Raw genomic sequence first — 72,089 nt, 5'->3', positions numbered from 1 at the left:
TTCCTCAGGGGCTTGTCTCTGACTTTAATGAATTATCTCTTGAAACTTGCCTGTTATGACTGCCAAGAGGGCAGAGTCATTTTTACAATACTTAGAAAGATCTGGGTTGTCTCCCCAGTCAAAGTAAGGTTGTCCAAAAAAGAAAAAAAAAATCATACTCTTTTCTTTGCCATCTGAAGAAAAGATATACCTGTTGAATAGTACTAAAGCGAACACTTCCCTCAGAAAGCTAGGCATGTCTGTCCTGGAGCTGGTAGGGCTGTCATGCCCTTGAGCAATAAATACATAAATAAGCCACTTTCATTTTTCAGAGTCTCACAGTCAATGAAATTTCTGTGTTTCAGAATGTAATCTAGAGAGGTGCGTACTGCAGACAGTTTGTGAAGTTTCTAAAGAAATATATAAAAAAAATTCCTATTCTCTTTTTCCCCCTTTTGAAATAGCCCTGACTGAATAAAAAGATAGGATATTCCTTGTTTTTGAATTCCTCTTGTCTTTTCTGAGTCTGGTGACTGACATAGGTGTCCCCCATGGATGGAAGCTAAACCTTCACCCACAGTTCTAGAGGATCTAGACAGCAGGACAAGTAACATTTTCCTGCAGAGGCTTTAGCTCTCTACTGGTGACTCTTTGTTGATTTCTTAAGCCTACTCAACCCAGAAGATACCCAGAGTAACTTGGGAGCCTAAAAAAAAGATTATATAGTCATTGGATTCTAGCAAGACACTTGTATAGAGTAAGAATTTTAATACTATTTGTGGCTTCCCTTGCTATGGCCTAGAAAAAATACTGAAATTGCAGGAAATAAGATAGATTGAGTTGAAACATAAAATTCTCCGTTAGTTTAAATGTCAGTGCTGCTGGAGGAAGAAGGTGTGCCTCAAAGCAAGTAAAGCTTGTATGGCTGGCTTTCATAAGACAGCACTTAGCTAAAATATGTCTCTCAAAGACACCTTCTTTCTGATTATTGAAAGTGGAAATTTTCTGTTTACTGATAGGGCACAGAGTTAGAGAGATATAACAGAGAGAGGAATTAAAATCCAAGGGTTTTGTGCAAAGTACTGACAAGGCTTCCCCAAGAGAAAAACCTCATTTTACTAGGTTGCATTTTAAGATCTCAGATATTCCATGAAAATGCTGAATTCCAGGTTTATATAGTCAAAACTGAGAAAAGGAAGGTTAACGCTCCATCGCCTGTCCCCACAGTATGTGTCTCTGCAGAAAAAAGAAGATGTGTCTCACAAAGAAACTGTTTAGATATATATGGCTGTGCTGAGCTTTTTAAAGAGAAATCACCCGCCAAACAGGGAAAATTTATTTGAATGTATGCCATTCCCTACAGTGTCATGAATGTCTATCATCGGCGGACAAAAAGACCCTTATCAAATAAAAATTTTTAGACCACAATTTTGAATTCTTCCTCTTTTGAAAGAAAAAAAAACACAAAATAGCAACTCTTTGAATTATATTTCTACTGACTGACTTTTACCAGTAAGCTTGTATCTCCAGGTCTCAACATGGCATACAAAGAAGAAATAGGAGGGACATTAGCCACACAATGACAAAAAACAAATAAATAAAATGCCACAGAAAAGCCTGGAAATTTTGGTGGCAACACTCTGATGGGCTGTCAGAAACTGGAGTTAGTTTTGAGGCCTTCACGTAACACTGTGGTATAGCCTTAACCAGAAATCTTCAATTAACTTAGATATCCTTTCAGTCCTATGTGACAGCTGGATCCTCTCTGAAAGAAAACAGTTGGAACAGAGGCAACACTTTCAACAGCGGAGGGTGAAAGGAGACTGCCAATGTGTCTCCCAGAATCCCTTTCTCCTAAGCTTTGTAAGAATGGCAGGCAATCCATCGGATTTTACCTGGCACTGGTCCAGAGCTTTGTTTGCTCTTCAGACATTAAAAAAAAAGAAAAAAACAAATAACAAAAACAAACAAACAAAAACTGAGAACAAGCTGCAGATATGAAAGCAAATAGAGGACAAGCTGAAGATATGAATGTAAATAGTTTGGAATGGCACCCCTACTCACTTTTTTTTTCTAATGGATTCTCTGTCACTTAAACTGGAGTCCAGTTGCATGATCTTGGCTAACTGCAAGCTCCATTTCCCGGGTTTATGCCATTCTCCTGCCTTAGCCTACCAAGCAACTGTCACTAAAGGTGCCCACCACCACACCCTGCTAATTTTTTGTATTTTTGGTAGACTTCATGAGGGCTTCACCATGTTAGCCAGGATGATCTCCATCTTGATCTCCTCCTGATCTTCCCACATTGGCCACCCAAAGTGCTGCGATAACAGTCATGAGCCACCATGCCCAGCCCCTACTGACCTTTTTAATTAAGGCCTTTCCAAGTCCATGAACCAAAAACAAACCTTGCTGTCCCCCAGTGAACCACAATGTATCAGTCTCTCATTTTTAGGTGACACACAGATCTTTTTAATTTCAAGAAAATTAAAAATTAGGAATGCAAAAGGTGAGATGATAGTAAATGTTTAATATGTTAACTTCTGGTGGAGTAGAGTCAGTTGCCCACTTTGAGAAAGAGTCTCATATTTTTATGGACTCAGAAGGAAGAAAAGGTACTAACTAGTTTTGAAGAAAGCACTTCTCATCTTTTCTGGGTCCTTGTGCCTGGAACTATTAATGGCGGATGTAATGACTCAGCTTGGCTCAGGAACTTGGCCCTGAGCCACACAAGAGCTAAAGGGAAAGCATGGCCCAGGACCTTGGCCTGGGACCAGAGTCTTAAATGATAATTTACAGAAATTTGGCTCGGAGTCTGAAGTATGTTTAGTAATATAAGGTACCCTTTGTAACACATTGGAGTCCAATATGTACAAGTTCTAAAAAAGAGAGAGACTATTTCCTGGAAGCACTCTGGTTACACAAAAGACACAACATTTTAATGCGGGGTCTTGTTTTTTTTTTTTTTTTTTTTTATCTGAGTAGCTGTGGGCATGTCTTAAGCACACACACACAAAAAGTTGGGCTTTTTTAAAAAAATTATTTGCTTGTGCCACAGGATTGTGCAGGATTCTTAAATTTGTGTCTGCAGCCTGATATTTCAGGCTGTTTCTCTGCTTGCAGAAATTTTACCAATAATCCACCACAACTATGTAGCTTTTCTTTGTCAATACTATTGAAAACCTAGATAGTTTCTGAGAGTCAAAGGCACATTGTTTGAAGTTCCCTATGTGCAAGGCTTTTTGCCCTGTGAAACCACCCACATCTTTGTAAATACTGTAAAATTGTTCCTGCTTTCTTAGCAGTCATATCAGAAAAGCCCACAAGAAACAACTCCCAAACGTCAGAGAAACATTCTCCCTGGAAACACTCAAAACCACATTTGTTACCACAGGTTTTCTCATCTTCTTGATGCAGAGAACCTTTTAGTCACATCATCATCAGCTTTTCCAGTTTTTACATCCAACCCTCCACGTTCCTTACTACCCCTATAGGAAATGCCCAATGAATGAGGTGCCAGTAAAGTGCAAGTTTCTTTTTCATTACAGTACCTTAAACAAATAAAGTAAGACCTGGGGAAGTTTTCTGATACATCAATAAATATATAGAGCCTTTCTAATATCTAGCCCTTTTTTTGGTCTTAAATGGGAAGATGTTACCTTATTGCTGAGCCAAAATCTTACTGCTTCTGACAAATAGCCCTACAGTCAACAGAAAGATGCTGGGCCAAGACGCATTTCTTCTATAGCATGTCATAGTAAATAAAAAGCAGTCAAAGAGAGAAAGAGTGAAGAAAAGACAAGATGCTAATTTCCAGTAGAAAGAGAGACAGAGCCCTTTGAAAACCCTAATTTAAGTCATAGTGATCCCATAGATAAGAAAAAAAAAAAAAAAAAAGAAAAAAGGAAAAAGAAAGCAGGACATTGGCCCTTTAGATACCCCAGCTCTAAACCTTTCCCATGCCAGGGCTAGGATGACGTCCTTGGGCCTTTGCATTTTCTGGCATTTCTTCTTTTGTGGATGCCACTGCATTCTTCAGTGCCTGCAGAAGAGAAAGCTTGTGGTATGCCTGATTCACCTAAAGATTTGCAGGGAGCTGTCACCTGTACCAGCACCTGACCTGCTTACCTCATCACAGATAACAGGCAAAGCTGTGTGCAGTGGCTGGACTGAACCAACACTCACTCATGCATCTGCCTCCAGTCTGTGCCTGGTGCATCCATAGCAAAATGAAACCTAAGCCCATAGTTTGAGCTGAGTGCAGCCTGTAAGATGGGTTTGTAAAATTAGAAAAGCAGGCTCAAGGGAACCTTGCACAAAGGTGCCATCATCCACAGAGGTTCTTGGCTGGTGAAGTGACACCCTAGAGATCTTGTGACAAAGATGACATTCATCACCAGTGGCCAGTGGATTATTCAATTATGTCTATGTAATGGAGCCTCGATAAAAACCAACAAGACAGGATTCATAGAGCTTTTGCATAACTGAGCACATACAGTGTTCTAGAAAATTGTGTGCTCATAAAAAGAGACACTGATAATTGTAAAGGTCATACAAAGTGTAGCGGTGTTTGCTTTGAAAGAAGTTTCTGCCTTTAATAATGTGTCCAGAATTTTAACTTATTAACTAGAACATACACTAAAGTAACCTAAATCTGCACATTCCACACATTAGAACCTGGATATTTCCACCAAAATCATTCCATAATTCACTAATGTGGTGTAACAAGTTTTACTTTAGAGCGATAAAGTTTTCTTTTGTTAACTGGGTAAGAACTAGACATTTATAAAGGAAAAGAAAATCAAGCGATATCTCACCACCAATTCTAGTCATGTGTTCAGTTTAGGAGAATGATCGTCAGTGGATTTTGAGCCATAAGTATTTATGCTAAAAGATAAGTCTCTTATAATTGTGTGTCTCTGAAGCGTTTGTGCCACTATAAAGTCAAGGGCACCATCTCTGATCATTCTGTGTCTTTCTGGGAGGGAAGGCTGCTTTATATCCCAACAGAGGTATTCTAGGATATAAAAATAAGAAAAAATCAACATTATTACAGGATTCTCTGTCACAAACATCTAATAAAACACAACTCTGGTCTTATATATAGTAGTAGCCATAGATACATATTAGAGCTTGCAAGAAGAGTCTGTTTTTATATTTGGGCTTAGGTGTGCATAAAATAATCACATTTGGGCAAAGAGGCTGTTTTGTTACTCCTTGTAAAGCTACAGTGCTTAAAAATGATGTGATAATTTAAATACATAGCTTGGACATTTCCAGTTCTGTTTCCAAGCCTTAGCTATGGGTGAAATTGTTTTGGGCTATGAAGATGGATTAGGGCATCTTGCAACTCATGATGCATTTGTTGCCCCTTAGTTCTTGTGTCCTGAGCAGACAGACTGACAATTAAAACTCATCAATTTTATTTTCAACATACTTTAACATGGATTCTATCCCTTGGGCTGAGCTCCAGATCTTCCTCAGCACCTCACACTCTCTCTCATTGGCCTGTTCCAACTCCAACTTAATATTACAGCGAACGAGGGCCTTACATTCTTCCAGTACAATTGGATTGTATGAGGCAAGCTCCTTAATTTGAATCATAACCTCTTGGGTGAAAGTTCCAGTCAAAAATACCTGAGAGACCAGGCCTTTGGCGCATGCCTCCCTTGCTGTCAGCTTTCGCCCAGCAATTAACATTTCATTGGCAGATGCTTTACCCATCATTTTGGGGAATGTAATAGAAGAACAGCCATCTGGACTCTGTCCAAAGGTCGTATAAGGGGTTTGGAACCAAGCCTTTTCATTAGCCCACACGAGATCACAAAGAGGCAGGATGGATGCACCTAGTCCAATCGCAGGGCCATTGACTGATACAACAATAGGCTTTTTAAATTGAATAAAAGTATTCACAAAGTTCTTGATGGTGTCCACCATTTCAAGGCTTGCTGTGTTTCTGTTATTCCTTAAGTGCTTCACAAAGTACCCAAAATCAAGACCGCAGCAAAAGACACTTCCAGCTGCACTGAACAGCACGAGCTTGCTGTCATCTGCAGCAGCGCTATTCAGAGCATTAACTATTTCTTTAATTACTTCTGTATTCAGTGCATTTTTTTCTGTCGATCTAGTTGATAGCACTATCTGGGTGAATCCATCCTCTTTCTTCACTACAATGTCTCTGTATGTGCTGGCACTTTCTGTTAGCCTTATGGTGAAGTGCATCTTCTTGATAAAAGGCTGGTCTCTGCTGTCATCAGTAATATTTCTTTGCCCACCTTTCACTCTTGGAACTGAGGTATGCATGTCTGTTGTCCCATTGGCTGCTAATGGGTCTATTAATACCACTATACCCTTTCGGGTAGCTGAACCTGTGGCCATAGAAGCAGTAACTGAGCCAGACATCTGCGACATTAGTGGGTGTATCTGAGTCTTGTTCTGTATTCCAGTCTGTTCTGCACCAGGACGTGACAAAGGGTCCCGGAGGAGTTTCCCTTCTGTCACCTTGAAGACCACCGTGTCCTGCTGATCTGCTGCAATAGGGTCCAGTTTCTCAAGTTTCTGAAAGCCACTCACAGTTTTGTGGTCAAAGGGGCTGTCAGGTGCAAGGGTCTCAATAGTTGAATTTATTATCTCCATATTCTTTGTGTCGGAGAGAATTGAAGCTGCCTTTCTCCTAACGTTCTTGCTGGCAGCAAATAACTTGCGGTTTTTGGACCTGTGGTGTTTATCAGTCACTGGCGTTTTAGGAGAGTTCTTAGAATAGTTTGCTTTTGTAGATCTGGAAGTTCTTCTTCTGGCATTGTTTGAAAAAATTCTACTGGTTGTAGTCCATGTCAGTTTTTTCTGTTTTTCAGTCTGTCGTCTATTAAAATCATGTACACATTTTTCACAGTTCATGAGGTGCTGCTCTGGTTCCCAAGTGTCATCCTGTTTGTCATAACCTTTCCACCGAACCAAATACTGTGTATTCCCATTTTTATCCTGTCTTTTGTCAACAATAGCTTCAACCTCAAACTCCTGGGAAGCCATGAGGAAAGACACGGGATTGGAACAGTTGCTGTGCCACCTTTGTTTCAGTTGCGTCTCCACATAGACACTTCTTTCTGCCTCCAGCTCTTCACCAGGTTCTGTGTATGGATGAACCTCTTCTATTTTGTCACCACTGGTGTAGTGAAAATTGTGCGAAATAGCAGCTATGCCATGTGCCTGAACCTCTCCATACTTACTGCCTGGTGGGACAGCTTGGGCTTTGTCTCATGGTGCATGACAACTTGCTCAGTAGCCTCAGGTGAGAGTAGCTAAATCCACAGCCCCAACCCTCTGGTGTAGTACAGAAAGCTTTCTTCCTGCCTGTTACTCTTTTGTGTTTCTTTGTTTAATTGTGGTTGCTATGACGATTATATGGAACATTCTAATGTTATAACATTTTTAAAGTTACACTAGCTTACCTTCAGTAACATACAAAGCCTTTACTCCTGTATAATGTACCTCCATTATTTCACTTACTGAGTTCTCAAAATTATACCTTTATTGATTTTATGTCAAAAACACAAATTAGTGGTAGTTTTTTTATTAAATATATTTGTGTTTTAAGTTATGTGGAGAACAAATTGTGGAGGTGCACATTGTTAATTGTTCGTTTTGTTTTGTTTTGTTTTGTTTTGTTTTGAGATGGAGTCTCGCCCTGTCAATGAGGCTGGAGTGCAGTAGTGAGATCTTGGCTCACTACAAGCTCCACCTCCCGGATTCATGCCATTCTCCTGTCTCAGCCTCCCGAGTAGCTGAGACTACAGGCACCTGCCACCTGGCCCTACGAATTTGTTGTATTTTTAGTAGAGACGGGGTTTCACCATGTTAGCCAGGATTGTCTCGATCTCCTGACCTCGTGATCCAAGCACCTCAGCCTCCCAAAATGCTGGGATTACAGGTGTGAGCCACTGAGCCCAGCCAAATTTTTTATCTTACATATTTGTTCATGTATTTATCTTTACCTTAATCTTTGTTTGTTCATACTGCTTTTGAGTATCTGTCCATTCTACCCTGAAGTACTCCATAAGACATTTCTTAAAGGGTAGTCTACTTGTAAAAGGTGCCAGTTTTTATATGGGAATGTCATAATTTGTCCCTCACCTTTGATGGACAGTTTGGTGGATCATAATGTTTAGGCTTGACAGTTTTTTCTGACATCACTTGGAATATATGAGGCTACTGCTTTCTATCTCAGTTTTCAGATAAGAAATCTACTGCTTTTCGGTGGTTATTCAGATAAGTGATCCACTGGTTATTTTTAGGGTCCCTTTTACATGACTAGCTACTTCCCCTGCTTCCCTTGAAAATCCTCAAGGTTCTCTTTGTATTTATTTTAGACAGTTTAATTATCAGGTAAGTTTGAGTTTGTTTCTTTGAGTTTTTGTTACTTGGAGTCTGTTGAGCTCCTTGGGTGCTTACTTATTGTCTTAAATTGTTGCATTCTTTATGACTATGTTGTTAAATAGTATCCATGAGTTTTTGTCTCTTCCTTGGAACTTCCAAAATGCATATGTATGGCTGCTTGATGGTGTCCCTCAGGTTTCTAGGCTGTATAAATCTGCCTTGCCCCTTTTCAGACTCCATTGGTGACCACTATATGGTTGACTGACCCGAAGGGTGTGTATCACAGTGTGGGGACAGTGTGTCAGTTGGTCTCGCAAGGCTGATGCATCCCAGAGCTCAATTCCCAGACTTCAATCATTGCAGTCTCATTAGTGCACTACGACCTAGAAAACTCTAATTGTGAGATATCACACAGAGTTCTTTGTCTCATGGCCAAGAAAATTAAGGAGGATGGATGCAAAAAGGTTGAATCAAAACTTTTATAAGTGAAAGTAAAAAACTCTTCACAGTGGGGGTGGAATGTGAGTGGTTTACCTACTATGAGGCTGTGCTTTACAGTTTCTAAGGACAGAGAAGTAAAGAAATGTGGTTAGTGTTCTTGGAGTAGGTGTCATTTGGCTTGGCCCTGAAACTTGGCCTTGGATTCATCTGGAGCTGAAGTGATGATTTGTAGAAGCTACAAGGCTCAGCCTTGGAACTTGGCCCTGGACCAAGAAGGAGCTGAAGTGACAGCTTGGCCTGAGACCTTGGCCTGGGATCAATCAAGGGATGAAGTAATGTCTCATGGCCACAATAATTAAGGAGGCTGGATGATGCAAAGTTCAAGTAGGAACTAAAGTAACACAACAGCCATCTGGACTCTGTCCAGATGTCATATAAGGGGTTTGAAACCAAGGCTTTTCATTAGCTCAGAAGAAATCACAAAGAGGCAGTGTGGATGCACCTATTCCGAAGGATGGGCCACTGACTGATACAAAAACAGGCTTTTAAAATTGATTGAAAGTATTCACAAAGTTCTTGATGGTGTTCACCATCTCAAGGCTTGTTCTGTTTCTGTCCTTCCTTAAATACTTCAGAAAGTACCCCAAATCGAGACCACAGCAAAAGACACTTCCAGCTGCACTGAACAGCACAAGCTTGCTGCCACCCACAGCAGCCCTATTCAGAGCATTAACCATTGCTTTAATTACTTCTATATTCAGTACATTTTTTATGTTGATCTAGTTTATAGGCACATCTGGGTGAATCTGTCCTCTTTCTTCACTGCAATATCTCTGTATGTGCTGGCACTTTCTGCTAGGCCTATGATGAGGTACATCTTCTGGATAAAAAGCTGGTCTCTGCCACCGTCAGTAACATTTCTTTGCCCAACTTTCACTCTTGCAACTAATGTATGCACATCTGTTTTTCCATTGGCTGCCGATTGGCCCATTAATACCACTATACCTTTTTTGGTAGCTGAGTCTGCAGCCATGGAAGCCGTAACTGAGCCAGACCTCTGAGAAAATAGTGGGTGAATCTGGGTCTTGCTCTCTATTCCACAATGTCCTGCCCTGGGATCTGATAAAGCCCTGATGATCTTCCCTTCCTCCTCCTTGAAGACCACTGTATCCTGCTGATCTGCTGCAATAGGGTCCAGATTCTAGAGTTCCTGAATGCCACTCACTGTGTTCTTGTTGTTAAAAGGGTTGTAAGGGGCAAGTGTCTTTCTTGATAGTTGAACACAGTAGCTCCATATTCTTTGGGTCGGACAGAGGTGACCCTGGATTACTGCTAACATTCTGGCTGGCAGAACATAACTGGCTGCTTTTGAATTTGTGGTGTTGGCCAGACACTAGCGTTTTAGGAGTATTCTTAGAAAAGTTGGGCTTGGTAGATGTAGAAGTTCATCTTCTGGTATTGTTTGAAAAAGTTCTAGTTGTTCTGGTCCATGCCACTTTTTTACTTTTTCTGTTTTTCAGTCTGTCATCTGTTAAAGTAATATATATATTTTTGACCGGTGCTGCTCTGGTTCCCAAGTGTCATACCGTTTCTTCTTAACCTTTGCAACACCAAAAATTTTTGTTGTTGTTGTTGTTGTTTTGTTTTGTTTTTTTTTTTAGACAAAGTCTTGAGCTATCACCCAGGCAGGAGTACAGTGGCACAATTGCACAATCTCGGCTCACTGCAACCTCCACCTCCTGGGTTCATGCGATTCTCCTGCCTCAGCCTCCCGGGTAGCTGAGATTAGAGGGGCCTGCCACCACGCCTGGCTAACTTTATGATTTTTAGTAGAAAGAGGTTTTCACTGTATTAGCCAGAATGGTCTCCATCTCCTGAACTCGTAATCTGCCCGCCTCAGCCTTGCAAAGTGCTGGGATTACAGGCATGAGCCACTGTGCCTGGCCTCTGTCTTTCCATTTTTGTCTCGTCTTTTGTCAACAATAGTTTCAACCTCAAACTCCTGGAAAGCCAGGAAGAAAGACACAGGATTGAAGTAGTTGCTGTGCCAAATTTGTTTCATTTGCATCTCCACATAGCCACTTCTTTCTGCCTCCAGTTCTTTACCAGGTTCTGCGTATGGATGAGCCTATTCTATTTCATCACCACTGACGTAGTGAAAATTGTTTGAAATAGCAGCTATGCTATGGGCTTTAGGCTCTCCACAATTATGCCCTGGTGGGACAGCTTGGGCTTTGTCTCATGGTGCATGATAGCTGGCTTAGTAGCCTCAAGTGAGAGTAGCTAAATCCACATCTCTTACTCTCTGGTGTAGTACAGAAAGCTTTCTACCTGTCTGTTACTCTTTTTCTTTTTTAATTGTCATTGATACTGTGATTACATTGAATATTCTAAAGGTATTCCACTTTTAAAGTTATACTAGCTGACTTTCAATAACACACAAATCCCTTAACCCTGTATAACTGCACCCCCATGATTTCCTTATTGAGTTCTCAAAATCATACCTTTATGCACTGTATGTCAAAAACGCAACTTAGTGATAGTATTTTTATTAAATATATTTGTGTTTTAAATTGCATGGGAAACACATTGTGGAGGTGTACACTGTTATTCTTTATGTTTTATAATAGCTTATATATTTATCTTTACCTTAATATATATCCATTCATACTGCTCCTTATTATCTGTTCATTTTACCATGAAGTATCCCATAAGGCATTTTTTAAAAAGATAGTCTACTGGTAAAATGTCCCAGCTTTTATCTGGAAATGTCATAATTTCTCCCTCACTTATAAGGGACAATGTTTTGAACATAAGATTTCTGTTCAAAAGTTTTTTCTCACATCATTTGGAATATGTTAATCTATTGCTTTCTGTCCTCTGAGTTTTCAGATAAGGTATCTGCTGATTATTTTTGAGGGTTACTAGCCAGTAACATAACTAGCCACTTCTTTTGTTGCTTTCAGGATTTTCTCTGTCTTTCTTTTGATGAGTTTAATTATCATATAATTTAAGTTTGTTTATTTGAGTTTCTCTTACTTGGAGTTTGTTGCCTTTGACATTCTTTAACATTATTGTTTCTAAATAGTCTTCCTGATTCTTTTTCTCATCCTTTGAACTTCCAGTATGCGTAATATGTCTGCTTGATAGTGTTCCACGACATTTTAGGCTTTATTCCCATTGCTTTATACTTTTTCTTTCATTTCCTAACTTAATTATGTCAACACCCTTTCTTTGGTTTGCTGATAGTTTGTTCTTCCCCCAGCTCAAGTCTGCTTTTAAATATCTGTAGTGAATATTTTTTTCTTTTTATCCCTAGACTTTTTTAGGTTTCAAAATAGTTTTACTTTTTTATTAATTTTTGTTCATAATTTTTTGTGGTTCTTTTTTTTCTTCTATTAGCTTACTCTGAAACTTAATTTTAAATATTATGTTTCTGTAAGACCACCATTTGGGCTGTCTAAAAAAAGTTTCAGACCATAATTTTTTTTTACGTCTTAAAATGAGCCATACTTCTCTGTTTCACTGTGTGGTTTATCTCTAGACTTTTTTAGGTTTTAAAATAATTTTACTCTTTTGATTAATAATTTTTGTCTGTAATTGTTTGTGCTTCTTTTGTTCATTCTATTAGCTTATTATGTAGCTTAATTGTAAATATTATATTTTAGTAAGGCTGCCATTTGGGCTGTCAAAAAAAAGCTTATTTTTTCGTAATTATTTTGTAGTTGTTATTAAAATGAGCCATACTTCTCTATTTCACTCTGTAGTTTGTGATTTTGCTGGTGCTGAAAAAGAGCATTTAAATTTTAAAGTGCTGTAACTTTGAACATAAGATTTTCTACTTCTATGGTTTGGTAGAGTTTTGTTTACTCATTATATAGGCTCTTACTCTCCTGTAAATCAGCTGTATTGAGCTTTGTCTTGGGTCTCTTTTGAGGCCCATTGTTTTGGGGCACATATCGTTAAAACCACAATTCATTATATATATATATGTGTGTGTGTGTGTGTGTGTGTGTGTGTGTGTGTATATGATTAATTTTGAATGTTTTAGTCTACAAACATCTTAAGAGAAAAAGAAGAACAATCAAGAAAAAATATTTTCGCTTTTTAAATCTACTGAAAGTTGGTTGCACAGAGGGACAAAGAGCCTGCATAATATTTGGGGAATATAACAATGACGATTCACCTCTGTCGGGACCTCCATAAGCAGAAGCAGCAATCGGCAAATGAGTCCCCCTGAGATTTGGAGGACAGGGTCCTTTTTGTTTGCCATGGCTCTTGTAAGCTGCTCCAGAAATATTTGCAAAGCAGCATCCCACATTGGTGGTTATTAAGGAATAAGTAGCTGCTGTTGATCTGTGCTACAAAATTGATAAAATCTTTTTTTGGAAGCTGTAAACCTTCAGGTAGACTCGGAATTCTATAGTAATTGCATCATACTAATCCTGCCACTGCACCCATTGTATAGTTGAAGGGACGGATATACAGTGATCCCTTGTACATTGCAGAACTTTCCCAGAATCTAGTATTATTTTACTTCGACCTATTTGTCTTTGCACCTAAAGTATGCCTTGCATAGAAGTCACAAAAGTGACTCCTTCGTTTAAGGGTACACTTGCAACAATGTGTGCCTTTTTAAGCAAGAGCTCACATTTACAGTTCTTACAAGTAAAATATTACATACTCTGACATGGACTTACATGTTTTCCATATGCTCTTTCTCTTGCTTGATCCTCAATTTCTTTTTTGCTCATTTAAAAAATCTGGATAATTTTTAAAAACTGCTGTTGTATTTTTCATATTACAATTAGGTGTACTTGGGATTTCAACTATTATTGAAAACTTAAAATATCCTACTATGAAGAATACTAACTTGTATGAATAATTTAATGTTTAAGGTCAGCAGTATAAAAATATGCTGCTCTTGTAGTTTTCCATCCTTCTCAATTTATATTACTTTCTCTGATTTTATCTGTGCACACAGATTGTTCATTAGCAGTTAAGTTTGCCAGGGTTGAAAGAGCAATAGCATTTTGTTATAGAGAAGTTTAAGTCACAATTTCCTTTAGCTTTTCCTTATCTATATATGTTTTCTTAGTTTCATTTTACCAGTTATATATTTCAGGTTTGATAGCATTTTTCTTAAAACTTGGATATCCCACCACCTTCTGACTCCATGGATTCAGCTGAACAATCATGTGTTAATTTTAATCGAGACCTTCTTGTACATAGAAAGTTGCTATTCCCTTTCTGCTTTTACAATTTTCTTTGTATTGGCTCTTGATTGCCTGTAATGTTTTCTGATGTGGCTATCATTGACTATATTGTGGTTGAAGATTTTTGTCCTCTTTCATCTTTCAGATTGTGATTTTTAAGTTCAGGAAATGTTTAGTCATTTTTGCCTTAAAAATTTTTGGCCTCTGTTTTTCTTCATTTATAAGATGCTCATAATGCATGTACCAGTATAACGCATGGTGTTCTATTTACTCTTCAGTTTTTTTTTTTTTTTCACTTTCTTTAAATTGTACTTCTCAGACTGGGTTATTTCAGTTTTTATTCCTTCAGACTGACTGAATATTTACTTGCTTAAATCTACTGTTAAATCCCTTTAATATCTTCAGTAGTTTTCCCATTTTTATGGGTTCTTTTATAATTTGTCTCACTGACGCTCTCAGGTTATTCTTTCATCATTTGTCCGTCATTTCTCTTTAGCCCTACTTAAAACTGTTGTTTTAAGTTCTTTGTCTATAAAATTTGGGACACATTTAATTCCTGCATTTAGTTTACATTGTTCAAAACTTTCTGTTTGTTTTTGTGTTTTTGGTTTTCAGAAAACTATATTTGAAATGCCATAATGTGCTAACACTGAATGTTACCTCTGTATTTGAAATGTCATAACGTGCTAACTCTGAATGCTTTTTGGTATTTCTGAAATGCAACGTGTTAGTTATTAAAAGCTCAGCTGACATTCCATTAGCACTTTGAATAAGAGCAATATGAAAACTATCACCTTTAAATACAGGGTATGTATTAACACTCTCCTTTAACTCTCAGGGGGGTTGTTTCTAATTCTTTCCTAACATTCACTTTCTTCTGACTCTGAAGCTATAGATAAACTTGAGGGTTAAAGTATATTGTTTTACATGTTTTTTAGAATGTTCCTGTCATAAGCATATGCATGATTTTCTAAGTGCTTCAATGTATTAAACTGCTTTTGAATATTCAGATTTTTGCAAATACAAATCTCTCCAACTTTTGCTCCTGTTTATCCTTTGCCTAGTGTAAAAGATAACTGTATTTTTTGTATTCAGCAACTTAAATGTTTGTGACCAATTCCTGGCATTTCCAACCAAGAGTGACTTCTGAGTTAGGCAAAGGAGAAATAAATGTTTATTTTATCAAATTTTCATATGTCCTCTGGAAAGACTGGAAAAAAAAACACAGTAATTTAGCACATAAGGGTTTCTTTCCTTTTTTGAGAAGCAGGAATCAGGTCCTCATTTTGACAATGTGGATTTCAATTCTGAAGGCTTCATATGTGCCTAGGAGGTGATATGACAATCCTTAAAGAAAAAAAAAAAAAACTTTACCATTTTGTAATTGTCTTTCTGGATTAAATGTTTACTTGGTTTATATAAACTATTGATTTTCAGGGTCCAGACTGTTTTTGATGGTTTGAAACTTTTTTTTTTTTTTTTGGAATGGTTTGAAACTGCCATCCCTGCCGTTTTACTTTTATTTTTATCTATGAAGCACTGAGTGTTTTCTAATTTCAGAGTTTATTGTTATTTATGAGGTTTATGTTTTGTCTCTTGTTTAAAATACTTAAAGTGAATGTTACATTTCCAATTTGCAATCCCAGGTGTTAGGTTTTTGTTTTAGTGGTCATGTTATAAAGTTTTTGTTTTTTTATTAAGTGAAATTATCAATTTTGTATAAAATGCATGAGGTAAGATTCTCTGTTATAAAGTACATTTTGGTTTTTGTAAAACAAACATACAATAAGTGGCTTACAAAGTGACTTTCAAATAATTATCTAAAGAAAATAATAAGAAAATAATGTAAGCATGCAGCAAGTTCAATAAGTACAATGATTCCTGGTGGAAGGCTGTATAAATTGTTTTTAAAAAGCCAGCTACCTGTGGCTGCAGCAGGCTGTAGAAGGGGGAAAATTATAGAGGATGAGCTCATAGAGGTAACAGACAGTCCATGTGATTTTCTAGGGTTTTTATAGGTCTTCAGATTTTACTTTAGACTTCACCCTAACCCTGGTTTGTGACTCAAAGTAGAATTGGTAAGGTTGTTACTAGCATCTATTGCTGAGAGGTTAGAAATGCTGCTAAATGTCCTAAAATATTGAGTCTCAGGCACCTTCGAGAAGTTAACAGTGTTGAAACATCTCTCGAGAAAATTATTTTTAAAAGCTCACATTTAGAACTCTTTGATGTTATATTTTGAAGATTTCTTAACTCCAAGTTTGGTTTCCGTATAGCAGAAGGATTTGAAAAAGTGTACATAAGTTCCATTGATTCAACTTAGGGTAAACATTAGTAAAGTAAGGTCAGTTCAGTTAATCAATGATTAGAAACTAAATGATATATTTTCTATTTCTCTGCTTTTCCTTCCAATTACTTTTTGAATATTTTTGTAAAACATGAATGTGAAAAAATAAAACCCTAGTCAGCCTCTGTTTTGGAGGTACCAAGGGAGAAATCTCAATGAATGGTATTTGGGATGGAGCTAATCTTTAATACAGTTGAAAGGCATAAATAATACACATGCATACAGGTGCATTGTCACACTATATTATGGATACACATTGTGCATTCAGAAAGCACAATGTGTATCCATAATACAGTCATGAATGATCCTAGTCATAATATAGTCATGAATGATCCTGGGTTATTACAATAAGTGAATCAAATGAAAACAAAGTTTGTCAGGATTATAGCTGGGGTTATAGGATTTTCAATTTTGCTAAAGTTGTTTAGTAGAACCAATATTCAAGTATCTCCTACTTTTTAAAAAGTTATTTGATAGAAGTTTGCATAGTGGACAGCTTTGATCAGAATTATTTGTTCTCTGCCTTGTTCCAACATAATAAAAGTATGCATTCACAAAAAATGCATATTAGACAATAAGAGAAAATAAAAATCAGTGAATGAGGAAACTGATGTAATAGGAACAATTTCTGAAAAGGTTAAGATAAATCCAAAAGGAGGTGAATTTCTACAGTGGAAAATCTTTTTCATTTCAATCAAAAATTTGTTTCAGAATGTTAGCAAGTAGCAGCAACATGGTAATTATCCAAATTTACACCGTTTCCTTAGTTCCAACTTAGCGCCTGAGATGTAGGCTCTGTTGCTGATGCTAGGGCCTTCTCCATGAGGCAGAACTCCTACCCATATAGGGCTTGCTTTTTCTCCAAGGTTAATAAAATGCCATCGAACACCTAAAAGGAAACGGCAAGTTTATTTTTTTTTTGCTTAATATACTAAGGGAGAGCTCTGCTGTTTAGACACATTCTTGGAACAATGCAGAGTGTGAAACTGAGGAATTGACAGACATTAAGTTGTGTACAGAAGCTGGCATTATTTGTAGAAACAAACTTGTTGAGGTAAAATTTGTAGTGAAAGAGGAATATTTATTGAAGTCTGTGACTGACCTGATTTTTCAAAGTGCTGGCACTGTTTTATTATTATTACTGTTACTATCACTATTATTACCTGTAACAGCTTTTTCACTGAGGGAGTTAGGCTTTATAGATTAGTTAAATTTAAACCTGATTTTGATGGGTGCATTTTACAATGATTGCAGAACAACTATTTACTAAATATTTCTGAAAGTCTAAATTGTCATTTTCTAAGAAGACATAATACACCTTTGTTTTTAAAGAAATGAAGAGTATTTACTAATTAGTAACAGTTTGTTAAATAATTCCTCTGATATATGTTCTAGAGCCTTGGAAGTAAGTAAATAGGAAAATAGGTACTTTAAAGGTTTTTTTTTTTTTTTTTTTTTTTTACATAGATGCATATGGACCACTGAAGCACATACACACATGTGTATTGTGTATATATGTCAGGAATTTTTTTTATGGAATTAGATTATGACATCACCATCAAACAAGCTGACTTATTAAAAGAAGGCTTATAGTTTTAATATTTATTCAAAGAATGTTTTTTGATTGTGTCCTAGGGATAGTGATCAGCTCAAAACCTGAAGGAAGAAGATGGGTGACTTCTCCATTTCCAACTGAGGTACCAGGTTCATCTCACTTGGGAGTGTTGGGAAGTGGGGCAGGACAGTGGGTGCAGTGCATCAATTGTGACCTGAAGCAAGGTGAGGTATCACCTCACCCGGGAAGCAAAAGGGGTCAGGGAATTCCTTTTCCTAGTCAAAGAAAGTGGCATCTGGAAAATCAGGTCACTCTCACCCTAGTACTGTGGTTTTCCAACGGTCTTAGCAAACGGCACACCAGAAGATGATATCCCGTGCCTGCATCAGAGCGTCCTACACTGATGGAGCCTCACTCATTGCTAGCACAGTAATCTGAGATCAAACTGCAAGGTGGCAGCATGGCTGGGGGAAGGGCGTCCACCATTGCCAAGGCTTGAGTAGGTAAATGAAGCAGCTTGGAAGTTCGAACTCAGTGGAGCCCACCCCAGCTCAAGGAGGCCTGCCAGCTTCTGTAGACTCTGCCTGTGGGGGCAGGGCATAGCCAAACAAAAGGCAGCAGAAACCTCTGCAGACTTAAATGTCCCTGTCTGACAGCTTTGAAGACAGTAGTGGTTCTCCCAGCACGCAGATGGATATCTGAGAACAGACAGACTGCCTCCTCAAGTGGGTCCCTGGCCCCCAGGTAGCCTAACTGGGAGGTACCCATCAGTAGGGGCAGACTGACAACTCACATGACCAGGTACTCCCCTGAGACAAAAATTCCCGAGGAATGATCAGGCAGCACCAGTTGCTGTTCACCAATATCCGCTGTTCTGCAGCCTCCGCTGCTGACACCCATGAAAACAGGGTCTGCAGTGGACCTCAGCAAACTCAACAGACCTGCAGCTGAGGGTCTTGACTGTTAGAAGGAAAACTAAAAAACAGAAAGGACATCAACACCAAAACCCCATCTGTACGTCACCATCATCAAAGACCAAAGATAGATAAAACCAGAAAGATGGGGAAATAATAGAACAGAAAAACTGGATGCTCTAAAAATCAGAGCACCTCTCCCCCTCCAAAGGAACACAGCTCCTCACCAGCAATGGAACAAAGCTGGACAGAGAATTTGACTATTTGAGAGAAAAAGGCTTCAGATGATCAAACTACTCTGAGCTAAAGGAGGAAGATTGAACCCATGGCAAAGTTGAAAACCTTGAAAAAAAAATAGATGAATGGCTAACTAGAATAACAATGCAGAGAAGTCCTTAAAGGATGTGATGGAGCTGAAAACCAAGGCACAAGAAAAACGTGATGAATGCACAAGCCTCAGTAGCTGATTTGATCAACTGGAAGAAAGGGTATCAGTGATGGAAGATCGAATGAATGAAATGAAGTGAGAAGAGAAGTTCACAGAAAAAAGAATAAAAAGAAATGAATAAAGGTTCCAAGAAATATGGGACTATGTGAAAAGACCAAATCTACGTCTGATTGGTGTACCTGAAAGTGATGGGGAGAATGGAACCAAGTTGGAAAACACTGTAGGATATTATCCATGAGAAGTTCCCCAATCTAGCAAGGCAGGCCAAAATTCAGATTCAGGAAATGCAGAGAACACCACAAAGACACTCGTCAAGAAGAGCAGCTCCAAGACACATAATTGTCAGATTCACCAAAGTTGAAATGAAGGAAAAAATGTTAAGGGCAGCCAGAGAAAAATGTCAGCTTATCCACAAAGGGAAGCCCATCAGACTAACAGCTGATCTCTTGGCAGAAAGTCTACAAGCCAGAAGAGAGTGGGGGCCAATATTCAACATTCTTATAGAAAAGAATTTTTACCCAGAATTTCATATCCAGCCAAACTAAGCTTCATAAGTGAAGGAGAAATAAAATCCTTTACAGAAAAGCAAATGCTGGGAGATTTTGTCATCACCAGGCCTGCCCTACAAGAGCTCCTGAAGGAAGCACTAAACATGGAAAGGAACAACCAGTAGCAACCACTGCAATAACATGCCAAATTGTGAAGACCATTGAGGCTAGGAAGAAACTGCATCAACTAGTGAGTAAAATAACCAGCTAACATCTTAATGACAAGACCAAATTCACACATAACAATATTAGCCTTAAATGTAAATGGGCTAAATGCTCCAATGAAAAGACAAAGACTGGCAAATTGGATAAAGAGTAAAGACCCATCAGTGTGCTCTATTCAGGAAACCCATCTCACGTACGGAGACACACATAGGCTCAAAATAAAGGGATGGAGGAAGATCTACCAAGCAAATGGAAAACAAAAATAGGCACGGGTTGCAAGCCAAGACTCTGGTAAAACAGACTTTTAACCAACAAAGATCAAAAGAGACAAAGAAGGCCATTACATAATGGTAAAGTGATCAATTCAACAAGAAGAGCTAACTATCCTAAATATATATGCACCCAGTAAACGAGCACCCAGATTTATAAAGCAAGTCCTTAGAGACATACAAAGAGACTTAGACTCCCACACAATAATAATGGGATAATTTAACACCCCACCGTCAAAATTAGACAGATCAATGAGACAGAAAGTTAACAAGGATATCCAAGATTGAACTCAGCTCTGCACCAAGCCGACATAATAGACATATACAGAACTCTCCACCCCACATCAACAGAATATGCATTCTTTACAGCACCACACCACACCTATTCCAAAATTGACCACATAGTTGGAAGTAAAGGACTCCTCAGCAAATGTAAAGGAACAGAAATTATAAAAAAACTCTCTCTCAGACCACAGTCCAATCGAACTAAAACTCAGGATTAGAAAATTCACTCAAAACTGCTCAATTACATGGAAACTGAACCGTCTGTTCCTGAATGACTACTGTGTACATAACGAAGTGAAGCCAGAAATAAAGATGTTCTTTGAAACCAACAAACAGCATCTCAAGGATGTGTCTTTGAGAACAAAGACACAACATACCAGAATCTCTGGGATGCATTCAAAGCCGTGTTTAGAGGGAAATTTATAGCACTAAATGCCCATGATAGAAAGCAGGAAAGATATAAAATTGACACCCTAACATCACAATTAAAAGAACTAGAGAAGCAAGAGCAAACACATTCAAAAGCTAGCAGAAGGCAAGAAATAACTAAGATCAGAGCAGAACTGAAGGCGATAGAGACACAAAAAACCCATCTGAAAATCAATGAATCCAGGAGCTGGTTTTTTGAAAACATCACCAAAATTCATAGACCATTAGCAAGACAAATACAGAAGAAAAGAGAGCAGAATCAAATAGACACAATAAAAAATGATAAAGGGGATATCACCACAGATCCCACAGAAATACAGACTACCATCAGTGAATACCATAACCACCTCTACACAAATAAACTTGAAAATCTAGAAGAAATGGATAAATTCCTCAACACATACAACCTCCCAAGTCTAAACCAGGAAAAACTTGAATCTCTTAATAGACCAATAACAGGCTCTGAGATTGAGGAAATAATTAATAGCTTTCCAACCAAACAAAGTCCAGGACCAGAAGGATTCACAGCCGAATTCTACCAGACCTACAAGGAGGAGCTGGTACCATTCCTTCTGAAACTTTTCCAATCAAGAGAAAAAGAAGGAATCCTCCCTAACTCACTTTATGAGGCCAGCATCATCCTGATACTGAAAACTGGTAGAGACACAACAACAAAAAAAGATAATTTTAGACCAATATCTCTGATGAAGATTGATGAAAAAATCCTCACTAAAATACTGGGAAACTGAATCCAGCAGCACATCGAAAAGCTTATCCACCATGATCAAGTGGGCTTTAACCCTGGGATGCAAGGCTGGTTCAACATATGCAAATTGATAAATGTAATCCAGCATATAAACAGAAGCAATGACAAAAACCACATGATTATCTCAACAGGTGAAGAAAAGTCCTTTGACAAAATTCAACATTCTTTCATGCTAAATAGTCTCAGTAAATTAGGTCTTGATGGGACGTATCTCAAAATAATAAGAGCTATCTATGATAAACCCACAGCCACTGTTATACTGAATGAGCAGAAACTGGAAGCATTCCCTTTGAAAACTGGCACAAGACAGGGATGCCCTCTCTCACCATTCCTATTCAACATAGTGTTGGAAGTTCTGACCAGGGCAATCAAGCAGGAGAAGTAAACAAAGTGTATTCAATTAGAAAAAGAGGAAGTCCAATTGTCCCTGTTTGCAGATGGTAGGATTGTATATCTAGAAAACCCCATCATCTCAGCCTAAAATCTCTTTAAGCTGATAGGCAACTTCAGCAAAGTCTCAGGATACAAAATCAATGTGCAAAAATCACAAGCATTCTTAAACACCACCAACAGACAAACAGAGAGCAAAATCATGAGTGAACTCCCATTCACAATTGCTTCAAAGAGAATAAAATACCTAGGAATCCAACTTACAAGGGACGTGAAAGACATCTTCTAGGAGAACTGCAAACCACTTCTCAATGAATTAAAAGAGGATAGAAGCAAATGGAAGAACATTCCATGCCCATGGGTAGGAAAAATCAATATCGTGAAAATGGCCACACTGCCTAAGGTAATTTGTAGATTCAAGGCCATCCCCATCAAGCTACCAATGACTTTCTTCACAGAATTCGGAAAATCTACTTTGAAGTTCATATGGAAGCAAAAGGAGCCCACGTTGCCAAGACAATCCTAAGTCAAAAGAACAAAACTGTAGGCATTACGCTACCAGACTTCAAATTATACTACAAGGCTACAGTAAGCAAAACAGCATGGAATTGGTACCAAAACAGAGATATAGACCAATGGAACAGAACAGAGCCCTCAGAAATAATGCCGCATATCTACAACCATCTGATCTTTGATAAACCTGACAAAAACAAGAAATGGGGAAATGATTCCTTATTTAATAAATGGTGCTGGGAAAACTGGCTAGCTGTATGTAGAAAGCTGAAACTGGATCCCTTCCTTACACCTTATACAAAAATTAATTCAAGATGGATTAAAGGGTAGAGCCAAGACGGCCAAATAGGAAGAGCTCCGGCCTACAGCTCCCCGTGTGAGTGACGCAGAAGACGGGTGATTCCTGCATTTCCATCTGAGGTACTGGGTTCATCTCACTGGGGAGTGCCAGGCAGTGGGTGTAGGACAGTGGGTGCCATGCACCAGGTGTGAGCTGAAGCAGGGCGAGGCATTGCCTCACTCAGGAAGTGAAAGTGATCCGGGAGTTTCCTTTCCTAGTCAAAGAAAGGGGTGACAGATAGCACCTGGAAAATCCTGTCACTCCCACCCTAATACTGCACTTTTCCAATGGGCTTAAAAAACGGCACACCAGGAGATTATATCCCGCACATGGCTCAGAGGGTCCTACGTCCATGGAGTCTCACTGATTGCTAGCACAGCAGTCTGAGATCAAACTGCAAGGCAGCAGTGAGGCTGGGGGAGGGGTGCCTGCCATTGCCCAGGCTTGATTAAGTGAACAAAGCAGCCGGGATGCTCGAACTGGGCAGAGCCCAGCGTAGCTCAAGGAGGCCTGCCTGCCTCTGTAGGCTCCACCTCCAGGGGCAGGGCACAGACAAACAAAAAGACAGCAGTAACCTCTGCAGACTTAAATGTCCCAGTCTGACAGCTTTGAGGAGAGTAGTGGTTCTCACAGCACACAGCTGGAGATCTGAGAATGGGCAGACTGCCTCCTCAAGTAGGTCCCTGACCCCTGAGCAGCCTAAGTGGAAGGCATCCCCCAGTAGGGGCAGACCAACACGTCACAAGGCCAGGTACTCCTCTGAGACAAAACTTCCAGAGGAACGACCAGGCAGCAGCATTTGTGGATCACCAATATCTGCTGTTCTACAGACACCAATATCTGTTGTTCTATAGCCACCACTGTTCTGCAGCCACCACTGCTGATACCCAGGAAAACAGCGTCTGGAGTGGGCCTCTAGCAAATTCCAACAGAGCAGCAGCTGCGGGTCCTGTCTGTTAGAAGGAAAACTAACAAACAGAAAGGACATCCACACCAAAACCCCTTCTGTACGTCACCATTATCAAAGACCAAAGGTAGACAAAACCACAAAGATGGGAAAAAAACAGAGCAGAAAAACTGGAAACTCTAAAAAGCAGAGTGCCTCTCCTCCTCCAAGGGAACACAGCTTCTCACCAGCAATGCAACAAAGCTGGATGGAGAATGACTTTGACCAGTTGAGAGAAGAAGGCTTCAGATGATCAAACTACTCTGAGCTACAGGAGGAAATTCAAACCAATGGCAAAGAAGTTAAAAACTTTGAAAAAAATTTAGAAGAATGGATATCTAGAATAACCAATGCAGAGAAGTCCTTAAAGGAGCTGATGGAGCTGAAAGCCAAGGCACAAGGACTACGTGATGAATGCACAAGCCTCAGGAGCCAATGCAATCAACTGGAAGAAAGAGTATCAGTGATGGAAGATGAAATGAATGAAATGAAGAAAGAAGGGAAGTTTAGAGAAAAAAGAATAACAAGAAATGAAGAAAACCTCCAAGAAATATGGGAGTATGTGAAAAGACCAAATCTACTTCTGATTGGTGTACCTGAAAGTGACGGGGAGAATGGAACCAAGTTGGAAACTTGGTTTCCAACCAAGTGTTGGAATACTCTGCAGGATATCATCCAGGAGAACTTCCCCAATCTAGCAAGGCAGGCCAACATTCAGATTCAGGAAATACACAGAATGCCACAAAGATAGCCCTCGTGAAGAGCAACTCCAAGACACATAATTGTCAGATTCACCAAAGTTGAAATGAAGGAAAAAATGTTAAGAGCAGCCAGAGAGAAAGGTCGGGTTACCCACAAAGGGAAGCCCATCAGACTAAGAGCTGATCAGTTGGCAGAAAGCCTACAAGCCAGAAGAAAGTGGGGGCCAGTATTCAACATCCTTAAAAAAAGGAATTTTCTACCCAGAATTTCATATCCAGCCAAATTAAGCTTCATAAGTGAAGGAGAAATAAAATCCTTTACAGAAAAGCAAATGCTAGGAGATTTTGTCACCACAGGGCCTGCCCTACAAGAGCTCCTGAAGGAAGCATTAAACATGGAAAGGAACAACCGGTACCAGGCTCTGCAAAAACGTGCCAAAATGTAAAGACCTTCAAGGCTAGGAAGAAACTGCATCGACTAATGAGCAAAATAACCAGCTAACATCATAATGACAGGACCGAATTCACACATAACAGTATTAATTTTAAATGTAAATTGGCTAAATGCTCCAATTAAAAGATACAGACTGGCAAATTGGAAAAAGAGTCAAGACCCATCAGTGCACTGTATTCTGGAAACCCGTCTCACATACAGAGACACACATAGGCTCAAAATAAAGGAATGGAGGAAGATCTACCAAGCACATGGAAAACAAAAAAAGGCAGGGGTTGCAATCCTAGTCTCTGCTAAAACAGACTTTCAACCAACAAAGATCAAAAGAGACAAAGAAGGCCATCACATAACGGTAAAGGGATCAATTCAAAAAGATGAGCTAACTATCCTAAATATATATGCACCCAATACAGGAGCAAGCCAGATTCATAAAGCAAGTCCTTAGTGACCTACAAAGAGACATAGACTCCCACACAATGATAATGGGAGATTTTAACACCCCACTGTCAACATTAGACAGATCAATGAGACAGAAATTTAACAAGGATACGCAGGAATTGCACTCAGCTCTGCACCAAGCGGACCTAGTAGACATCTACAAAACTCTCCACCCCAAATCAACAGAATATACATTTTTTTTCAACACCACAGCACACCTATTCCAAAACTGACCACATAGTTGGAAGTAAAGCACTCCTCAGCAAATGTAAAAGAACAGAAATCACAACAAACTGTCTCTCAGACCACAGTGCAGTCAAACTAGAACTAAGGATTAGAAAATTCACCCAAAACCGCTCGACTACATGGAAACTGAACAACCTGCTCCTGAATGACTACTGTGTACATAACGAAATGAAGGCAGAAATAAAGATGTTCTTTGAAACCAATGAGAACAAAGACACAACATACCAGAATCTCAGGGACACATTCAAAGCAGTGGGTACAGGGAAACTTATAGCACTAAATGCCCACAAGAGAAAGAAGGAAAGATCCAAAATTGACACCCTAACATCACAATTAAAAGAACTAGAGAAGCAAGAGCAAACACACTCAGAAGCTAGCAGAAGGCAAGAAATAACTAAGATCAGAGCAGAACTGAAGGAAATAGAGACAGAAAAACGCTTCAAAAAATTAACGAATCCAGGAGCTGGTTTTTTGAAAAGATCACCAAAATTGGTAGACTGCTAGGAAGATTAATAAAGAAGAAAGGAGAGAAGAACAAAACAGATGCAATAAAAAATGATAAAGGGGATATCACCACTGATCCCACAGAAATACAAACTCCCATCAGAGAGTACTACAAACACCTCTATGCAAATGAACTAGAAAATCTAGAAGAAATAGATAAATTCCTCAACACATACATCTTCCCAAGACTAAACAAGGAAGAAGTTGAATCTCTGAATAGACCAATAACAGGCTCTGATATTGTGGCAATAATCAAGAGCTTACCAACCAAAAAAAGTCCAGGACCATATGGATTCACAGCCGAATTCTACCAGACCTACAAGGAGGAGCTGGTACCATTCCTTCTGAAACCATTCCAATCAATAGAAAAAGAGGGAATCCTCCCTAACTCATTTTATGAGGCCAGCATCATCCTGATACCAAAGCCTGGAAGAGACACAACCAAAAAAGAGAAGTTTAGACCAATATCCTTGATGAACATTGTTGCAAAAATCCTCAATAAAATACTGCAAAGCGAATCTAGCAGCACATCAAAAAGCATACCTGCCATCATCAAGTGGGCTTCATCCCTGGGATGCAAGGCTGGTTTAATATACGCAAATTGATAAATGTAATCCAGCATATAAACAGAACCAAAGACAAAAACCACATGATTATCTCAATAGATGCAGAAAAGGCCTTTGACAAAATTCAACAATCCTTCATACAAAAAACTCTCAATAAATTAGGTATTGATGAGACGTATCTCAAATTAATAAGAGATATCTATGACAAACCCACAGCCAATATCATACTGAATGGACAAAAACTGGAAACATTCCCTTTGAAAAGTGGCACAAGACAGGGATGCCCTCTCTCACCACTCCTATTCAACATAGTATTGGAAGTTCTGGCCAGGGCAATTAGGCAGGAGAAGGAAATAAAGGGTATTCAATTAGGAAAAGAGGAAGTCATATTGTCCCTGTTTGTAGATGACATGATTGTATATCTAGAACACCCCATTGTCTCAGCCCAAAGCCTCCTTAAGCTGATAAGCAACATCAGCAAAGTCTCAGGATACAAAATCAATGCACAAAAATCACTAGCATTCTTATACATCAATAACAGACAAACACAGAGCCAAATCATGAGTGAACTCCCATTTACAATTGCTTCAAAGAGAATAAAATACCTAGGAATCTGACTTACAAGGGATGTGAAGGACCTTTTCAAGGAGAACTGCAAACCACTGCTCAATGAAATAAAAGAGGATACAAAGAAATGGAAGAACATTCCATGCTCATGGGTAGGAAGAATCAATATCATGAAAAAGGCCATAATGCCTGAGGTAATTTATAGATTCAATGTCATCCCCATCAAGCTACCAATGACTTTCTTCACAGAACTGGAAAAAACTTTAAAGTTCATATGGAACCAAAAAGGAGCCTGCATCGCCAAGTCAATCCTAAGCCAAAAGAACAAAGCCAGAGGCATCACGCTACCTGACTTCAAACTCTATTACAGGGCTACAGCAACCAAAACAGCATGTTACTGGTATCAAAACAGAGATATAGATCAATGGAACAGAACCAAGCCCTCAGAAATAATCTTACATATCTACAACTATCTGACAAACCTGAGAAAAACAAGCAATGGGGAAAGGATTCCCTATTTAATAAATGGTGCTGGGAAAACAGGCTAGCCATATGTAGAAAGCTGAAACTGGATCCCTTCCTTACACCTTATACAAAAATTAATTCAAGATGGATTAAAAACTTAAATGTTAGACTTAAAACCATAAAAACCCTAGAAGAAAACCTAGGCAATACCATTCAGGACATAGGCATGGGCAAGGACTTCATGTCTAAAACACCAAAAGCATGCCAACAAAAGCCAAAATTGACAAATGGGATCTGTTTAAACTAAAGAGCTTCTGCACAGCAAAAGAAACTACTATCAGAGTGAAGAGGCAACCTACAGAATGGGAGAACATTTTCACAACCTACTCATCTGACAAAGGGCTAATATCCAGAATCTACAATGAACACCAACAAATTTACAAGAAAAAAAAAATAAACAACCCCATCAAAAAGTGGGCGAAGGACATGAACAGACACTTCTCAAAAGAAGACATTTATGCAGTCAAAAAACACATGAAAAAATGCTCATCATCACTGGCCATCAGACAAATGCAAATCAAAACCACAATGAGATACCATCTCACACCATTTAGAATGGCGATCATGAAAAAGTCAGGAAACAGCAGGTGCTGGAGAGGATGTGGAGAAATAGGAACAATTTTACACTGTTGGTGGGACTGTAAACTAGTTCAGCCATTGTGGAAGTCAGTGTGGTGATTCCTCCAGGATCTAGAACTAGAAATACCATTTGACCCAGCCATCCCATTGCTGGGCATATTCCCAAAGGATTATAAATCATGCTGCTATGAAGACACATGCACACGTATGTTTATTGTGGCACTATTCACAATAACAAAGACTTGGAACCAAGCCAAATGCCCAACAATGATAGACTTGATTAAGAAAATGTGGCACATATGTGCCATGGAATACTATGGAGCTATAAAAAATTATGAGTTCATATCCTTTGTAGGGACATGGATGAAGCTGTAAACCATCATTCTCAGCAAACTATCTCAAGGACAAAAAACCAAACACCGCATGTTCTCACTCATAGCTGGGAGTTGAACAATGAGAACACATGGACACAGGATGGGGAACATCGCACACCAGAGCCTGTTTTGGGGTGGGGGGCGTGGGGAGGGATAGCATTTGGAGATATACCTAATGTTAAATGATGAGTTAATGGGTGCAACACACCAACATGGCCCATGTATACATATATAACTAGCCTGCACGTTGTGCACATGTACCCTAAAACTGAAAGTATAATAAAAAAAGAATACTTTTTGAAAATACTTACAGACTGTTTAGTTTTCCATCCCTTTATATATTTTTATATATGCATGTATATGTGTGAGTGTGTGTGTGTGCCTGTGTATATGTATATATAAATATTTATGGGAGGTTATAAGTACTTACGTACATGATCACAATAGGCTGCCTGCAAGCTGAGGAACAAGGAGAGCAAGTCTGAGTCCCAAACCTAGAAGAACTTGGAGCCCACTGTCTGAGAGAAAAAGTATCCAGTATAGAAGAAAGATGTATGCTTTCGAAGCTAGTCCCATCTCGCTTTTTGACATGTTTCTGTCTGCTTGATATTCGCTAGAAGCTCATGAGATTGTGCCCATCAGATTAATGTAGATCTTCCCATTGACTCAAATGTTAATTTTTGGGGGTGAACCACCCAAGAAACTCATCCACGATTAATACTCTCTATCCTTCGATCCAATGAATGAGACACTCAGTATTAAGCATCACAAGTCCACCCCTTGTTAACTCGAATCAAATCACATCTCCTGCTATAATACATAATCTTCAAATGCAGACAGAAATGAGGTAATAATTACACCTAACATAATACAATTATCCTCTTACAACCAGGAATGCAGCAATCTCCAATCCAAACACTATTTCATAAAGTTTACAATACACAAATGTTGATAAGAACTCAATAAATCTTATGTAGCATGATAAAGGAAAATAAAAAAAATTTTCTTAGTACATGTGTATACATGCACAAACTTTTTTTTTTTTAACAAAAGAAGGACGAAATACTTAAAACAATTAACGTCCTCATTTCTGCAGCTGGTCACTTGTTTATAGCGGATATGGATGACTAACTTCTTCTAACACCCATTCTGCCTTCCTTTTATCTTCCTCAAGCACCTCAGCAGGTTGCGGTTTTTATTGTTTTGTTGTTGTTGTTCCTTTTGTTGTTGTTACCCTGGTGAGTGACCCAAACCTTAATACCTGAAGGGTCTGATCCAACTGTAGCCCTGTCAGAATTGGGCTGTTGTAGTTTTCCACTGACCTTGGTTGCACGTCATGGTAATTCTGGAACACATCTTAATGCATCTTCTGTATTTTATGCCACACTCTTTCTTCCCTCCATTGTGGAGGAGTAGGCTGATTTCATCTTGATAGTTCAGGTCAATCACCTCAGTCAACACTGTAACTGCCTTTTTACAATGCTGACGTAAAGGTAGGAGGAGGCCCAAGTGTCCAGGTGGCAATCTTGACTTCCAGTTTAATGGAATCAGTTTTGTTTCATCTGGTGGCAGCGCTTTTCCTTGGGGAGCTAAGACCTCTAGGCCAGCAGAACATAATATCATAAGAAACAGGAAACAAAAATGTTGCTAGTGAAGCACAGGAGTGATAGTGAGTGGTGAAATTTCTACTTCCATCGCTTGATTCCTGGACCAGCGAATTTTGGCTACAGAAGTAACAATACCATATATTGGATGCTGATTCAGAGAACATATGGTCTTCTGGAGAACTTTGCCACAGCCCTACAAAGTATTGTCACATAGTTGGCATTGCAATTGTAACTTCAAAAGGCCACTTCACAATCCTATTAATTTAGTTGCTTCAAGATAATGAGAAACATGGTAAGACCAGCGTTTTAATGAGCAGGAGCCCACTGCCACATTTCTTTAGCTGTAAAGTTAGTGCACTGGTCAGAGGAAATGTTGTGTGGAACACCATAATGGTGAATATGGCATTTTGTGAGTTCATGAATGGTAGTCTTATCAGAAGCATTGCATGAAGAATGGGGAAACCCATATCCACAGTAAGTGGCTATTCCAGTGAGGACAAACCTCTGCCATTTCCTTGATGAAAGAGTTCCAGTATAATTAATCTGTCACCAGGTAGCTGGCTGATCACCCCAAGAAACTGGGCCATACTGAGGGCTCAGTTTTGGCCTCTGGTACTGGCAAATTGGGCACTCAGCAGTGGCCATAGCCAGGTCAGGCTTTGTGAGTGGAAGTCCATGTTGCTGAGCACATGTGTAACCTCAATTTCTGCCACCATGGCCGCTTTGTTCATGGACTCATCGGGCAATGACAGGGGTGGCTGGGGAAAGAGGCAGAGTGGTGTCCCTGGAACCAGTGTTTTTATCCACTTGATTATTAAACTCTTTATCTACTAAGGCTGCTCGTTGGTTAGAACTCACATGGAATACAAATATTTTGACAGCTTTTGACCACTCACAAAGGTCCGTCCACATACGTCTTCCTCAAATATCTTTCTCACCAATATTCTAATCATGCATCTACCAAGTGCCTGACACCCAGACAAACCATTAGCTATGGACCATGAATCAGTATATAGTCAGAAATCTGGCCATTTGGGTATCGACATAGGCTGAAGGAGTGAAGATGGGGTGGCTGCAGTGGAGATCGTGAGCATTTGAACCACTTTCTCAGGTAACTTAGTTGTGCCTTAGGACCTGCTTAAGCCTGGCCACATGTATACCACATCCATTTCATGATGAAATCCTGCTGTGCACAACCCACTTTAAGACTCGATGGGTCAGAAAGCACCAAGTTCATGATAGGCAGTGTAGTTCACATGGTGACTTGATGACCAACATTGAAATGTTTCACCAAAGCCCAGCAATGGGCCAAGAGCTGTCTCTCCAAAGAATACTAGTTATCTGCAGAAAATGGCAGGGCCTTGCTTCAAAATCCTAGAGATGTATGGTCTGATTCACCTGTGGGAGCACTGCAAAGTATTGTCACATCGTTGGCATTGTAATTGTAACTTCAAAAAGCCACTTAACCATTCTATTTATCCAGCTCCTTCAGGATAATGGGAAACATGGTAAGACAAGTAGATTTAATGAGCAGGACACTGCTGCCACAGTTATTTAGCTCCAAACAACATTCCTATCTGCCACTGAAACTTCAAGCATCATTGAATCTCCTGGTTCATATGGCCCAAAGAGTAGAGGGGTTTGCAACACAGCCTGAAGTAGTTGCAGAGTCTTTTCCTGTTTTGGATGCCCCTGAAAGCTGGCAGCCCTTTGGGTCACTAATAAGTGGGCCAGTGGGACATATTCAAATAAAAAAGGTACTGCTTCAAAAATCCAACTAGGCCTAGTAAGTATTGTGCCTCTTTCTTGGTTATAAGAGGGGCCTCACACAACAACTTGTTCTTCTCCCTGGAAAGGATATTTTGACAGGCTTCCCAAGACTGGACCTCTAGGAACATTACGGAGGTAGAAGGTCTCTGAATTTTAGTCACATTTATTTCACATCTTCTGGTACATAAATGTCTCACCAATAATTCAAATGTGCTTGCTACTTCTTGCTCACTCATCAAATCAGCCTAATTTCATCAATGAGATGGATGAAATCATTGTGATACTTTACAGAAGTGAAGAGCAATCAAGGTCTCTCTGAGTAAGATTATGACAGGAAGCCAGAAAGTTAATATACACCTGAACAAGGTTAATAAATGTGTATTGCTGGCCTTGCCAGCTGAGGGCAAATTGCCTCTGGTGGTCCTTATGGAAAGGAATAAAGAAAAGGGCACTGGCCAAGTGAATGGCTGTATACCATGTGACAGGAGATGTATTAATTTGCTCAAAAAATAAACCATATCTAGAATATCAGCTGCATGTTGATTCACAACTGTATTAAGTTGCAATACTCCAATGTGATTATCCAAGGTCCACCTGTCTTTTGCACAGGCCAAATGGGAGAGTTGAATTAGAATGTGCTGGTAATTACCAATCCAGCATCTTTGAAATTTTTGATGGTGGCACCCATCTTCACAATCTTCTCAGGGTTTTGATATCATTTCTTATTTACTATTTTTCTAGGTAGGGGCAGCTCTTGTGGCTTCCATTTAACCTTTTCTATTGTTGTAGCCCTCACCTTGGAGGTCATGGAAATGTGGGATTCTGCCAGCTGCTAAGTATATCTATGCCAGTTATGCAATTTAGCACTGGGAAAATGACCACAGGATGACTCCAGGGACTCACTGGGCACTCTGTAAATCTGACCTAATAAGCTAAAGCACTATTAATTACCTGACCTCCCTGAGCTCCTACTTTAACTGCAGGACCACAGTAACATTTTGGGTCCCCTGGAACCCACATCAGCACAGAGCTAGTGGCCAGTAGTTTCTCCAAAGTCTGACTATTTCCCTTTCCCTAGTACACAATTACTTTGGTAAAGCCTGGAGGTCTTCTTGGGGAAAGATTGTGTAAAGATTCACTGCATAAATAGTCAGTTGTGTTGTGGGTTTCTTGGTCAAGGGAACCCAGCCTCCTCTTCATTCGATGGATTCTCGGTCTTTAAACTGTCTCTAGCCTGGTAATTGATGGAGGGGCCGTACTTCTCTGTTTTCATCATTCCGAATAGTGATTTGTCCTTTTGACGCAACGATTTCTGTATGTATAACATAAGTATGAATGCAGTAAGCTTTCCATCAATTTCACTTGCACGAACACCGTGACTAATTAACCAATGGCAAGGCTCTACAGGAGTCATAATATTTGACTGCCACTATCCCTTCGCTGTACCCACACCTTTGATGTTTGAGTGGTGCCACTTGACCCCTGTCACATCGGGATCCAACTATTCTCAACATATTTAAATTTTGTCGTTGCATGACTGTGGTTTCCAGAGAAGAGCAATTACAGGGCAATTGTGCCCACCAGATTAAGGGTGGAACTACCTTCTCCAGCCCACTGCCCCTAGTGTTAATCTCTTTTAGGCAACACTTACACAGACACATGCCAAACTAATACTCTGTATCTCTCAATCCAGTTAAATTGATACTCAGTGTTAGCCATCACAGGCTCTTGGCGATAAATTTGCTGGTCCCCACTGAGGCTCCACCTTCAAGCCAGTTACAGCCTGAAGTCTAGGTTCTAGGCTGATGGACAAGAATGGGAACCACTTTTGCTTTTTTCTAAAACGCACGCATGGTTGCCAAATAATCCAATCAGCAAGCACTTTCTTTCCTTTGAAGCAAATAATATTCCTGGACTCAGCCACATTTGAGGACTATTCAAACTACCAGCTGTGGAGAGGAGCTACCTACCCAAGGGCCATCTCTCTCCTGCAAGCTTAGGAGATGTCAGGACTATCAGCAGTGGGCTGGAGCTACCCACCACAGTATCTGCTGAAAGCTGGGGAGATAATGGGATGACCAGCTAGAGTGAGGAGCTACCCAGTCGAGGGTCTTCTTTTTGCTGAAGGCTTAGCCAATCTTGGAACCACCAGGTGTGAAGTAGACCTACCCACTCCAGGGTCTTCACTCTGTGGAGAGCTTAACATCTCACAATATGACCAGCTGGATGGAGAAGCTACCAAGTCCAGGGTTTCTTTCCTGCTGAGAGCTGGACACTAAGCCTTGACAACTTGCCTGTAAAGATAAGCTGCCCACTCTAAAGCCGTCTCTCCACTGAGAGCTGGACACTCATCAGAACATCCAGCCTGTGGAGAAGACCTACCCAATCAGGATCTCTTTTGAGTTCTGTCCCTCAGTAAATCTTGTCTATAAATGTCTCACTCTCCACGTGTCCATCTACCTCATTCTTCCTGGATAAAGAACTATTATTTGAGAATCACTGAATGGTGGTGCTGAAAGAACTGTAACACAAACAGGGAAAAAAATGTCTCTTGCTCATCACGTTGTGAAAGACAAAAGTAAGAGGACAGCTAGGCTATCTCAAAACCAGGGCTGTGACACCCTCTTTAGGGCTTTGCTGTTTCTGGCATCCTGAAACTTCTGGGCACCACTACATTCCCCAGTATCAGCTGTGGAAGCTGCTTGCAGTATGCCTGGTCCAGCTGCTGCATCTCAGTGAGATGGTACTTCTGTTGGTACCTAAAATTTCTTGCTTTGCAACAGCTGGTAGGCCTGGCTGTCTATAGCGGCTGGACCCCACACTTGCTCAAACACCATTGCCACTCTACCTCACGTTTGCCCTTGGCAGGTGTTAAATCCTGGCCCATAATGCAAGCTGAGTGCAGCCTGTCAGGCAGAGTGGGTAAAGCTAGCTTAGCAGGCCTGAGAAAACGCAGGCAAAGGCACCACTGGCCGCAGAGGTTTTCAACTGGCAAGGTGACTCTCCCAAAATCTCATGACAAAAGGAGCATAGCTAGTTGCGTTTAAATGCCTTTCTTCTGTTGGATCTTGAACTACTTAAAATTCAGTCTCCTACAATTTGGAATGTTTAAACCTTATTTGAAAATCATTATATTTCAAAATCTTTTGGAAATTAAAGTTGAAAGACTGGTATTTCCACTGAAACATCCTATCCCTCTTACTTGCACAGACATCTAGTCTCTGAGAATATACTTCTGTAACCCATGGCATTGGGCTTCAGGTTAGCACTCTTCCACTGTGTTATAAAGCTTTCTGATGAAACAGAATTTCTGATTTTGACATTTTGTACTCATAAAATTTCTTTATGTGAGGAGCTTTTGCTGTGCATTGCAGGATGATGAGCAGCATTTTGGGCCTCTTCCATTAAGTGCAATTGTAAATGCCTTTTTTTTTTCCCCATGGAAGAAATGCCCAAATATGTTTGTGTCTTGTGGAAACAAAATTGATGGCTATCTTTATCGTATAAGTTAATACCCATGAAAAAACTGATGGTAGTGAGCTAGTGCAGTCATAGGAATGTTTTTACATTGTTCTTTGGAATGTAAATCAGTACAGACAATGTGGAAAAGTGTGTGGTGATTCACACTTTTAGTCTTTCAGAATCCCAATCCCACTGGATTCAGCAATTTCATTACTGGGTGTATAGCACCTGCAAAATTAGTCATTCTATTACAAGGACGCATGCCTGTGTATGTGTATTACAGCACTATTCACAAATTCAAAGTCATGGAATTAACCCAAATGCCTATGAGTGACAGACTGGATAAAGAAAGTGGGAAAACAACACCTTCAGGACAAATAGCTAATTTATGCAGAGATAAATACCTAGGTGATGGGGTAATGGGTTCAGTGAACAACCATGGCACACGTTTACCTGTGAAATAAATCTGCATGTCCTGCATACATATCATGAAACTTAATATAAATTTAAATTAAATTAAATTAAAATTAAAAGGCTTTCATTTTTGTAGCAGTTATAGTAACTTTGGAATATGTGCCACATCTTATTTAAGAGATTTTATAAAATAACTATAAATCAGAGTTTTGACAAACTGCACCAAAAAGTAAATAAGTAGTATATTTCAATTCTCAGTTGATTGAATTTCTTTTCTTTCATTTTGAGGATAGAATCTTACACAGTGTCTTCAGCTGGAGTGCAGTGGTGCAATCTTGACATGCTGCAACCCCTGCTTCCGAGCTTCAAGGGATTAATCTGCCTCAGCCATTTGATTAGCTGAGATTACACGTGTGCACCAACACAGGTGATGGGGTTTAACCATGTTGGCCAGGCTAGTCCCAAACTCCTGATGTCAAGTAATCTGCCTGCCTCATCATCTGAAAGTCCTGGGATTATAGGTGTGAGTCAGGATGTCTGGCAGTTGAATGAATTTCTAATTGAGAAACTTATCCATGTTGCAAAACTTTATTTTCTATATCATACGTTTATGAGTTTCTTCATATGTCTCATAAGTCAAGAAAAATAATATAATTTTAATGCATTCTCTTTTCATTGGAAATGAATGTGTATCCATTTATATGTAATTAAAAGAGAAAGTTTATTTAGAATATCATTTTTCTTTTGTGTAAAACTCTGGGGTTTTAGAAATTTCTTTAAAAATATTACTTTGGAAACTACATTTCTTGACATAAATGTTTGTTTTTTAAGGATCTTTTTTGGTAAGAAAATTCAAAATTGTTTGAAGATACAATGAGATGTTTAATTATATCAAATAAACTTAAAGGTATTTTCTTTGAGAAAACAGGTTTTTCTTAATTTAGGTTTTCTACAAATAATATTATGATTACTTTCTCTTCCTAAAATTAATTTATGTTTTCCTCTTCCCTGCATCAATAGTTCACCTGCAATGTATAAGAAGTAAGAACTGCCAGCAGAACAGGCATTTCCAAGAGGTAGGTCACCCACTACCATGAATCCTAGTTTGAGCTACTTGTTGCGCCAGCTATTGACTGCGTAAAAAAATCTAAAAATGAGAGTAGGCTCTTTGACTGCAATATATGACACAGACAAGGCAATAACTAGTGAGTGGTTTAAATTATAAATCTGATTTTATTCATTAATATTCATTTACTTTGGTTTGAAATACTATTTTTTTCATTTAGAAAAAGAAGTAACTCACTTTTTTTTGTTTGTTTGTTTTTGGTCAACTAGCCCAACATTTTGTAGTCATCAGGTATGTAAGTAGAAGAACTTTAGTGAGAGAATACAATTTTTTTGAAGAAGATGCCTTTCTTTAATGGTTTCCTGTAGCTGGTTTTGGTAACTTAACACATGAGTTGTTTTTATCATATGTGAAAAAATATGGAAATGTTACATTAACGAGGGGCCAAACTTAATGCTATAAAATGTTATATTTAAAATGTATGCACTGAAGTTGCTTGTTATTTTAATTAAATTCTAAAAGAGGAATGGTTTTGAAAATCATGATATTAGAAGGAAACATTTGAGTGCACTTTATTACTTCTAAATATCCAAATAAGTTCCACAAAAAGGTAGCAATGTTTAAACTTACACAGAACTGAAACTCAAAGTGGAAGGTAATGTAAGCAAATTAACATACAGTAACATAAAACTTAGTGTATTTCAAGATTAAGCTAAGTGTTAAGTATGTAATTAACAAACATATTCAGTATAGGCCTGTAATTAGTAAATACGAAATTTTATATATATATATATATATTTCCATGTAAGTATTTTTTTAACACATTGTAGGAGTTTCCAGCTAACTCACTGCTTAAAAGATCAAATCTTCATTTGCATTGTGAGATCTATGTAGAGGGAAAAACTTGCTTTTAAAAAACACTTTTTTTGTTAATTTATTTAATGATTGTATTGACATGGTAAATATATATTTGCAAATGAGTTTTTTTTAAACAAACACTGCTGTTGTTAAATGCTTTAGCTAACTGTTTTACATAGTTTATATATATTTTCACTATATAGGATGATATATACTAACAATTATTAACTGACCACCAATTTTATATTCCTGTTCCAGAGATTATCTCTGTGCCTGCAGTAATCCATATATATAGCTATTTATTTATTTTTTACACAAATGAATATATACAATAGACTATATTGTTAACTTCGTTTTGTACTTCGTCACACGTCTGTCAGTATATGAAGATCCATTTAATTTTGTTTGTAGCTGCATAACTTGCAATTCAGTGTGCTCTAATTTATGCAGTCCACCACTGAGATGGATTGACGTGTAAGTGGTATTCAGTTTTACACTAAATAAAGAAGAATTTACACTTCCACCATAATTTTAAACACACCATCTCGTTGACTTCATCTCACAACAAAATTCTGAGTTCAGGCAAAGTGATTATCATTATTTGCTGAGGAAAGAAGCAGATATTTACATGAAAGTTATAGCTTTATGAGTCAGAACAATAACTTAAAGGAAGTGCTCAATTAAAACTGGGAAAACTCTCATTTTTTTAATGTAAAGTTCTAATGGCAATGAATTGAATACAATCATTTTAAGTGCAAAAGTTTTTAATGAGCAAACTCATAATGATCAAAGTTAAGTCTGTGTTTAACACATGAAAATTTAATACTACGCCATCTTCTATAACTCTTTCAAAGAAAGCGTTTTTTTTTTCTTCTTATCTCAGCTTGTGAAACATTTACTGAGTGGGACTATCTGCCCCTGTTGGACCCCACCCAACAAAAGTATTTGTGGGACTCAAAGACGCTGGAGCTACTTATCAAACACATTCTGTGATCCAGCAGCTATACCTGATCCCTGTCATCGGCAACAGCATTTCTACCATTGAAAACACAGGTAGTGACATAGATGATGATCGTGGGGATGGGAAATGAGGGTTTTCATCCTCCAGACTTCAGAATGGTTAGTCCATTGACAGCTTGATGGTGTGCCCAGAAAAGCCCATAGATACTCAATGCCAGATGGTGAAAGCAGTTGGGAGGAAGGCTGTACCCCATAAAGCCTCATGGGGGGATCTGCTCAAGACCATAGAAACCCACCTCTTGCATCAGCATGACCTGGATATGAGACATTAGGTTAAAGAAGATCATCCTGGAGCCTTAAATTTTTAGTGCCTCATCAGATTTCAGATGTACTTAGGGCCTGTAATCCCTTTATTCTGGTCAGTTTCTCATATTTGGAATGCCTGTATTTTCCCAATGCCAGTACCCTCATTGTATCTAGGATGTAACTAACTTGCTTTAATTTTTGCAGGTTCATAGGCAGAAAAAAACTTGCCTTGTCTCAGATAAAATCTCAGACTTTGGACTATTGAGTTCATGCTTGAATGAGTTAAGACATTGCAGTACTATTGGAAAAGCATGACTGGTTTTGAAATGTGAGGATTTGAGATTTTGGAGGGGCCAGGGTTGGAATGATATGATTTGACTATGTCCCCATCGAAATTTTATCTTACATTTTTACATGTGGTGGAGGGGGATGAGATAGGGAGTAACCATATTGTGGGGGCAGGTGTTTTTTTGTTCTGATCTTGTGACAGTGAATAAGTCTCATCAGATCTGATGGCTTTAAACATCAGTGTTTCCCTGAACAAGCTCTCTCTTTGCTTGCTGCCATCATATAAGATGTGACTTGCTCCTCTTTGCCTTGGCAGATACATAAATCTCTAAGTCCATAAACTGCTCTTCCTTTTATAAATTGCCCAGTCTAGCGTATGTCTTTATAAGTGCATGAAAATGTACAAATATAGTACAAATGTCATATTGACTAATAAAGCTCTGAAACTTCAGTTTCACAGTCAAGTCAAGAAGTAAATAAAATGCAAGTATACGTAGGTCTCTGAAAATGTATATCAAACACTTTTTAGTTCAGCAACATTTTATTAACATCTTTTAATAAAAACAAGGCAGAAAGAGTTGTGAAGTCAAGTTATTATAATGTACTCTATACTTGTATAATTTGTACTAACTTAAGACTAAAGCCATTTTACTTTTTTTAAGAGACAATTTTCTAGTGCTCCAGCTGGAATGAATACAGTGGTGCCATCGTCACTAACTGCAGCTTCCAACTCCTGGACTTATGTCGTCCTGCTTCCTCAGCCTCCCAATTAGCTACATCTAGAAGAAAAGGCCAGTAGGCTCAGCTAATTATTTAATTTATATATTTATTTTAATTTTTTCTTAGAGTCAGAATCTTGCAGTGTTACTCAGGCTGGCCTCAAATCCTAGGCCTAAAGTGATCCACCCATCTTGGCCTCATTAAGTGACAAGATTACCAGTGTTAAGCCACCACATCTTCTCATTTTAAAAAACTTTTTATAAAGATGGTGTTTCAGGATTTTGCCAAACTCTGTTCCAAATTCCTGGCCTCAATTGTCCTTTTTTCCTTGCCCTTCCAAATTATTGGAATTATCAACATGAGAAACAAAATCTGATGTAAAACCTGATCCACTTTTTAAATTATAAGTAAAGATTTTGTTTAGAATAGATAAAGCTTAATACTGAATGATAAAGTAGAATAAGCTATGATACAAATTTTTTGAAGACAGAGATAATTTTTAATTAAAAAATGCATATTTAGATTAGAGAATTTTATGTTTACCAAGAATTCTCACACAATTACCGCAAAAATGTTTTTCGTGTATTTAAAAATTGAAATAATAATTTTACTGTTAGGAAATATAAAGTGGCATAATAGACAATCAAACCAATTATAATTACATTATGAGTGAAATCCAAAGCCATGTACCAGTCACTGGCAGGAACACAAACATTTTTTGGTGTAACATCCTGTGGTAATGATGAATATAGAGGCAATTTGTATGCTAATCATAGAAAATTCTTTTCCTTCATGCAGAAAATAATTCTACTGTTCAAAAAAAATTATATATATAGTCAAAAACATTTGTATTTTCAAGCTGTTAATAAAATATTTGTTAGTTAAGCCAAATCTTAGTGATTACTTCACTGACTCGTATTTCAAACTGCTTAAGTAAAAAGTAATAATTAATATAATACATAAATGCTCTTCCATATTTCCATATATTAAAAACCAATATTCTAAGGTAAAGATATCTTAAATATTTTACCTTGAAATAACTAAACCAAAAAGGCAACACATTCATATAAATTAGATCTAATGATTTCATAAAGAAAGAACAAGAAGACTGAAGAAATAGATTAAACACATTCGATACCTTGTAAAAACTCCTACAAGCCAAACACAAATTACTTATCATAAGAAGCAAATCTAAATTGTTACACTGAGTACAGTTTAGGTTTTAAGAAATCTATGTTTGCAGAATCTGTAGGTGTAAAAGGTCACTTATTTGTCATAAATTACAAAAGATTACTGACACAGACACTGATGCTTTTGTGGTTCCATATAGCCACTACTATCTGACTGTTACTGTTCTGTTTTCTTTTATGCTATGAAGCAGAATTTGGTGTGAGTAAATTGAAGATACATGATAAGCAATAATAGCAGCTGATATTTATAGCACTTAAAGAAGAGGTAATACACTAAGAGACACACAGACACTAATGTGTTTAATTCTCACAGTTTTTTTTCTTTTCTTTCTTTCTTTCTTTTTTTTTTTTTTTTTTTTTTTTTTGAGATGATAGGGTTTTGCTCTCTTCCCCTAGGCTGCGGTGCAATGGCAGGATCTCCGCTCACTGTAACATATGCCTCCCAGATTCAAGAAATTCACCTGTCTCAGCCTCCCCAGTATCTAATTTTACAGGCATATGCCACGACGCCTGGCTAATTTTCATATTTTTAGCAGAGGTGGAGTTTCACCCTTTTGGCCAGGCCGGTCTCACTGTCTTATAAAAAAAACGTTTAGGACCTGGCCGAGCGCGGTGACCTGTAATCCCACGCCTGTAATCTCAACACGTTGGGAGGCCGAGATGGGCAGATCACGAAGTCAGGAAATCCCAACCATCCTGGCTAACACGGTTCAACCCTGTCTCTATTAAAAATACTAAAAAATTAGCCAGGCGTGGTGGCTGGCGCCTGTAGTCCCAGCTACTCTGGAGGCTGAGGCAGGAGAATGGCGTGAACCTGGAAGTTGGAGTTGCAGTGAGCATAGACCGGGCCACGGCACTCCAGCCTGGGTGACAGAGTGAGACTCTATCTCAAAAATAAATAAAAAATGAGTAAATAAAATAAAATACAACATTAAGACCTATATATAGTTATTTTAAGAGGTTTGCATTAAGAGTGAAAGGGTGAAATAAATTGTTTCATTTCTCAGAGATGTGAAGAGCAGGCAATATGATGTTACAAATGAACCACAATCTAAATGACAGCTAAGTTCACAGCAATGCAGACAGCTTGGAGGTGAGAAGTTATGAAGGCCAAGAAAGACATCCATGTTATTTAGCTTACGTCTCCCAAGATAGTTCTTCATTCCATCTCCCAAACAAGTTCCAAAGAGGTAAAATGGGCTGGTTAGGCCTAAAGAATGAAATCTGTTTGTGAAACTACTCGTGGTTGTTAACATCTGTTGTAACCGCATAAAATGAAGAGGTATCTGTAATAGAAAAAGAATAATATTTTCTTCTGTCAACTCTTCAATATTCAATCATTAAATTGCAATTTATCATAGAGGACAGATGAGAACCCTCTGTGAGATCGTCTACATCCAAAATTATTCATTTAATAACAATCATTTTTCCTCAAGTCAGTCACTGTATTTTGTCAATATTATTTTCCTTTAAACAAGTTATCATCTTAACTACCTGTCTGATACCACTAAAACAGTAAAGAGAAACCAGAAGTTAATTTTGTGGATGAGCACAAACAACTCTAATGTCTTCTGGTTTTGTTGAATGAGATCTTTTTTTTTTTCAAAACTGAAAAAAACATACATTTTATCCCATTTTACAACAATGTGGATTTTCCCCTTCCATTGGATATACTATACCAAAGATTCAAGAAGATTTTGATGACTGTTAATGTCCACATTTAAAGTGTTAAAATATTTTTCATATTTGTACCTAAAGATATTTTAAAGAAATAAATTATAAATATATATTCTTCATGTTTTTGTTTGGTTTTGTTTGGTTTGGTTTTCCAGTGAAGATAATAGAAAATTGTCTTTCACAAAACAGGTCCCTTGTGCCAATTGTTTGCAAACAATCACACATAGATGCATGCACACATAAATTATTGAGTAAAAGTTTTGAAGACAGAAACTCATAGTGTTATAGTAATTTGAATGAAAAAGAACAGAAATGTTGACTAGATTTCAGAAAAAAAATGTCTTGAGTAGATCAAATAAATGAAAATAACTTGTTGATGCAAGAAAAAGGGAGTGTTGGTCACACGTGAGGCTATAGAACCGAAATAGTTCAATAAGAATTACGTATGCAAATTACACTTACAACCCTAAGTTTACAGTTTAGCTACGGAATCTAGAACCTCAAACTGAGAGATACAATGGGGAGTCAGTGCATTACAGGTGCACTGCAGACATTTAAAAGAAATCTAAGTGATATGCTAATACAGAGAAGGGAGCTGCTGTGAGTGAAACAGAAGGAAGCCCAGAAATCAGAAGATCCCTTTTTCTTTCTACCTCTGAGATATCTATGAATTACCTTCCTGAAAGAACAATAAACAGGTCTAATTTGTGGCATGCATGACAATAAAACACTGTCACACAACTTTTTACTGTATACTGTAACATATAGCTCTTTCTAGTTTCTAAAACAAGCTGTCCCAGGTAGCAGGGACTACAGGTGCAGACAATTACACTCACCTAGCTAGCTTTTTGCATCTTAATAGAGATGATATATCACCACGTTACTCAGGCTGGTTTTGATCTCCTGAAATCAAGTAATCTGGCTGCCTTGGCTTCCCAAAATGTTAAGACTACCAGTGCGAAGGAACGTGCCTGGCACAAGCTTGCATTTATATATGTTGTATATATATATTTGCAAATATATATATAGATACGCACACACATATATGCATATATATACACATACACATATGTATTATATAAAGTTACACATTATATATGTACATATAAGTTTATCATATATATATATTTTCTTGCAGGGCTAGAAAGGGGTACTATCTTGACAGTGATGAAAACGTTCATTTGATAAGAAAAAATGTTTATTTGATGTTGAGTAATGTTGATCTTTGATATACATAATCTCATGGATAAACATTACTCTAGAAACTAAAAGACATCATTGATGCACTAATCTAATTTGAAAAGAGTAATGAAGGAACTTTAAGCATACACCGAAAGTCAGTGAATGAAATGGCATTTTACCTTCCCAAGTAGCTGATACTACAGGCTCAAACCACCACACCTGAGTAATTTTTGTATTTTTTGTGGAGACTGGTTTTTGCCATGTTGCCCAAGCTTATGAAATAATTTTTATTATGTGTGATGACAGCACCATGGTCAACTTTTTAAGGAAAATCTTTACAGATGTGTTCTAACACTTATAGAGATAAAATTATATAATTGAGATTTACTTCATTAGACAACTGTTAGATCAAGGAAATGGCTACATTTTAATGTTTAGTTTATATATAGAGTAGAAATCTTATTATAATAAGAATTTAATTATATTTTAAGTGATGAAAGAATACATGGCCTGTCTTTGCTGTGACAATTTTTGTCTCTTTCTATGGGGATAATACTAGTAGAAGTGACCAAGAAAGACAGCTATAATATTACTTTTGTTTAAATATTTAACATCAAATGCATTATGGATTTTAAGATATATTTAAAAATTTCAGTTTATGTAGAGTTGATTTCATCAAAATTAAATGATAACTCACCCATAATTTACCTGAACTGTTTCCAAAAACTTTTGGGTACGTAGAATTGTAGTCAGAAAGCAGCTAAATCAAAAGATTGACCTGAAGCTGTCTTAGGACACCAATATTGTACTCTTTACTATCTTCTGTCTTGTTTAATGCTAGTTTGTCTTCACATTTATGATAATACTTAAATACATCATCGTGAGGATGAGCCTTACTCTAGAAGCCAAAAGGCAGTATCTTTAAAAGTATTGTGAAAGTAGTTGAATGAAATATATACCAAAACTGAGTTAATGAAATGATTCGCAATTTTTGTAGTATTTTCAAAGAACTTACTGTGTTTAATGTTTAGCGTTAGTGTTTATTTCACAGGTGGACCATCATAAAGAGTATACAGAAAAGTTATCAGTAGAAATAATAAAATAATAACATACCTCACAGGTAAGAAAATAGACTACAATCTTCTCAAGTCGACAAGATTGGAAAGAAATCAGTGCTCTGCCATAAATAACTTACAAGAACTAAGTACTTTTTTCTCCTGGAATGCAGTGTCTTCTTGTGAGTATCATGCATTTTTGATATTTACATGGTATAATTTATGTGATGTATTGAGAATTATTACAAATCAATAAATATGGCCCTTAAGAGTAGTTGTGGAAGGATCGAGAGCATACACAGAAGCTCCAAAGGTCATAATTTCCTTGTAGCTACAGAACAAAATACAGCTGTTTTACACATATGCAACATGTTTCTCTATGCTTTGGTATGCATCTGAGGTTTATGACAGAGAAATAAAAATTATCTGCTTCATGTCCTGATGAAGTTCATGGCACAGAAAAGTAGCTAGGCAGACATGCATGCCACAGTAAAGGGCTGAGACAACATAAAGCACAAGCAACTAAGCACAATGGTGGGGACTTAATTTGAATGCTATATTCTGTCTACTTCATTCGCTTCTTGCCAGTACAATTTGCCATCTCGATCAGTTTTCAATTCCAAACCCTAGAGGAAAAACGAGCTAGAGGGTCAAGAACCAAATTCTATCTTTTTGTCCAGTAGTGGCTGTTAACCAAGTAAGAGTGGACATCCCATAATGAGATCCTACTAAAAGGAATGTTACCCAAGTTGTAATGTCTGCATAGTGTGATCTGTCATATCTAGAAAGGCAGAGGCAAGTGTGTGTTTTGTAATCTCTGTAAACTTTAAGTGCCAAGATGTTATTTGAAGGCAAAGTTATTTCTGACCACTGAGGAAAAGAAATGTAGAAATTTTGGAACTGTTTACTACAGTTAAAATATTCTAATTTCTTTCTTTAGTTTCTATCAATATCTATGCGAAAAAAGTAAAGGAATGGTAAACAGTTTGAGTGTAAACATTTCCAAAATTCAGGTTTCCTGTATTAACTTACTTAATAGCTGCATCTTAAATATGTGATCTGCCACTAAAGCCTAACTTTTTGCTGCCTTATGATCAACCGAATACTTTTTATTTTCAACCAGGTGCTTTTATACCTTTAGTAGCCTTATTGTAATTGTGAAATAATGTTGATAACAGGTCCATGTAGCATTATCTGAAAAACGATTTTTTTCTTAAGCAGAAAAATAGCTAATTTGAGGAAAATATACAGAAAATCCTAAAAATAAACACAACTTATATAACACAGATAAAATTAAAGTTAAAAATTAAATAGCATACTTCAAATACAAGATGAGAATATACTTATTAAAATAAATATTTTTTTATTCTTAAAATTCTGAATTGCGTTTACCATGTCATACAAATATGATTGTATCAATTATACTTTGAAAACAAACAAAAAATAATAAAAATTATCAAGTAAACTTTCAAGTTATTAGATAGTGAGCATGAAAAATATGCCATTCATAGTATCTCAGACATTCTAGCCATATTGTCAAAATGCAGTCCTTACAAAATCTCATGAAAGTACAGTAATCTCAGGAAGAAAAACAGTACCTGGTATCAGAATATTAAAAACAAATAAATAATTAAAATTTAACTCACACCTTTGTTACTCATCTTTGAACCATCATTGTCTACATCATCACATGTGTTTCTAATTGTAGAGCTACTGTTTCTAACCACTAAGATTATGTATAGTTGCTAGATCACACAATTTATGTGACTAGTCACACCAGCCTCTTTGAGTCCCACAAGTCATTTTTGTGGGCAGGGTCTGATCGGGGGCAAATATTCCTACTATCTGAGTGTTTCACAACCTCAGAGAAGAAGAACTATGCTTATGCTACAAAAATGATGACTCTGTCCATAGTTCTTCTAATCAGGCTGGGAAATTCACTTTATCAGGCTAACACAGCACTCTTCAAATGGTACCTTAAATTTTTATATCATCAGAAACATGATCCAATATATGCACCATTAACTAGAGATATCTTAATTCTGCATTTTTAATGGCATTGCTTCTGTAACAGTTTTATTTGAAAAAGTCATATAAGGTGGTATAATATTAAATTTCCAAGTGCTAACACAGACTTAACTTTAATCATTGTGTGTTAACTGATTGAAAAACTTTTGTACTTAAAATAAGTGTATTCAATACAATGTCATCAGAAATTTATATAAATAGGACATTAGAGTTTTCTCAGTTCAAACTGAGCACTGCATACAAGTTATTGTTCTCAAACCTAAAAACTATAATCTTCACATAAATATCTGCTTTTTTCCTCATTACATAGTGATGATTAATTTATATTCATTTTATTATGAGATAAAGTCAATTAGGCGGTGTATTTAAAATCCCTGTGAGAACTAGAAATCTTCTCTATCTTATAAAACTGAACACAACTTACACATCAATCCATCTTAGATGTGGACTGCATAAATTAGAGTACATTGAATGCCAAGTTATGTAGCACAGAACAGAAATAAACAGATCTTCATGTATTGACAGGTGTGTCACTAAGTAAAAAACAAATAACTATATTGTATATTTTATATTCTCATTTCTGTAAAAAAAGAGGAGAGGAAGAAGAAGAAGAAGAAGAAGAAGAGGAAATAGCTCTATGTATGAAGACGTGCATATACTTCAAAAAACATCTCTGGACCAGAAATACAATATTCATGGCAAGTTAATAATTTTTATTGCATGCCGTCTTATATATTTGGAAATATACATTAACCACAAGGAAAGAAAAGATTGACTTAACGTTTCATAACAGTAGTGGTTGCTTAAAAAAATTTTAAAAATATTTATTTATTCTGCCAATACAATAGTTAAATAAATTAACAAAAGTCTGTGTTTTTAAAAAGGAAACTCTCCTCTTTACATAGATCCCACAGGACAAATAAAGATCTGTCCTTTTAAACAGTGAGTTTAGCTAGAAACTCCTGCAATGTACCAAAAAATATACTCACAGAGAGAAACATATAAACTAACATAATTTCACATTTTCAATTAAATATCTGTACAGAATACTGTTGTTAATTATATTTGTAACTCTCTGATTTCCCTTGAAATGAACTAAATTTTATGGTTTTTGTTTGTTTGTTTGTTTTGAGACGGAGTCTCCCTCTTTCGCCTAGGCTGGAGTGCAGTGGTGTGATCTCGGCTCACTGCAAGCTCCGACTCTCGGGCTCACACCATTCTCCTGCCTCAGCCTCCCGTGTAGCTGGGGCTACAGGCACCCACCAGCACGCCCGGCTAATTTTTTCTATTTTTAGTAGAGACGGGTTTCACCTTGTTAGCCAGGATGGTCTCGATCTCCTGACCTTGTGATCCGCCCTCCTTGGTCTCCCAAAAGGGCTGGGATTACAGGTGTGAGCCACCGCGCCTGGCCTATTGTTTTTCAATTTACTTACATTACCTCTCGCTATGAGTTTCAGTTCTGCGTAAGATTTGAACATTGCTATCCATTTTGTTTAATTGACGTGGACATTTAAAAGTAATAACATGCACTCAGATGATCTCTTTTCACATTATGATTTTAAAATAATACTTCTCTTGGAATTTAACTAAAACAACATTAAGCAACTTCAATGTTTGGGTTAGAAAAATCTTTTTAATGTATACATTTTTAGTATAAACTTTTTGTACCATTAAATTTGGTTTCTTCTTACTCAACAGTCTTACTATTTTTTTGTATATGATTAAATCAATTCCACTGTGTTAAATTACCAAAACCATATATGAGAGCATTTAAGTAATACATCTTATTTAAAAAAATAATATTCTCTGATAGAAATGGTTTTAATTATATACCTGATGGCTACAAAATGTTAAGCTAGTTGATTAAAAACAAAGCAACACAAAAGCGATGAGTTAATTTTTTCTAAATGTAAATATAGAATTTCAAACAAAACTGTTATTAACGATAAAAAACCTCTTTATGATTTTAAATACCCACTAGTCATTTCTTTGTCTATGTAATATATTTCCATCAAACAGACTGATATCTTTTTGAGATTTTTTTACCCAGCCAATCTTGTGCTGCAGGTAGCTCAAAACCAGGGTTGACGGTAGTGGGTGAACTATGGACCAGAACAGCCTGCTCTGCTAGCAGTTCTTTATTTCTTAAATATTGCAGATGAACTTTGGATGCTGGGAAGATTTAAACATCAATTAATTCCTAGTAACATACAAAAAGTAATCACACAGTATTAGTAGAAACATAGCTTAAGAAAAAGTTGTCTTTCGAAGAAAATACCTTTTAAGTTTATTTGACATAATTAAACATCTTATTGTATCTTGAAACAATTTAGAATACTCTTACAAAAGAAAATGCAAAGGAAAAAAAAATGCAAGTGTAATCAATAAATGCAATGAGTTTTCCAAATGAGATATGTAAAGCAATTTCTAAGATGTGAGAACTCTTCACCATAGAAAAATGACTTTCTACATAAACCTACTCTTTTAATTATGTATTAATGGAAATAAATTCATTTCCAATAGAGAGACAATGCACTTAAATTATCTTTGTGAATTATGAGACATAAAATGAAACTCATCAAAAATATGATATAAAAAATAAGGTTTGTAAGACCAGTGTATTTCTCAATTGGAAACTCAGACGAGGGCCGGCAAGCCTTGGTGGCTCATGCCTGTAATTCCGGCACTTTTAGAGGCCAAAACAGGCAGAGTACTTGAAGCCAGGAGTTTGAGACAACATGGCCAATATGGTGAAAACCCTTCGAGTGTGTTGGTGCATACCTGTAATCTCAGCTATTCAAGAAGCTGAGGAAGAATGAACATTTGAACTTGGGAGGCAGGGTGCTGCAGTGTGCTAAGATTGCACCACTGCACACCATCCAAAGAGACAGTGTGGGATTCCATTCTAAGAATAAAAGAAAATAAATTTGATCAATTAAGAATTGAGATATTCTACTTATTTGCTTTTCAATGCAGTTTGTGACAACCCTGATTTGTAATTAGAAAATGTCTTAAATAAAGTGTGGCACACATTTCAGTTACTATAACCTCACTTCTAAGAAAAGAAAGCCTTTCTAGTTTTATTTAATTTCTTTAACTTTGTTTTGTATTAAGTTCCAGGGTACATGCAGGACATTCTGGTTCATTGCGTAAGTGACAGGATATTAGAACAGCAGAAAGTTAGATAAAAATAAGATCTCATATAAAATTTGTGTATTTGTTTTGTTTTGTTTTGTTTTGTTTTTTAAGACAGAGTTCGCTATTGTGATGCAGGCTGGAGTGCAATGGCATGATCTCAGCTCATTCTCGCCTCCTGGTTTCAATCAATTCTCCTGGCCTCAACCTCCCGAGTAGCTGGGATTACAGGCGACTGTCACCATGCCCAGCTAATTTTGTTTGTTTGTTTACTTATTGTATTTTTAGTAGAGACAGGGTTACACCATGTTGGCCAGACTGGTCTCCAACTCCTGACCTAGGGTGATTCTCCCAATTTGGCCTCCCAAAGTGCTGGGATTACAGGTGTGAACCACCCTGCATGGCCTCTGCAAAATTGTTAAAACTGGTTTTTTTATTCATTCTTCATAACTCTTTAGAATAGTCAATGTCAACAATTTAGCTTCCAGAAGACACTAAGATATTTGGACATTTCAACCATGGAAAAAGGATGCTACTATTGCACTTAGTGGAAAAGGTCAGAAATGCTGCTCATCCTCTTACAATGCACAGCAAAAGTGCCTCCACAAAAAAAAAAAAGTATGTGAGTATATAATGTCAAAATCCAGGGATTAGAAATTGTGTTCCATTGGCAAGTTTCATAATCTGCTAAAAGAATGCTAATCTGAAGCCCAATGCCTATATTTCAGAAATATATTTTGTGAGAATCAGGTGGTTCCATGCAAATATGTTCTTGGGATTCAGGTGGTTCAACGCAAATACCAATTATGCAAATTTTATTTCTAAATAATGTTGAAATATAATACTTTCCAAATAAGGATAAAATATGAAAATATTCAGGGTATTGACACTCAATTATCAGTGTCTCAGGATTTAAGAGAAGTAAGGCATTTAAACACAATTAGCTATGCTTCTTTTGTTACAGAATTTTAGGGGAGTCACTTTGCCAGATGAAAACCCCTGTGGCCAGTGGTGCCTTTGCTTGAGTTTTTCCCAGGCCTGCTACATGTGTTCTACCCACTCTGCCTGACAGGCTGCACTCAGCTTGCATTAAGAGCCAGCATTTATCACCTGCCAAGGGCAAGCATGGTGGAGTGGTGAGTGTTGTATGAGCAAGTGTGGGCTCCAACCACTAAACTCATCCAGGCATGCCAGCTGTGGCAAAACAAGAAATTTTAGGTGCCAGCAGAAGTTCCGTCTCACTGAGAAGCAGCAGCTGGGCCAGGCATACTGCAGGCAGCATCCACAGCTGATACTGTGAAACGTAGTGGGGCCCAGAAGCTTGGAGATGCCAGAAAATGCAAAGCCCCTAAGAGGGTGTCACAGTCATGGCATCGAGAGCCCCTAAGTCTGTGCACCCTGAAGGGCCACAGCTGTCCTCTTATTTTTGTGTTCCACACTACGATAAGCAAGGGGGCGAGTTTTATCCATAGTTGTGTTACAGGTCATTCAGCCCTGATAGTCAGCTGATCTCAAATTATTGTTCTGCATCCCAGAAGAGAGAGGTACATGCTGCCTTCAGTCTTTCCACCTCTACCTATAGAGATAAACCATGTGCTGGCTGAGGCCACAGTGATAGCCTCCCCTGAGTCAGTTGCCAGGTATGATAATGTTGATTCTTCTCAGAGGCCACCCCCAACATCTCTGTTTGGTTCTAAGCCTATAACTAAACTAAAGTACTGGCGGGCTCTTTACGGTGATATTGAGAGTGCAACCCATGAGAAGTTGTGGTAAACTGAAGAACAACTGTTTGAGTTCTATAATATACATGAACAGCAGGCTAGAGAACACAGAAGCAAATGGATATTAAGGGTATGGGATAATAGCAGAAGGAACACAGGGTTGTATCAGGCTGAATTTATTGACTAGGGCTGACCTAGTAGGGACTCTGCATTTAAAGATGCAGCACAGGGAGCTAAGAATTTCTCATAGTTTATCTGCTTGGTTAGCTAAAATATGAATTCAAAGATGGCCCACTGTGAGTGAGCTCTATAAATGTCCGCTCTCCATTGGTTTAAAGTAAAGGATGAAATCCAAAGGCCTTGGGAGATTGGAATGGTGGAGTAGATTAGTTCACTTTAGACCTACTCATCCCAGCTGAGAGAGTCCAGAGGATATATTCTTGATCAATGCCTTGTGAAGCAGAGCAGTACCTGCATCTTTGAACAGCTCTGTAATTACTCTTCTCTGTGTGTCAGATCTAAGGGCGGGAACTGCAGCCACTAACTATAACATTTAAATACACTAGGGATAATTGAATCCCAAGGTGGCAGGAACCAAGTGGCAACACTCGACCATCAAAGGCAAGGTGGGTGTAGGTACCATAATGGACAGCTGTCGCAAAGCAGCAATCAGAAGAGTCTGACACCTGTAGAACCCTGGCACTGGCTAATTAATCAAGGTGTTCCTGGAAGTGAAATTGATAGAAAGCCTACTGCATTCCTACTTAAGTTATAGAAACAGAAAACTTTGGTGTCAAATAGATGAAGAACTATTCTAAATTATAAAAACAGAACCACAGCTTCTCAACCTATTTCCATACCAGAGCCAATTTAAAGACACAGAACCCCTTGAATGAAGGGGAGGCTGGATCCCCTTGAGGAAAGACCCCACTCCATTACCAACAATTTATGCAGTGAATCTTTCTCTCATTGTTCCTTAAGTAACGCCTGGATTTTGTCAGGGTAACTATGCCTGGAAGAAAGGGAAATGATCAGAATTTTCAGGCTACTGGACCCTGGATCTGAGCTGATACTGACTCCAGGAGACCCGAAACATCATTGTGGTTCTACAGTTAAAATAGAACCTTATGAAGGTCAGGCAATTAATAAAGTTTTAGCCCCCGTCAGACTTACAGTGGGTCGAGCGTGTACCTAGAGTCATCCTAAGGTCATTTTCCCAGTGCCAGAATGCATTATTGACATAGACACACTTAGCTGCTGGTAGAACCCCACATTTGCTTCCTGACCTGTAGGGTGAGGATTACTAAAATGGGAAAAGGCAAATGGAAGCATTTGAGCTTCCTCTATCTGAAAATACAGTAAATCAAAAACAATATCACAACCCCAGAGAGATTGTGAAGGTTAGTACCATCATTAACGACTTGAAAGACACACAGTTGGTCATTACCAGCACGTCTGAAAGCAACTCTCCCATTTAACCTGTGCAGAAGACAAGTGGATCTTGGAGAATGACAGGAGATTTTGGTAAGCTTAACCACTTGGTGACTCGAATTGCAGCTGCTGTACCAAATGTGGTTTTATTGCTTGAGCAAATAAATATATCTCCTGGCATCTGGTATGCAGCCATTGACTTGGCAAATGCCTTTTTCTGCATTCCTGTCCATAAGACCCACCAGAGGCAATTTGCCTTCACCCAACAATACCAGCAATACACCTTTACTCTCCTACCTCAGGGGTATACCAACTCTCTACCTTTGTGCCTTAATCTTTTTCAGAGAGATCTTGATTTCTTTTGGCTCATGCAAGATATCACACTTGTCTGTTACACTGATGACATTATGCTGATTTGATCCAGTGAGCAAGAAGTAGCAAACACACTGGACTTATTGGTGAGGCATGTTTATACCAGATTATAGGAAATAAATCTGACTAAAATTCAGGGACCTTCTACCTCAGTAAAATTTCTAGGGGTCCAGTGGTGTAAGACCTGTTGACATATTCCTTCTAAGGTAAAGAACAATTTGCTGCATTTGGCCCCTCATACAAACAAAAAAATGGGGGACAATGTCTAGTGAGTTTCTTTGGATATTGGAGAAAACATATTCCTTATGTGAGGTTGTTACTCTCCCCCTTTTATTGAGTGACTTAAAAGGCTGCCAGTTGTGAATAGTGTCCAGAACAGGAGAAAGCTCTGTAGAAGATCCAGGCAAGCTTTTCTGTCACTTGGGCCGTATGACCCAGAAGATATAATGATGATTGAGGTGTCAGTGGTAGATAGGGGTGCTCTTTGGAACCTAATGCCAGGATCTCACAGGTGAATCACAGCATAGGTCTCTAGGATTTTGAAGTAAGGCCCTGCCATCTTCTGCAGATAACCATTGTCCTATTGAGAGACAACTCTTGGCCTGTTACTGGGTTTGGTGGAAACTGTACCCTTGTCTATAAGTCATCAAGTCACCAAGTGAACTGAAATGCCTATCATGAACTGGGTGCTTTCTGATCCATCTAGCCATAAAGTGGGTTGTCCATAGCAGAATTTCATCATCAAATGGAAGTGGTACATATGTGCTCAGTCTCAAGCCAGTCCTGAAGGCACAAGTAATTTACATGCGTCACTGACTCAAATGCTCATGTTCTCCAGTCTTGCCACCATGCCTTCTCCCCTCCAACCTGCACTGATGGTCTCATGGCTAGTTCCCTATGGTCAGTTGACAGAATAAGAGGAGACTATGGCCTGGCTCCAGATGGTTCTGCACCATATATGGAGCCACCACCCAAGAATGAACAGCTGCAGCAGTACAGATTTTTGCTGGGATATCCGTGAAGAACAGTGGTGAAGGGACCTCTTCCCAGTAGACTGAATGCCAAGGAGAAATAACCAGATGTGTGATTATATACTGGTTCATGGGCCATAACCAATGCTTTGGCTGGATGATCAGGAACTTGGAAGAAGCATTATCAGTAAATAAGTGGCAAAGTAATTTAAGAGAGAGTTATGTAGATTAGCCTCTCTGAGTGGTCAAAAACTGTGAGGATATTTATATTTCATGTAAGTGTTCAACAACGGTGACCTCAGAAGAGGAAAAATTTTGTAAGCAAATGGATAGAATAAACCATCCTGTGGAAACCACTCAGCCTCTCTCCCGAGTTTCTGCTGTCATCACCCAGAGAGCCCATAAACAAAGTGGCCATGATTGCAGGGGTGAAGATTATGCATGGGTTCAGCGAAATGGACTTTTACTCACCAAAGCTAACCTGGCTATGGCCACTGCTGCATGCCCCATTTGCAAGCAACAGAGTCCAACACTGATCCGTCCATATGGCACCGTTTCTCAGGGTGCTTACACTGGATATGCGTTTGCCTATTCTGCATCCAATGCTTCTGCCAAGACTACCATCTGTGGACACGCTAAATACCTCATCCACCAACATAGCATTCCACACAGCATTCCCTCTGACAAAGACACTCACCTTATGGCTAAAGAAGTGTGGCAGTGGGCTCCTGCATTATGGAATTCGTTGGTCTTACCATGCTTCCCATCATCCTAGGGCAGCTGGATTAATAGAATGGTGAAATGGCCTTTTAAAGTTACAATTACAATACCAACCATGTGACAAGACTTTGCAAACCTGGGGAAAAGTTCTCCAGAAGGCAATGTATGTTTTGAATCAGTGTTGAACATATACTCTTTTTCCCATAGCCAGAATTATTGGGTACAGAAATCAAGGTGTGGAAGTGAAAATGTCCCCACTCACCATCACCCCTAGTGATCCACTAGCAAAATGTTTGCTTCCTGTTTCCTTTACATTATGTTCCACAGGCTTACAGGTCTTAGTTCCAGAGGGAGAAATGTTGCCACCAGGAGACAGAATGACATTTCCATTAAACTGACAGTGAAGATTGTCCCCTTGGCATTTTGGGCTACTCCTGCCTTTCAGTCAACAGGCTAAGGAAGTGACAGTGTTGGCTGTGGTGACTGACTTGAATTAGCAAGATAAAATCAGTCTACTATTTTACAACGGAGGTATGGAAGAATATACATGGAACACAGGAGATCCATTAAGGTGCCTGATAGTATTTAACTGCCCTGAGATTAAGATCAACGGAAAATTACAACAGCCTAATTTTGACAGGACTGTAAATGATCCAGAACCTTCAGGAGTTAAGGTTTGGGTTACTCCAACAGAAAAGAAAGGAAGCAAGCAAGCAAGCAAGCCAGCAAGCAAGCAAGCCAGCCAGCCAGCCAGCCAGGCAGCCAGCCAGCCAGAAAGCAAACAAACAAGAAAGAAAGAAGAAAAGAGAGAGAGAGAGGAAGAAAGGAAGGAAGAAAAGAAGGAAGGAAGGGAGGGAGGGAGGAAGGAAGGAAGGAATAGAAGAAACAAGGGAGGAAGGAATGGAGGAAGGAAGGAAATAAAGAAGGAAGGAAGAAAGGAAAGAAAGAAGAAAGGAAAGGTATTAGGGGTCTCAGCTGAGGTGCTTGTTGAACGCAAAGGGAACACATAAAGGTTGGTAGAAGAAGGTAGACATCAACACCAGCTACAACCAGGTGACCAGCTGCAGAAATGAGGACGTTAATTGTTCTAAATAGTTCCTCTTTTTGTCAAAAAAAAAGTTTGTGTATGTATACACATGTAATAGTACCTTCATTTTTTCTTTTTCTTTATTATGTGACATTAGATTTATTGACATCAAATCAACATTTGAGTATGGTTAACTTCACATAATAGTGTTTAGATTTGGGATTGGTGAATTACTGGTTTTAACAAAGACAGTTGTATTACGTTAGGTGTAATTATGATGTTATTATTTTCTTTACTTGAAAATTAGGTATTCTCTTAGGAGACGTGTAGTGGTTCAAGTTGTCAAGGGGTGGATTTGTGATGGTTAATACTGAGTGTTGACTTCGTTGGATTGAGGTATACAGGGTATTAATCCTGGGTGTATCTGTTGGAATTTTTCCCCGAAACAATCTTTGAATCAGTGAGCTGTGGAATGCAGATCCACCTTATTCTTGTGGGCACACTCTAATCAGCTTTTAGTGAATATAAATCTGGCAGAAAAATGTAAATTCATGAGATGAGCCTCATGAACTACAAAACAATTTTTGTAATCAAATGTAAAAGATTTTACACTGTATGAATTAACCTCCTTTTTTGATTTATCTTAACATTTCCACATACATTTTTCTATTACAGCTACTTCTTCATTCACTTGTTTTTATTTTCTCTAATTGGCTCATGTAAATTTTTGTGAATGTATTTATTTCTGGTTAATTTAGAACATGAGAGAGCATAACTAATTGAGATCAAAGATTCCCACTATAAAAATCTTCTATCAAATACAATTTTAGAACAGTAGAAGATACCTCAGTGTTAATTCTACTCAACAACTTTAGCAAAAGCAAGAGTTCTCTAACCCCAGCTATAATCCTTGAAATCTTTGTTTTCATTGGGCTTCGTTATTATAATGGCTCAGCAACTTTTATGTCATCAGACATATTTAATTTTTGCCTTACGATAAATATTATGCCCATTGTGCATGCATAATGTAGTGTGCCAATCCACAAGTGTGTATGTCTTTTCTGTATGCCTTCCAGCTGTAGTCAAGTTTAGTTCTATCCCAAAAGCCATTCGTTGTGTTTTCTTAATTGCCACCCACAAAACAGAGGCTGCCTGGCTTCGTTTTTTTGTTGTTGTTGTTGTTTTTTCTTTGCTATACTAGTGTTTTACGGAAATATTTAAAAAGTAATGGGAAAAGGAAAGGGGAGAAAAAGAAATATATGGTTTACTTTGTAATCATTGACTAACTCAACTGACTTCGCTTTACTAACACTTACCTTAACTTGAATCAACAGAACTTTACAAAAGCTTCTTAAAATTCTTCTGATTTATAGAAACCAAAGATTGAGTTAAGTAATCTTGAAAATATAAAATCAAAGTGTGCTTTTCTTATGTACAATTTTCTGGAGAGATGATCTATCACTGTTAATTTATCAAAGAGAGGCCTGAGACTCTAGATTTTAAGATATTTTTCAGCTTTTCTAATCTCTCAGGGCTAGATGCTAGTAACCACCTTACCAATTCCACTTCTAGTCATGAACCAGGCTTAGGGTAAAAAGAAAGTAAAATCTATTGACTTACAGAAACCCTAGCCACTCACATGGACTGTCTGTTACCTCCATGAGCTCAATGTCTATAACTGTTTGCCTTCCACGGTCTGCTCCAGCCACAGTGACCTGGCTGTTTTTCAAACAATTTAAGCAGACGTCTGGTGGAGGTCATCAAACTTGTTGATCTTGATGCATGCTTGTGTGATTATTCCCTTATTATTTTATTTAGATATTTACTTCACAGTCACTTTAGAGACTAATTATTTTATGCTTGTCTCACATGAGTCCAAGCTGTACTCAATAGAGAATTTTACCTCATGCATTTTATATGAAATTGATAGGATCAATTAATATAAAGCAAACAAAAAACCTTACACTATAACCACTAAAACAAACAAATAAAAAATCTAGAAACCCAAATTAAAAGTGTAACATTTAACTTCAGCATTTGAAACAACATTTTCATGGGACAAAATTTAGATCTCCTAAATAAAAATAAACTGAGATTAGAAAACAGTTCATGCTTCACAAATAAAACTGAAACAAAATTGCAGAGCAGGCAGCGTCAAACCATTCAAAGAAATCTCAAACAAATAAAAAACCGTCTACACCCAGGAAACCAATAGTTCACCAATAGTTCACATCAACCAAGGAAACACTTAATCAAGAGAGACAATTTTAAAACAGTTAATGTTTTGGATTGTCATACTGCCTCCCAGACACAGATGAAGCCTGCAAAACTGAAATCCACATTTTCAATTTGAGGCCCTGATTCCTGATTCTAGAAGGAGTAAAACAGCCCTTATGTGCTAATTTATTGTGTTTGTTCTAGTCTTTCTAGAGAATAAACGATGAATTGATTAGTCATTTTTATTTCTGTTTTGCCAAAGTCAGAAGTCACTCTTGGTTGAAAATGCCAGGAATTGGTCACAAACATTTAGTTTCCTGAGAACCAACAATGCAGTTACTTCATATAATTGACAATCTGATAATACATATTCAGTTTTTTTAAATAATAGCTTGTATACTGCTCTTATACAAAATGCTATTTAAGTGGATACTAAGCTGCCAATAACTAAGAAGACACCTTGGAGAAATGAAGAACATTTATAACCTGTAAAATAATACACAAGCAGAAAATGTCTAGATAAAAATAAGCTAAAGAAATGTGTGTCTAACCCTCCCCCCACCAATAAAAGCTATTACTATTACCTAGCAAAGATAATTACTACTATTATGCTTATTATAGGCAGCTATTACATACAAAAAAAATACAGATTTAATTTCATGGACACTCTGTGAGTGGAGACATAGTCTGAGACAATATAATATAATTTGAGAAGAATAGAAAAGTGCAGGAGCAGAGTACCTTTATATTGTTGAACTTAGACTTTAGATTATTTAAATAAGGTAGTATTATCCAACGTAGGCTATTTTAAGTTTAGAATATTTATTGAGGTCCCAAATGTAACTAAATATAATATAAAATATATAGAAGAAGAAAGTTTTGAGAAATTAAGAAATTTTTCTGAAAGATGAAAGGAGAAATTTAAAAATTCAAATAAGGTAAAGAACATACAGAAAGCAAGTAATTAAATATCAGAGTGAATAGTTTTTTACGTTTAATAACTTTAAATGTGAGCTCCTTCATAAAAAGGCACAGAATGATGCAAATGTACCTTTAAAAGAAGGGTTCACATATGTGATTTCCCTGCAAGTGTTACCTTAAGTGCAAAGAGAGAGATTGAAAATAAAATGATACAGGTTCTTGCAAAAACGAGACAATGGATTACAGAGCACTATGCATCTGTCCCTTCAACTCTTCAATATGTGCAGTGGCAGAATCGCTATGACGCAAATAGTTTGGAATTATAGATCCTATCTGAAGTTTTGAAGCTTTCAAAACACGATTTGTAAAGTCAACAACAATTAAGTTCGATCAACTTTATAGCATAGGTCAACAGCAGTTATTTATTCCTATCAACTATTGCCGTGGTGTGCAGCCTTGCAAATACTTCTGGAGCAGCTGGCAATAGCCACGATAGGCAAAAATGACCTTATCCTCCAAATCTCAGGAGGACTGGCTAACCGATTGCTGTTTCTTATTACGGAGGTCCTGCGAGTGGTGAACAGTCATTTTTCATTTTCCAAACCTTTTACAGGCTTTTTCTCCTGCTACTCAAGTAACTTTCAGACGATTTACAAAGGCAGAGCCTTTCTTTCCTAATTTTTCTGTTTTTTTTTTCTCTTTAGAGGCCAGAGAATGATAGAGAAAACATTCAAAGAAAACATATGTACGTGAAAATTTAGAATAAAATGTGTTGCTACACATCTGTGCTCCAAAATGATGCAGCCTCAAGAAAAACCCCCAACAAAATCAGTAAGACTGATTGTCATGACAGAAATAGCCTAGATGATGAATAAACAAATCCCTAGCAAGCTACAGAGGGAGAAAATCTGATTTTCAAAGGTACAACACTTGAAAATTTATATGCCTGTTTTCGACACCAACAGAATCACATAGCATAAGGTGAAATAAGAAAGTGTGGTTCGGCCGGGCGCGGTGGCTCACTCCTGTAATCCCAGCACTTTGGGAGGCCGAGGTGGGCGGATCCCGAGATCAGGAGATCCAGAACCATCCTGGCTAACACGGTGAAACCCCGTCTCTACTAAAAAAATTAGCCGGGCGTGGTGGCGAGCGCCTGTAGTCCCAGCTACTCTGGAGGCTGAGGCAGGAGAGTGGCGTGAACCTGGGAGGCGGAGCTTGCAGTGAGCCGAGATCTCGCCACTGCACTCCAGCCTGGGGAACAGAGCGAGACTCCCTCTCAAAAAAAAAAAAAAAGAAAGAAAGAAAGTGTGGTTCACCCTAGAAAGAAAAAAAATCACTAACAGAAGCTTTTCCCAGGTGGCCCAAATGGCAGGCTAACTAAAAAATAACTTTTAAATTTAATGATTTTTTTAGAAAGCTAATGCAATGAAGAAAAGCACAGAAAGCCATGAATATAAAAAAATTATTAATAGACAGTAAACTTACAATAAACAAAACTTACAATAAAGTAAACTTACAGTAAAACTAAGAAGGAAATTCTAGGCCAGGTTCAGTAGTTCTCTCTCTCTCTCTCTCTCTCTCTCTCTCTAATATATCTGTCTATCTATCTAATCTATATATACATATATCTTAGACTTTAGATTATGTTAGACTTTAGTTTACATATATAGAATACATAAAAATATATTTCTATATTATATATAATATATTTTATTTAATATATAATATAAATATATATGTGTATATATGTGTGTGTGTATATATATTATATATATACCTATACATATATATCTGGAGCTGAAAAGTTAAACAACTGTCACTAAAATTTACTACAGCCTGGCACAGTGGCTCACGCCTGCAATCTTAGCACTTTCGGAGGCCAAGTCGGTTAGATCATGAGGTCAAATGATGAAGATTATCCTGGCCAATATGGTGAAACCTTGTCTTTACTAAAAAATACAAAAATTAGCAGGGTGTGGTGGCATGAGCCTGTAGTCCCAGCTACTTGAGAGGCTGAGGCAGGATAATTGTTTGAAATCAGGAGGTAGAGGTTGCAGTCAGCCAAGTTTGCCTCACTGAACTCCACCCTGGTGACAGAGCAAAACTCAATAAAAAAAAAAAAAATCTCTACAGAGATTTAAAAGGACACTTGAGAAGATAGAAGAACAAACTATCAGCAGATCTAAGAAAAGGGCAGTTGAAATTGTTAAGTCAAGAAGGGAATAAACAAATAAATAAATAAATAAATAACTGTGAAAACAACCTAGAAACCAGTGGAACACCATCAAGCAGTCCTCCTAAAGGAGACTAAAACAGTAGTGGTCAGGAAGGTCATAAATTTGAGGAAATAAATAAACACCAAAGAAATTCAACAAACTCCAAGCAGCATAAACTCAAATACATTCAAACTTACTTGATAATTAACCTGTCTAAAACAAAAACAACTTGAAACTTGAAAATAGCAAGAGAAGTGACTGGTCATGTAAAAAGAACCCCCATGAGTAATCAGTGGATTTCTTTTCTGAAAATTCAGAGGTCAGAAAGTAGTAGACTAATATATTCCAAATGCTGTAAGAAAAAAACTTTTAACAGAAATCTCATGTTTACACTAAATGCCCATCAAAAGTGAGAGAGATATTATAAAATTCCCATGTAAAAGCTGCAGTCTTTTACCAGTAGACTACCCTTTAAGAAATGCTTTATGGTGTATTTTAGGATAAAATGAATAGACATGAAACAGCAGTGTGAATAAGTAAAGATTAAGGAAAAGATAAATATATAAATATAAAAGATAAAAAAATGCAGCAGTGTGAATAAGTAAAGATTAAGGAAAAGATAAATAAATAAATATAAAAGATAAAAAAAATGCACCTCCACAATTGGTTTTCCACATAATTAAGTCACTATTATATATTTTAGAAACTCACTAGCTTGTGTTTCTGGCATACGGTGCCTAAAGGTATAATTTTGCGAACTCAATAGGTGAAATAGAAGGGGTTGTGCTATAAACCCCCCCCTTTTTTTATGGTAGCAAGAGTAAACTAACATGAATTTAGAAGTGTTTTAACTTTAGAATGTTTAATGTAATCATTAGAAGAGCCACAAAGGAAAAGTACCAGGCAGGTAGAAGCTTTCTGCACTATACCAGCAAATTAAGAGTAGTGGATTCAGCTGCTCTTAGCTGAGACTACATAGTGGGCCATCTTGGCACCGTAAAAGGAAGCCTGAGCTGTCCAACCATGGAGTAAATGTAGAGAGCCTAAGGGACATAGCATAGTTGCTTCTTCACACATCTCTTTCTACACCACAGGCCACAAACTGGAAGAGGCTCATCTGTACCCAAGATCTGCTGAAGCACTGGAGGCAGAATGCAGTGACTATGTAGACACTCAACTGAAAGAAAGATGACACAGCAGCTGCTTCAATACCTTCTCTTTCCTTCTAGCTTCCCAAAAGTTTCAGGTTCAAAATATTGTTGACAAAAGACAAGACAAAAATGGGAAGACATAGTATTTCATTCAGTGGAAATGCTATGACAAACAGGGTGACACAGGGCAACTGGAACAGAACTTCGTAAATTGTAAGAAATATTATGACTTTAACAGATGACAGAAAAATGGAGACAAAGGACATGGGACTGGGTGTGATGGCTGACGCCTATAATCACAGAACATTTGGAGATTGAGGCAGGCAGATTATGTGGTCATGAGTTCCAGATCAGCCTGAACAACATGGTGAAACCGCATCTCTATTAAAAATACAAACATTAGCTGAGCATGGTGGCATGCATCTGTAATCCCAGCTACTCAGGAGGCTGAGGCAGGAGAATCCCTTGAATTCAGGAGGTGGAGATTGCAGTGAGCTGAGATCGCACCACTGAACTCCAGCATGAGTGACAGAGTGGGATCCCATCTAAAAAAAAAAAAAAAAAGTCGTGGACTGGAATGAGCAGAAGTTTTTCAAACAATGCCAGAAAAGGAATGTTCGGATCTACCTACATCAGCTTTTCTAAGAACGTTTCTAAAATGCTAATGACTCGCAAACACCACACATCCAAACACAGCCAGATGTATGCTGCTGGCCACAACGTTAGGATAAATGCAGCTTTACCTTTCTTTGACCCAAAAATGTGAAGCTAGGAAGTTAACCCCTCAAGACACTTGCACTTCAGAGCCCATTTAACAGCAAGAACTCACTGAGTGGCTTTCCGGGACTCGGGAAACTGGACCCTATTGTGTCACATCAGCTGGACATGGTGGTGCACAAGATGGCAGCAGAGAAGCCCATCAGAGATTTGTCAGATTCCAGTGCAGAAGAGGCTGGAAGAAAGGATAGGTCCCAGATACACCCACTAATGTCTCTGGTGTCTGGCTCAATTATCACTTCCATGGTTACGGGCTCAGTTAACAAGGAAGGTACATTGGTATTAACGAATCCATTAACAGCCAATGGAACAAAAAACATTCATATAGCTGTTTGAAGAGGGAGAGATGGGAAAATAAAGATTATTGATGATTGAAAAAAAACAGCCTTTTATCAAAAGGATGTACTTTACACTAAGGTTAACAGAAAATGCCAGCAGATTCAGAGACATTGTGGTGAGGAAAGAGAGCTTCACTACCCAGAAATTACTATCAACTAGGTTGACAGAGAATATCTCACTAAATACAGAGCGAATGAAAGAAATTGAGAATGCCCTGAATAGGGTTTCTGTGGATGACAGCAAATTTGTGCTCCCTGCTCAGTGCAGCCAGCAGTGTCCTTTGCTGTGGTCTTGATTTTGTGTGCATTTAAGAAATGACAGAAAGAGAGCAAGCATTGAAATGGGGGACACCGCAAAGACCTGGCACATAGTTTTATTCAGTTTAAGAAACCTATTTTTGCATCAGGCAGTAGCACGGTAATTTGACTAGGTGCATCCATATTGCCTCTTTGTGATTTGCTTTGGGGCTAACAGAAAGGCTTGGCTTGAAACTTCTTTTATGACATTTGGACAGAGTTCAGGTGGCTGTTCTAACATTGCATTTCCCAAGATGCTGGGTGGAGCATCAGCCAGTGAAATGTGGTTTGGTGGGAGAAAGCTGACAGCACTGGATGCATGTGCCAAGGGCCTGGTCTCTTATGTGTCTTGGACTGAAAATTTCACACAAGAGGTTATGATCCAAATTAAAGAGCTTTCCTCTTGTAATCCAGTTGTTCTGGAGAAAGGTAAGGCCTTTGTTCGCTGTAAAATTAAAATGATGTTGGAACGGGCCAAGGAGAAAGTGTGAAATGCTGAAAAAAATTCTGGGCCTCAGCGCAAGGGATAGAATCCATGGTCAAATATGTACAAAGAAAAATTGATGAGTTCTAATTATCTGCTCAGGACCCAAGAACTGAGCTAAGCGGCATACATCGTTAGCTGCAAGATGCCCTAATCCATGTTCATAGCCCAAAACAATTTCAACCATAGATAAGGCTTGAAAGGAGACTGAAAATATCCAAGGTACTTATTTAATATTATCAATTCACTTCAAGCACTGTAACTGTAAAATAAATAATGAAACAGCTTTTTTTGTCCAAATATCATTACTTTATGCACAAGCCCAAATATAAGAGCAGACAGATGAGCATCAGACTGTTCTTGCAAGCTCTATTTTTTTTTCTTTTTCTGAGACAGAATCTCACTCTGTCACTCAAGCTAGAATGCAGTGGCATAGTCTCCACTCTCTGCAACCTCCGACTCTTGGGTTCACGCCGTTCTCCTGCCTTAGCCTCCCAAGTAGCTGGGACAACCGGTGCTTGCCACCATGCCCAGCCAATTTTTTTCTATTCTTACCAGAGACGATATTTCACCATGTTAGCTGAAATGATCTCGATCTCCTGACCTCATGATTCACCCACCTCAGCCCCCTCAAAGTGCTGGGATTACAGGTTTTGCCACCGCGCCTGGAAGAGCTCTAATTTTTATCTATGGCTACTAGTATATAAAAGACTAGAATTGTTTTTTGTTAGACTTGGATGACTGAAAGTCTGTAATAGTGTTTATTATTATTATTATTTAATTTTAAGTATCCTAGAATGCAGAGTCTAATGGGGTATGAGGCAGTTTCTGCTGCCCTCCCCTAAACAGAGACACAAAAACAACTGAGATGGTGATTTGAATTTACCAAGTCACAAATATCTCAGAGACACAAAATTCTAAACTGAACATATGGTTAGAACTTTTGCTGAGATATCAGTTGATTTGTATTTTGTTTTTTGCATAAGGCTCTAGATCTTACACTGTTAACATGAATAAAGAACTACCTCTTTAAAGGAAACCTTGAGCAGGATTAGTCAATCATGGAATCATTTAGGTAGAAATATCTAAGTTTTAATGGTCATAAAGTGTGCTTTTTAGATTAACTTAGATTATATTCTATTTAGTAAGCTAAAATTCTGCACACATGATTAAATGCAGAAACTTCCTTCAAAACAAAGGAAAAACACGTACATATTCTTAGACATTTAAAATGATTAATGTCTGGTTTTATGTGCACACAATTGTCTAGGATACTCTATAAGTTCAGATTTCCAGAAGTTCTCTGAAGCCTGCCATTTTGGGTTATTATGCAGGCTCCATTACATGGGCATGATTGAATAATCTACTGGTCCTTGGTGATCACAGTGACTTTTGTTGCAGGATCTATAGACTATCGCTTTCCCAGCCAAAAATCTCAGTGGATGGTAGCACCTTTGCCAAAATTTCTCTTGGGCCTGCTGGGCTAAATTTGCCACTCATTTTGACAGGTTGCACTCACCTCAAACTATGTGCTCAGATTCTATTTTTACTGTGGGTGAGACAGACCCAGAGCAGAGAGAGAAGCCTGAGTGAGCGACTGTTGAGTCCAGCCACTTCACACAGCTGAGCATGTTGGCTATGATAAGGTGAGAAAGCCCAGGTGGTGCCAGCTCCCTGCAAGCCTTTGGCTGAATCAGCATAGCAAAAGCCTTTTTTTCCTCACTGCTCAGAAATACAACGGCATCCAGAAGCTTAAAAATGCCAGAAACTGCAAAGCCCCCAAAATGGTGTCACAGCCCTGGCTTTGAAAATGTTTAAGTCTGGGCTCCTTTAAGGACTGAACCTCTTCTATCCTTTTTTATTTTTTAAATCCCAGTAATCAGAAATGTGACAAGTGGGGGTTTGTGTGTTTCAGACCAGTTTTTGTTACTAATCTTATAGTTTTGCCCTTAAGTGGGTTCTGAGTTCTTGTCCCATGCCTAGGAAGAATAAGCTTTGTGGGCAACTGGAGAATAATTAAGGTAAATAGAAGCTGCACTGAGTGAAGGTACAGCTCTCAGGAGACAGAAAGGAGGTAACTCCATTTCACAAACAGGACATACCTACAACCACACAACACTCAGTTAAGAGAATACCTAGAGTGACCAAGTGCCATTGGCTGACAGGTTGCTACAATGTCTCTGAAGCCCTCAGTGGAGAGGAGATTTTTTAGAGTGGGTAGCTTCTATATGCAGGAAGGTTGTTGAGATGTGTCCTCAGCTTTAAGTTGAGAGAAGACAAATCTATCTGCTGACGTGCAATACCAAGAAGTGTACAACTCTCAGTGAAGAGAGGCTACTCAGGATGCTAATGCAGGAGAATCACTTGAACATGGGAGGTGGAGGTTGAAGTGAGCTGAGTTGATACCACTGCACTTCAGGCTGGTGACAGAGTGAGATTCCGTCTCAAAAATAGTAATAATTATGATTATAACTAGTTTAGAGGAAAACATAAATGTCCTGACGGAGCTAAAAAACACAGGGCAAGAACTTTGCACAACGTACCTGAGGATCAATAGCTGAATTAATCAAGCAGAAGGAAGAATATCACAGATTGAAGATAAACTTAATGAAATAAAGCATGAAGACAAGATTAGAGAAAAAAGAATGAAAAGGAAGAAACAAAGCCTCTCAGAAATATGGGATTATGTGAGAAGACCAAACCTGTGATTGATTTGTGTACCCAAAAGTGATGAAGACAATTGAACCAACTTGAAAAACAAACTTCAGGATGTTATTCAGGAGAAATTCCCCAACCTACAAAGACAGGCCAATGTACACATTCAGGAAATATAGAGAACACCACTGAGATACTTCATGAGAAGACAACCCCCAAGACACATAACTGGCAGATTCTCCAAGGTAGAAAAAAAGGAAAAAAAAATGTTTAGAGCAGCCAGAGAGAAAGATCAGGTTATCTACAAAGGGAAGCCCATTAGACTAACAGCAGATAATTCTGCAGAAACCCTACAAGCCACAAGAGAGAGGTGGCAAATATTCACCGATCTTAAAGGAAAGAATTTTCAGACCAGAATTTTATAGCCATCCAAACTAAGCTTTATGGCCAAAGGAGAAATAAAATAATTTTCAGACAAGTTAAGTGTACAAACATTTTGTCACCACCATGAGTGCCTTACAAGAGTTCCTAAAGGGAACATTAAATATGTAAGGGGACATCTGGTAACAGCTACTGCAAAAAATAACAAATAAAAAGTCCAACAACACTATGAAGAAACTGCATCAAGAATATGCAAAATAACCAGCTAGCATCACCATATCATGGTCAAATTGACACGTAACAATATTAATCTTAAATATAAATACACTAAGTGTGCTTTATTTAGGAGACACATCTGACGTGCAAAGGCACACATAGCCTCAAAATAAAACGATGGAAGAATATTTTTTTCTTTTTTTAAATTGTACTTTATGTTTTAGGGTACATGTGCACAACGTGCAGGTTTGTTACATATGTATACATGTGCCATGTTGGTGTGCTGCACCCATTAACTCATCATTTAGCATTAGGTATAGCTCCTAATGCTATCCTTGCCCGCTCCCCCCACCCCAGAACAGTCCCCGGAGTGTGATATTCCCCTTCCTGTGTCCACATGTTCTCATTGTTCAATTCCCACCTATGAGTGAGAACATGCAGTGTTTGGTTTTTTGTTCTTGCCATAGTTTGCTGAGAATGATGGTTTCCAGTTTCATCCATGTCCCTACAAAGGACATGAACTCATCATTTTTTATGGCTGCCTAGTATTCCATAGTGTATATGTGCCACATTTTCTTAATCCAGTCTGTCGTTGTTAGACATTTAGGTTGGTTCCAAGTCTTTGCTATTGTGAATTGTGCCGCGATAAATATACGTTGGTTGTGTCTTTATAGCAGCATGATTTGTAATCCTTTGGGTATATACCCAGTAATGGGATGGCTGGGTCAAATGGGATTTCTAGTTCTAGATCCTTGAGGAATCGCCACACTGACTTGTACAATGGCCGAACTAGTTGACAGTCCCACCAACAGTGTAAAAGTGTTCCTATTTCTCCACATCCTCTCCAGCACCTGTTGTTTCCTGCCTTTTTCATGATCGCCATTCTAACTGGTGTGAGATGGTGTCTCACTGTGGTTTTGATTTGCATTTCTCTGATGGCCAGTGATGATGAGCATTTTTTCATGTGTTTTTTGGCTGCATGAATGTGTTCTTTTGAGAAATGTCGGCCGGGCGCGGTGGCTCACGCCTGTAATCCCAGCACTTTGGGAGGCCGAGGCGGGTGGATCATGAGGTCAGGAGATCGAGACCATCCCGGCTAAAACGGCGAAACCCCGTCTCTACTAAAAATACAAAAAATTAGCCGGGCGTAGTGGCGGGCGCCTGTAGTCCCAGCTACTTGGGAGGCTGAGGCAGGAGAATGGCATGAACCCGGGAGGCGGAGCTTGCAGTGAGCCGAGATCCCGCCACTGCACTCCAGCCTGGGCGACAGAGCGAGACTCCGTCTCAAAAAAAAAAAAAAAAAAGAAAAAGAGAAATGTCTGTTCATATCCTTCACCCACTTTTGGATGGGGTTGTTTGTTTTTTTCTTGTAAATTTGTTTGAGTTCATTGTAGAGTCTGGATATTAGCCCTTTGTCAGACGGGTAGATTGCAAAAATTTTCTCCCATTCTGTAGGTTGCCTGTTCACTCTGATGGTAGTTTCTTTTGCTGTGCAGAAGCTCTTTAGTTTAGTTAGATCCCATTTGTCAATTTTGGCTTTTGTTGTCATTGTGTTTGGCGTTTTGGACATGAAGTCCTTGCCCATGCCTATGTCCTGAATGGTATTGCTTAAGTTTTCTTCTAGGGTTTTTATGGTTTTAGGTCTAATATGTAAGTCTTCAATGCATCTTGAATTAATTTTTGTATAAGGTGTAAGGAAGGGCTCCAGCTACAGCTTACTACATATGGCTAACCAGTTTTCCCAGCACCATTTATTAAATAGGGATTCCTTTCCCCATTTCTTGTTTTTGTCTGGTTTGCCAAAGATCAGATAGTTGTGGATATGTGGCATTATTTCTGAGTGCCTGGTTCTCTTCCATTTGTCCACATCTCTGTTTTGGTACCAGTACCATGCTGTTTGGTTGTTGTAGCCTCGTAGCATAGTTTGAAGTCAGGTAGTATGATGCCTCCAGCTTTGTTCTTTTGACTTAGGAATGACTTGGCAATGTGGGCTCTTTTTTGGTTCCATATGAACTTTTCCATTCTGTGAAGAAAGTCATTGGTAGGTTGCTGGGGATGGCATTGAATCTATAAATTACGTTGGGCAGTATGGCCATTTTCATGATGTTGATTCTTCCTATCCATGAGCATGGCATTTTCTCCCATTTGTTTGTAACCTCTTTTATTTCATTGAGCAGTGGTTTGTAGTTCTCCTTGAAGAGGCCCTTCACATCCCTTGTAAGTTGGATTCCTAGGTATTTTATTCTCTTTGAAGCAATTGTGAATGGGAGTTCACTCATGATTTAGCTCTCTGTTTGTCTGTTATTGGTATATCAGAATGCTTGTGATTTTTTGCACATTGATTTTGTATCCTGAGACTTTGCTGAAGTTGCTTATAAGCGTAAGGAGATTTTGGGCTGAGATTATGGGGTTTTCTAAACATACAATCATGTCATCTGCAAACAGGGAGAATTTGACTTCCTCTTTTACTAATTGAATACCCTTTGTTTACTTCTCCTGCCTGATTGCCCAGGCCAGAACTTCCAACACTATGTTGAATAGGAATGGTGAGAGAGGGCATCCCTGTCTTGTGCCAGTTTTCAAAGGGAATGCTTCCAGTTTTTTCCCATTCAGTATGACAGTGGCTGTGCATTTGTCATGGATATCCCATCCATAACTAATTTATTGAGAGTTTTTAGCATGAACTGCTGTTGAATTTTGTCAAAGGCCCTTTCTGCATCTATTGAGATAATAATGTGGTTTTTGTCATTGGTTCTGTTTATATGCTGGATTATGTTTATTGATTTGCATATGTTGAACCAGCTTTGCATCCCAGGGATGAAGCCTACTTGATCACGGTGGGTAAGCTTTTAGACGTGCTGCTGGGTTCGGTTTGCCAGTTTTTTATTGACGATTCTTGCATTGATGTTCATCAGGGATTTTGGTCTAAAATTCTCTATTTTTGCTGTGTCTCTGCCAGGCTTTGGTATCAGGATGATGCTGGCCTCATAAAATGAGTTAGAGAGGACTCCCTCTTCTTCTATTGATTGGACTCTTTTCAGAAGGAATGGTACCAGGTCCACCTTGTACGTCTGGTAGAATTCGGATGTGAATCCATCTGGTCCTGGACTTTTTTTTGCAATATTACTTATTGCCTGAATTTCAGAGCCTGTTACTTTTCTATTCAGAGATCCAACTTCTTCCTGGTTTAGTCTTGGGACGGTGTATGTGTCAAGGAATTTATCCATTTCTTCTAGGTTTTCTACTTCATTTGTGTAGAGGTGTTTATAGTATTCTCTGATGGTAGTTTGTATTTCTGTGGGATCGGTGGTGATATCCCTTTTGTCATTTTTTATTGCGTCTATTTGATTCTTCTTTTTTCTTCTTTATTAGTCCTGCTAGCAGTCTATCAATTTTGTTGATCTTTTCAAAAAACCAGCTCCTGGATTCATTGACTTTTTGAAGGGGTTTTTGTGTCTCTATTTCTTTCAGTTCTGCTCTGATCTTAGTTATTTCTCACCTTCTGCTAGCTTTTGAATGTGTTTGGTCTTGCTTCTCTAGTTAATTGTCATGTCAGGGTGTCAATTTTAGATCTTTCCTGCTTTATTCTGTGGGCATT

At 38.2% G+C, this 72,089-nt stretch overlaps 1 protein-coding gene and 4 pseudogenes across 4 annotated transcripts, besides 2 other annotated features; 2 read left to right on the top strand and 3 right to left on the bottom strand.

Moving 5' to 3' along the window:
* CDY1 (chromodomain Y-linked 1) lies at positions 3,940-7,336 on the bottom strand. Of its 4 annotated transcripts, XR_938657.3 has the most exons (3): positions 5,417-7,334; positions 4,797-4,996; positions 3,940-4,021 (listed from the first exon to the last, which is right to left on the bottom strand). XR_938657.3 is itself a non-coding variant. In XM_011531512.3 (2 exons), the coding sequence occupies exons 1-2, from the start codon at positions 7,006-7,008 to the stop codon at positions 4,976-4,978; spliced, it is 1,413 nt and encodes a 470-aa protein (XP_011529814.1). In that variant the 5' UTR covers positions 7,009-7,336; the 3' UTR covers positions 4,549-4,975. The 4 variants fall into 4 exon arrangements, 3 of the variants coding, with proteins under 3 accessions (XP_011529814.1, NP_004671.1, NP_733841.1); XM_011531512.3 differs by lacking the exon at positions 3,940-4,021 and having other exon boundaries at positions 4,549-4,996; positions 5,617-7,336; NM_004680.3 differs by lacking the exon at positions 3,940-4,021 and having other exon boundaries at positions 4,549-4,996.
* Positions 9,197-10,806, bottom strand: CDY20P (chromodomain Y-linked 20 pseudogene; annotated as a pseudogene).
* Positions 37,106-39,128, top strand: USP9YP33 (USP9Y pseudogene 33; annotated as a pseudogene).
* USP9YP36 (USP9Y pseudogene 36) lies at positions 41,007-49,661 on the bottom strand (annotated as a pseudogene).
* Positions 51,085-53,508: a meiotic recombination region, noted in NCBI's record as "meiotic double-strand break mapped by DNA meiotic recombinase 1 chromatin immunoprecipitation followed by single-stranded DNA enrichment and sequencing in the germ cells of some male individuals with PRDM9 A/A, PRDM9 A/B and PRDM9 A/C genotypes". NCBI's record gives the evidence for it as "EXISTENCE:chromatin immunoprecipitation-seq evidence [ECO:0000229][PMID:25395542]".
* Positions 51,822-52,754: a non allelic homologous recombination region, noted in NCBI's record as "recombines with the AZFb P5.2 recombination region". NCBI's record gives the evidence for it as "EXISTENCE:nucleotide sequencing assay evidence [ECO:0000219][PMID:12297986]".
* Positions 63,097-66,544, top strand: CDY19P (chromodomain Y-linked 19 pseudogene; annotated as a pseudogene).

This window comes from Homo sapiens, chromosome Y, assembly GCF_000001405.40.
Source record: "Homo sapiens chromosome Y, GRCh38.p14 Primary Assembly".
Classification (NCBI taxonomy): domain Eukaryota; kingdom Metazoa; phylum Chordata; class Mammalia; order Primates; family Hominidae; genus Homo; species Homo sapiens.
Note: the sequence above shows the minus strand (reverse complement) of the source record. Positions and strands in the feature narration are given on the sequence as shown.

What these genes read in the sequence shown, in the direction of transcription:
- CDY1 (NM_004680.3), bottom strand. Translation starts at nt 7,008, where the DNA reads ATGGCTTCCCAGGAGTTTGAGGTTGAAGCTATTGTTGACAAAAGACAG. An exon ending in GGGATAGAATCCATGTTAAA is followed by an intron (nt 4,997 to 5,416) that starts GTATGTTGAAAA and finishes TTTATATCCTAG; the next exon opens with AATACCTCTGTTGGGATATA.